At 40.9% G+C, this 66,816-nt stretch overlaps 3 protein-coding genes across 10 annotated transcripts in view; 1 reads left to right on the top strand and 2 right to left on the bottom strand.

The window, feature by feature from the left end:
* Positions 1-12,581: 12,581 nt before the first annotated feature.
* LOC115225479 (zinc finger protein 239-like) lies at positions 12,582-22,499 on the bottom strand. The gene is made up of 3 exons (XM_036513951.1): positions 22,376-22,499; positions 13,481-14,748; positions 12,582-13,312 (listed from the first exon to the last, which is right to left on the bottom strand). The coding sequence occupies exons 2-3, from the start codon at positions 14,110-14,112 to the stop codon at positions 13,081-13,083; spliced, it is 864 nt and encodes a 287-aa protein (XP_036369844.1). The 5' UTR covers positions 14,113-14,748; positions 22,376-22,499; the 3' UTR covers positions 12,582-13,080.
* A 468-nt stretch (positions 22,500-22,967) lies between these two features.
* LOC115225317 (zinc finger protein 62 homolog) lies at positions 22,968-31,864 on the top strand. Of its 7 annotated transcripts, XM_036513948.1 has the most exons (4): positions 22,968-23,089; positions 29,326-31,018; positions 31,103-31,135; positions 31,220-31,864. In XM_036513948.1, exons 2-4 carry the CDS (start codon positions 29,600-29,602, stop codon positions 31,757-31,759), a joined length of 1,992 nt encoding a protein of 663 aa, XP_036369841.1. In that variant the 5' UTR covers positions 22,968-23,089; positions 29,326-29,599; the 3' UTR covers positions 31,760-31,864. The 7 variants fall into 7 exon arrangements, with proteins under 7 accessions (XP_036369841.1, XP_036369838.1, XP_036369840.1 ...); XM_036513945.1 differs by having other exon boundaries at positions 29,326-30,799; positions 30,884-31,864; XM_036513947.1 differs by having other exon boundaries at positions 31,103-31,864.
* A 25,374-nt stretch (positions 31,865-57,238) lies between these two features.
* Positions 57,239-66,816, bottom strand: part of LOC115225478 (zinc finger protein OZF-like) — a 19,285-nt gene continuing 9,707 nt past the window's right edge. The window contains exons 1-2 of one of the 2 annotated variants that reach the window (XM_036514000.1): positions 62,427-62,548; positions 57,239-59,189 (exon numbers count right to left, since the gene is read on the bottom strand). In XM_036514000.1, coding sequence (XP_036369893.1) covers positions 57,344-58,915 — 1,572 coding nt within the window. In that variant the 5' untranslated portion in view covers positions 58,916-59,189; positions 62,427-62,548 and the 3' untranslated portion in view covers positions 57,239-57,343. Of the gene's footprint in view, positions 59,190-62,426; positions 62,549-66,816 lie in introns of those variants that run through there. The other variant, XM_036513999.1, reaches the window with a different exon arrangement.

The following is a 66,816-nucleotide window of genomic DNA, read 5'->3' as shown; positions in this document are numbered from 1 at the left end:
TTCTTATCTTCAATTTTAAAGGTTACAGAATTAACACAGGTTATAGGACATAAACCTTCTTCCACGAAAAGATAGCTTAAACTGTGCTCTAAAGGAGGTTAGTCAAATCCTATTTTATGGACTCAACCATGTTCTAAAATAAGTCGAAAGGTAAGCTACTATAAATCGGCACAAACTTTCCGGACAACCCAATAGAAAAAAGGCCTTACGGCTATGAGAAAGCTTTGAGACAAGACATGCCTAGAAGTAATGCTGACAGAAAATTATGTCTTATAGGACTTGAAAGGGAAAGCAAGGGGATAGAACGACTGTAATCTAGGCCAGCCAAAGCCTTGGGAGCAGATCTGGTGGACGGAAACTGAAAGAAACTCGTCCCATACATGCACAGGCGCAGGAGTGGCTGTGTGGTAAGTAGCTTGCTTACCAACCACATGGTTCCAGGTTCAGTCCCACTGCGTGGCATCTTGGGCAAGTGTCTTCTGCTATAGCCCCGGGCCGACCAATGCCTTGTGAGTGGATTTGGTAAACGGAAACTGAAAGAAGCCTGTCGTATATATGTGTATATATATATATATATATATATATATATATATATGTATGTGTGTGTGTCTGTGTTTGTTCCCCTAGCATTGCTTGACAACCGATGCTAGTGTGTTTACGTCCCTGTCACTTAGCGGTGCGGCAAAAAGAGACCGATAGACTAAGTACTGGGCTTACAAAGAATAAGTCCCAGGGTTGATTTGCTCGACTAAAGGCGGTGCTCCAGCATGGCCACAGTCAAATGACTGAAACAAGTAAAAGAAAAGAAAATAAAATAAAAGATATGTGTATGAGTGTAGTGAATCTTGCATGCATGAAGTGGATTCGATCCACCATAGCCAAATTTAAATTAACGCTGCAACAGAACTTCTTCCATGATGGAACAATGGTTTTTCTCTGACTGCAGTTTTACATTTTCCAGATTACCTTTAGCTAGGCCAAAATAATATCTTCACCACTTGACCCTTTCTAACCTCTTCTACTTCACCAAAAGCTAGAATAGATAACAATACCACCAACTAAATCTATTGTTCTCGATAATATGTCTATCCTTCTGGATAGCTATAAAAGCAAGAACCCCCAAGCAAAAATCAGTTAGTCACTTGTCAACAACTGAACGAGGCAGCACGTGATGACTCAATTAGTTAAGGAGAGGACTGCTAGAATCATGATCACAAGGAATACCTCTACTAAATTTAATGGTCAACGATAGAAATGAAACTCCTGTCAGCAGTCGTGAGACAATACCCTACAATTCTCTCTAACTCTAATTCTGTTCTCTTACACATCATTCTATCGCTATCGGCGAATTACTACTACTAAGCAATGAAGAGGACACAAACACAAACTTTCGCATGCTTTTGGATTAAGTTAAGTTAATTTTTTGGCTCAAAAACCAAAAAGCAAGGCCATGTAGGGGGACATGGAGTTATGTACAGGGAGGGTGTTCATGCAAAGAGTTCAGGCCATTTCTGGTCAAGAGAGTCTTTGAACCGAACGGTTGTCGGCATCTTCACTATCTCGTCCGGCAGCTTATTCCACGGATCCGCAACCCGGACGGAGAAAGCCCCTCTCCTTCGATTGAGATGAAATCATCGCAGATAGAGCTTTTCGGAGTGACCCCGCAGCCGACGCTCTGGAGCAGGAGTGAAGAACAGCTCTTTCAAGAGGTTAAACTTTCCGCTTATGATGTTGTGAGCAAGAATGAGATCACCACGGCGGCGGCGTTTTTCTAGAGAATAAAGGTCGAGCATGGTACTGTAACGTAACGGTAAATAAATACTTTCTTAAAACTTTATGCATTGTCCTTCTTTCACATCCTTCAACACACAATTATAACAACAATTTTTTATCGTCACCGACATTTCATAATATTGCATACCTAAACAAATATCTCCAGTTATATGTGTGTTACTCTCTCCTTGCTTTGACATTAAGTTATCGTTGCAGGTGAAGGTCTTCATTATACAAACGGTGTTCGTTCATTTCCAATATTCTGAAATGTGCCTGGTCTTGGAGGCAATATTACCATACGACTGTGGAGTGGCTGTGTGGTAAGTAGCTTGTTTACCGACCACATGGTTCTGGGTTCAGTCCCACTGCGTGGCACCTTAGGCAAGTGTCTTCTACTATAGCCTCGGGCCAACCAAAGCCTTGAGTGGATTTGGAAGATGGAAACTGAAAGAAGCCTGTTGTATATATATATATATGTGTATGTGTGTCTGTGTTTGACCCCCTAGCATTGCTTAACAACCGATGCTGGTGTGTTTATGTCCCCGTTACTTAGCAGTTCGGCAAAAGAGGCCGATAGAATAAGTACTGGGCTTACAAAAAAATAAGTCCTGGGGTCGAGTTGCTCGATTAAAGGTGGTGCTCCAGCATGGCCGCAGTCAAATGACTGAAACAAGTAAAAAAAAAAAAAGAGTATACATACATATATGTACATACCTACATCTATATGTATATATACATGCATATATATATATGAGTACAGGACACCACAAATAAACGTAGAACACAACGAGAAACGAAAACAGAAACAAAACAAGGAAACAGACTTTTTTTAACAACGAAAAAACAGAGTACAGGACAAACAATACAAGGAATATTCCCCTTCATCAGCTGCCCCTGGTTCGACTCAGTGCGTGTTTTGAAGGTAAGGGCAAAATGAATTAAATAAAATTTTTCTGCGGAGGGGTAAAAAAAAGTGACAAGAACAGGACGTAAAAGCAATACAAATAAAGATAAAAACAGTAAAAGACAGGACAAGGAAACCAACATTAAGGGCTTTTTTTAAGCCTGGACAGTAGAAAAATTCGTTAGAACGCATGTTGAAGATCGGCTTGCGGAAGACAGAAGAAAGCCGATGTTGACTTGTTGAAAGCAACAGGCAGAAAGACATATATATATATATACTAGCAGTATCGCCCGGCGTTGCTCGGGTTTGTAAGGGAAATAACTATATAAGCATTTTTAGAGAGTTACTTCCCTTATATAATAGCAATAAAATGCATTAAAAATGGGAAAAAATGAAGGTAAATTTTTTTTTAAATCATAGACTCATCGTAGATGCGCACTAATACCCAGAAGGGCTCGATATGAATCACGACTATAAGATACTGGTTTTGGTTAAACTGCACCGCAAAATGTGGGAGTAGTTAGGAATCTACATCGGAGTAGACAGACTCTCACACAACTTCAATTTTATATATATACTAGCAGTATCGCCCGGCGTTGCTCGGGTTTGTAAGGGAAATAACTATATAAGCATTTTTAGAGAGTTACTTCCCTTATAAATTCGGGCTTTCTTAGCCATTTTTGTTTTGGTGTCTTCAAGCCATGAAGTCGTTGTTCTAAAAGAACGCTGGTTTCCTTCACAACGCATTACGACGTTGATTTCTTTAGACTCCCTTCCCCACAGCTTCACGAGGAAGGGAAGGGGGAGAAGCAAACAGGTGCAGCTGTGAGCGTGGACGCCAACTCCGCCGCCATCGACATACGATGCATTTTATGCATTAAAATGGAATAAAAAATGATGTTAAATCGTAGACTCATCGTTGACGCGCGCTAATAGTCAGAAGGGCTCGATATGAATCACGACTATAAGATACCCGGTTTTGGTTAAACTGCACCGCAAAATGTGGGAGTAGTTAGGAATCTACATCGGAGTAGACAGACTCTCACACAACTTCAATTTTATATATAAAGATATGTAACCTATGGTAATCTTTTTGGTTGTTTGTGTGTACGTTTCTGTATGTCTTTCAACATTTAGACAAGGCAACACAGACTTTAAGAAAAGGCTTTCACTATAATGACAAGTTGTTGTTAAGAGAGAGAGTGTGTGTGTGTGTGTGTGTGAAAAATAGAGTTAAAATCTGTATCAAGAAAAAGAAAAACAGTTTGTTGTTGAGCAAATCAAAGTAATTATCGTAGTAGACTTCTACTGATGGATTCATTTCATCTTGACGAGGTCGTTACCCGACAGGTAAGGACTAATATTGATTATTTTTATGAAATAACTAGCAGTATCGCCCGGCATTGCTCGGGTTTGTTTCGACCCTTTAGAATTGGAATTTTTGAAAAGTAAAAATTTTGCATTATGTAGCTTGTTATTCTCTTCAAGTGAACATTTTTCTGGTTGAAATACACCGAAAAATGGCAACACAGCAGTCAAAAAATCGTAAAAAATAGGGATGTTCATAGAAAAAAAAGCACCTTTTTGATGTAAATAATTTTTGGTGCTAACATGGTCCGATTTGAATTTTTTCTTCAACGGAATGAGGAGCAAGCCTTCTTCTATTATAATCTCAATTTTGGTCAACTTGCGCCGCAGGGTCTCGGAGCAGATAGTGTTAGTTGAAGGCTACCAAACCTGTCATACACAGACAACTTCAGCTTTATATATAGAGAGAGATTTATTTACTAGCAGTGTCGCCCGGCATTGCTTGGGTTTGTTTCGACCCTTTAGAATTGGAATTTATGAAAAGTAAAAATTTTGCCTTATGTAGCTAGTTGTTCTCTTTAAGTGAACATTTTTCTGGTTGAAATACACTGAAAAATAGTGACACAACAGTAAAAAAATCGTAAAAAATAGGGATTTTCATAGAAAAAAAAGCACCTTTTTGATGTAAATAATTTTTGGTTTTAACATGGTCTAATTTGAATTTTTTCTTCTACAGAATGAAGAGCAAGCCTTCTTCTATCATACTCTCAATTTTGGTCAACTTGCACCACAGGGTCTCGGAGGAGAAAGTGTTAGTTGAAGGCTACCAAACATGCCACACACACACAGACAACTTCAGCTTTATATATATAGATGTCAACGAATAACATATAAATTTCAACTGAACAGTTAGACATGATCAGTTTTGAAAACATGCAACTTTTACCACACACTGATCAAATCTGTGAGTTCTGTAATTAACGGTTGGATGTTTTATGTACAAAATAACAAAATAATTTGGGTACAAAATCAGCTTTATTTAAATTTCAGTTTATTTAAAACGTATCCATAAAGAATAACGAGATAGAAAAACAAAAACTAACAATTCTGGGCTTCACAGTGAGAAGATAAAAGATTAAGAAAATGTGAGGATATTTTGTAAAACATACATATCAAACCCAGCATTCAGAATGGACATGAAAAACACAAAACATTGATGATAGTCATTCATAAATTAACATCACTTTAAATTTATATTGATTTCAAATTTTGGCACCACAAGGCCAGCAATTTTGGGGTAGGGGGAAAGCCAATAACATCGACCCCAGAGTTCATCTGGTACTTATTTAATTGACCCTTAAGGGATAAAAGGCAAAGTCAATCTGGGTAGAATTTGAACTCAAAACATAAAGATGGATAAAATATCATTAAGTAGGTGTAGGAGTGGCTGTGTGGTAAGTAGCTTGTTTACCAGCCACATGGTTCTGGGTTCAGTCCCACTGCGTGGCACCTTGGGCAAGTGTCTCCTACTATAGCCTCGGGCCGACCAAAGTCATCTGAGTGGATTTGGTAGATGGAAACTGAAAGAAGCCTGTCACATATATGTATATGTGTGTGTGTGTATATATATATATATATATATATGTATGTATGTATGTGTGTGTATGTTTGTGTGTCTGTGTTTGTCCCCCTCAGCATCACTTGACAACCGATGCTGGTATGTTTACGTTCCTATAATTTAGCAGTCCGGCAAAAGAGACCGATAGAATGAGTCCTAGGCTTACAAAGAATAAGTCCTGAGGTCGATTTGCTCAACTGAAGGCGGTGCTCCAGCATGGCCACAGTCAAATGACTGAAACAAGTAAAAGAGTAAAGATGCTGGTGTGTTTACGTCCCTGTAACTTGCAGTTCGGCAAAACAGACCGATAGAATAAGTACTAGGCTTACAAAGAATAAGCCCTGGGGTCGATTTGCTCGACTAAAGGCGGTGCTCCAGCATGGCCACAGTCAAATGACTGAAGCAAGTAAAAGAGTAAAGAGAGAGTAAAGAGTATTCTACCCTGAATATTGTAAACATACCCGTAAAGAGATCAGGTCAAAAATACGATGGAACTTTCCTTCTGATCTGCCACAAAAAAGGATAAAATGATAACGATCTTACCAAACACAGAATAGATAAAAATTACAAAAGAAAATATATATAAGGTGCAGGTGTGGCAGTGTGATAAGGAATTTGCTTCCCAACTACAAGGTTCCAGGTTCAGTCCCACTGCATGGCATCTTGGGTTAAATGTCGTCTATTATAGCCTTGTGAATGGATTTGGTTATGCAGAAACTGAAAGAAGCCCATCGTGTGTGTGTGTGAGTGTGTGAGAGAGTGTGTGAGAGAGTGTGTGTGTGTGTGTGTGAATGTGAGTGTGTGTATGTGTGTATGAGTGTGTGTGTGTGTGAATGTGTGTGTAAATGTGTATGAGTGTGTGTATGTGTGTATGAGTGTGTGTGTGTGTGAATGTGTGTGTAAATGTGTATGAGTGTGTGTATGTGCATGTGAATGTGTGTGAGAGAGAGAGAGAAAGGGAGAGAGTGTGCTTTGTGCCTGTGTTAGTCCCCCACTGCCAACTGACAACCGGTGTCAGTTTGTTTACATCCCCTAACTTAGCAGTTGGGCAAAAAGAGACTGATGAAATAAGTATCAGATTTTTTTTTTTAAATAAGTACCCAGATCAAAATGGCCAATAGAAAATAAGGCAAATGAAAAATGCATGTGGCATATATATATATATCCTTATATGGTCTGATGAAATATTTTCTATTTACAGTTTGTGCATTTTTTTCTAACATAATAATTTGACAGTGATGTTATCACTCATTTTATGACAATATATTTCTCAGTTCTATATTTAAGAGATGAGGAATTATTATTTACATTCGATGGATATGGTGTAGTGGTTAAGAGCGCGGACTACTAACCCCAAGATTCTGAGTTCAATTCCAAGCGGTGACCTGAACAAGCTGGCAGAATCATTATCACGCCGGGCGAAATGCTTAGAGGTATTTCGTCTAACGCTACATTCTGAGTTCAAATCCTGCCGAGGTCGACTTTGCCTTTCATCCTTTTGGGGTCGATAAATCAATTACCAGTTGCGTACTGGGGACGAGCTAATTAACTGGCCCCTCCCCAAAAATTTCTGGCCTTGTGCCTAGAGTAGAAAAGAATAATAATGATAATAATATAATAATAATATTGAAAAATACCTTAGTAATGAGAACCCAGGTTCGGATTTTCCCGAAGACACCTGATGAAGGCGGGAGGGTATACCAGCTGAAATGTTGTGTTAACAACAAACAAGATGAGGACAAATATCTGTCAAATGTAAATAACGTAAATATATTTCTCATCTCATTTCTCAGGCACAGGGGTGGTTGTGTGGTAAGAAGTTTTCTTCCTGGTCACATGGTTATGGGTTCAGTCCTACAGTGTGGCACCTTGGGCAAGTGTCTCCCACTATAACCACATACTGACCAAAGCCACGTTAGCAGAGAGAAACTCCAAGGAGCTTGTCATGTGTGTGTATACATATATGTGTGTGTGCGTGTGATAAGAAGTTTGTTTCAGTCTCACTGCTTGGTACTGTGGGTAAGTATCTTTTACTATAGCATCAGGTTGACCAAAGCCTAGTGAGTGGATTTGGTTGACGGAAACTAAAAGAAGCCCATCGTGTATCTCTCTCTCTCTCCATATATATAAATATGGTTTCTTCTTTTTTGCTTGGACACTGGTTTTTAACTATAGGTTTCCCTTATTTGAAATGTAATTTTTAAAAGATTCTCTAAACGATGAACTTTTATTTTTACATTATATATTATATTACTTATTTATATGCCTCCTACATATATATATATATATTACTTTATACTATATTTTTTTTTGTGAGGGCGCGTGGCTTAGTGGTTAGGGCATTCGGCTCATGATCGTAAGGTTGTGAGTTCGATTCCCGGCGACGCGTTGTGTCCTTGAGCAAGACACTTTATTTCACGTTGCTCCAGTCCACTCAGCTGGCAAAAATGAGTTGTACTTGTATTTCAAAGGGTCAGCCTTGTCACTCTCTGTGTCACGCTGATTATCCCCGAGAACTACGTTAAGGGTACACGTGTCTGTGGAATGCTCAGCCATTTGCACGTTAATTTCACGAGCAAGCTGTTCCGTTGATCGTATCAGCTGGGACCCTCGTCGTCGTAACCGGCGGAGTCTTTAATAATAATATACTATATTTTTACGTATTTATTTTCTAGGTGTTGTAAAGTTTTAAAAAAAATATACATTTCTTAATCGCTAAAGTATTAACATTAACCGTGATGAACTGTATTCACACATTTTTCTTGCATTTTCTTATATACTTGTACAGATGAGTTATGTTTCATCTTCCGTGATGTCATAAATGTATATTCTATGATTAAATGTTCGAGATATGAAATGTTATGTGGATGACCTTGCTTTGTTTGTTCTGTAACCTTAGTTTGATATATATATATATATATATATATATATATATATATATATATATATATATATATGGGAGGGAGGGCTTGTCTGTGTTTTGTCCTCTACCACTGTTTGACAACCAGTATTGGTGTTTATGACCCATAACCTAGCAGTTCACCAAAAGAAACCGATAGAATAAGTACCAGGCTATGAAACAAAATAAATACTGGGGTCGATTCATTTGACAAAAAATTCTTCAAGGCAGTGCCCCAGCATGGCCACAGTCTAACGACTGAAACACATAGAAAATCTATTTAGCTACAATGTCAAATAAACAGTAATATTTTTGTTTTGTCTACAAAATACTCAGATGTGTATATTTTCCAATATTCTACAAAAATACATCTATTAAAAATATCACAATAGTTATTGTTCTTGCCAATGTATGTGTATATATATATATATATATATATATATATAGGGAGAGTTTATGAAAAAATCAAAAGACGAAGACAGGTGGTGTAGACAACAAACAGATATATTAGTATAACGCTCAGGAATAGAAAAAGTCTTTTACGTTTCGAGCCTATGCTCTTCTACAGAAAGGAACACAGAAAGAAACAAGGAGAGAAAAAGAAGAGAAAAAATATGTGTAGTGGCTAACAATCAACCATGGCAACTATATATATAAAAAAGAAAACAACCTAGCACTCCATCAGTTATGACAACAAGGGTTCCACTTGATATAATCAACAGAACAGCCTGCCCATAAAATTAACACACACATGGCTGAGTATTCTACAGACATATAAACCTTTAACGTATTTCTCAAGGAGATTCAGCATAACACTGAATGTGACAAGGCTGGCCCTTTTGAATTAACATGCAAGTGGTTGAGTACACCACAGACACATGACAAGTGTTCCAGATGATCCAATCAACGGGACAGCCTGCTGGTGAAATTAACATTCAAGTGGCTGAGTACACCACAGACACATGACAAGGGTTCCAGATGATCCAATCAACGGGACAGCTTGCTTGTGAAATTAATGTCCAAGTGGCTGAGTATACCACAGACACATGACAACGGTTCCAGCTGATCCAATCAACAGGACAGCCTGCTTGTTAAATTAATGTCCATGTGGCTGAGTACACCACAGACACATGACAACGGTTCCAGCTGATTCAATCAACAGGACAGCCTGCTTGTGAAATTAATGTCCAAGTGGCTGAGTACACCACAGGCACATGACAACGGTTCCAGCTGATCCAATCAACAGGACAGCCTGCTTATTAAATTAATGTCCATGTGGCTGAGTACACCACAGACACATGACAACGGTTCCAGCTGATTCAATCAACAGGACAGCCTGCTTATTAAATTAATGTCCAAGTGGCTGAGTACACCACAGACACATGACAACGGTTCCAGCTGATCCAATCAACAGGACAGCCTGCTTGTGAAATTAACATCCAAGTGGCTGAGTACACCACAGACACATGACAACGGTTCCAGCTGATCCAATCAACAGGACAGCCTGCTTGTGAAATTAACATCCAAGTGGCTGAGTACACCACAGATACACCACAACGGTTCCAGCTGATCCAATCAACAGGACAGCCTGCTTGTGAAATTAACATCCAAGTGGCTGAGTACACCACAGATACACCACAACGGTTCCAGCTGATCCAATCAACAGGACAGCCTGCTTGTGAAATTAACATCCAAGTGGCTGAGTACACCACAGATACATGACAACGGTTCCAGCTGATCCAATCAATGGGACAGCCTGCTTGTGAAATTAACGTCCAAGTGGCTGAGTACACCACAGACACATATACCCTCAACGTAGTTCTCAAGGAGATTCAGAATGACACTGAATGTGACAAGGCTGGCCCTTTGAAATACAGATACAACTCATTATAGCCAGCTGAGTGGACTGGAGCAATGTGAAATAAAGTGTCTTGCCCAAGGACACAACATGCTGCTGGAGATTGAACTCACAACGTTACGATCATGAGCCAACTAACCTAACCGCTAAGCCATACACCTTCACTAACCAATGTACATGTATAACTAATGTGGTTATTATATAAGACATACCTATTTCTTTACTACCCACAAGGGGCAAAACACAGAGGGGACAAACAAGGACAGACAAAGGGATCAAGTCGATTACATCAACCCCAGTGCGTAACTGGTACTTAATTTATCAACCCCGAAAGGACGAAAGGCAAAGTCGACCTCGGCGGAATTTGAACTCAGAACATAATGACAGACAAAATACCTATTTCTTTACTACCCACAAGGGGCTAAACACAGAGGGGACAAACAAGGACAGACAAAGGGATCAAGTCGATTACATCTAACCCAGTGCATAACTGGTCCTTAATTTATCAACCCCGAAAGGATGAAAGGCAAAGTCGACCTCAGCGGAATTTGAACTCAGAACATAACGGCAGACAAAATACGGCTACGCATTTCGCCCAGCGTGCTAACGTTTCTGCCAGCTCGCCGCCTTAAAGATATACATTAGTGCTCCAGCATGGCCACAGCCTTCGGGCTGAAACATTTTTAAGGATTTAAGGATTTATTATTATATCTTATTATATAAGATATACAGTTGGTAGATTGTCATCACACATTTATTTCTTCTCTGTTGTGCAAATAGATTTACTGTTATCAGATCTATTTCTTTCACAGATTGACTTTTGATCTTGATACAGTTATATGGCAGTGAAACATGGACACAAACAAAGAAATTATCAAATGGACTACATGGCTGCTATGCAATGATGCTACAAATGGCCCTAAATGTGAAATGGCAGCAACACATGACAAATGAATGCCTTTACAGAGACCAGCCTCTCTTGAAAAACGCTGCCGCCGTGGTGATCTCATTCTCGCCCACAACATTATAAGCGGAAAGTGTAACCTCTCGAAAGAGCTGTTCTTCACTCCTGCTCCAGAGCGTCGGCTGCGGGGTCATTCCGAAAAGCTCTACCTGCGACGATTTCATCTCAATCGAAGGAGAGGAGCTTTCTCCGTCCGGGTTGCGGGTGGAACAAGCTGCCAGACGAGATGGTGAAGATGCCAACGACCGCTTTGTTCAAAGCCTCCCTTGACCTCAAGTGGCCTGAACTCTTTACATGAACACCCTCCCTGTACTTAACTCCATGTCCCCCTACATGGCTTTGCTATTTGCTTTTGAGCCAAATTAACTAACTAACTAACTAACTAGTGAGAAAATCAGTCAAAGACGGCTGCAACTATCTGGTCACTGCATGTGCCACCCTGAACTGGAAGCATTCAAATTAGTCTTGTGGAATCTACTTTATGGTGATGTGAGAAGAGGAAGATTTTGTCACACATTGACAATTTGATTGCAGACACTATCCTGGAATATACCCAGGGCCACGATGTAGTGATGATGGACGAAGAAGGGTGGAAGGTGGACTTTGTTGTTGGAGCTCAGCCATAATAATAATAGATGCTATGTTATATGCATCATCTTGTAGATAATAACCAGTGCTATTATTTGGCAGTGAAACATGGATGCTGACAAAGAAATTATCAAATGGATTGAATGGATGCTACACAAGGATGCTAGGAATGGACCTAAATTTGAAATGGCAGCAACATGTGGCAAACAAATGCCTTTGTGGGGCCCTGCCAAAAGTCAGCAAGAAGATCAGGCAAAGACACCTGCAACTATCTGGTTACTGTGTGTGCCACCCTGAAGTGGAAGCCTCCAAATTAGTCTTCTGGAACCCATTTCATGTGATGTGAGAAGAGGAAAATGTTGTCATACTTAAATTGCTAACTTGATTGCAGACACTGGCTTGGGTTGTATGTAGGGTCTTGAGGCAGTGATGATGGACTGAGGAGTCTGGTGAGTACACTTTGTTGCTGCAGCCTGGCCTGGAGCCTAGCTATAAATGCTATGTTATAAGCACCATCTTGAAACAATAACTTATTAATAATAGTAACCTAATAATTTATTAAACGTTATTACTGTTATTTCTTTATTTTCTGCCAACAAAATGCACAAAAAAGCTACACGTTTGCATTATGTTATATATACAATAATAATAAAGGACGTTACCGTATACATTTTTACAAACCAAGGATGTTATATAGACCTCCTTGACTCAATTAGAGAAGGGGTGCGTATTATACACATATGGCAGTGAAACATGGACACTGACAAAGAAATTATCAAAGGCGCTAAATGGATTCTATACAAGGATGATATGAATGGCCCTAAATGTGAAACAACGTCAACATATGATGAATGAATGCCTTTATGGAGACCTGGCCAAAGTTAGTGAGAAAATCAAGCAAAGATAGAAGTGATTATCTGGTTACTGCGTGTGCCATCCTTTGTTGAAAGCATCCAAATTAAGTCTTGAGGAACCCACTTCATGGTGATGCTGGAAGAGGAAAATATCATCACACACCGACAACTTGATCGCAAACACTGGCCTGGGATGCATCCAGGACCTTGAGGCAGTGATGAGGGACCAAGAAGTGTGGTGAGTGGTCTTCGTAGCTGCAACCCAGGGACCCAGGTTGGAACCCGGCCATAACAAAAAAAAAATAAACATTTGGTTAACTAACTTCTTGTGAGACTGGTTTATCACATTTATATAGTTTTTCTCCCGTATGAATGTATTTGTGTCTCGTTAAGTGACCATTCAGAGCAAATGATTTACCACAAGTCTCACACTGATAAGGCTTCTCACCTGTATGAATAAATTTGTGATTATTTAAAGTACTTATCTGAGAGAATGATTTACCACAGATATCACAGTCGTATGGTTTTTCCCCTGTATGAATATATTTATGTGCAGTTAAGGCATTGCTAGCTGAGAATGATTTACCACAGATATCACAATGATACGGTTTCTCACCTGTATGAATACGTTTGTGCCGACTAAAGGCATTTAGTTGAGAGAATGATTTAGCACAGATATCACAGTGATACGGTTTCTCACCTGTATGAATGTACTTGTGTGTAATTAAATGACTACTTCCTGAGAATGATTTACCACAGATGTTACAGGGGTAGGGTTTCTCACCTGTATGAATGCGTTTGTGTTTAGTTAAAGTGCTACTTTCAGTGAAAGATTTCCCACAGATGTCGCAGTGGAACGGCCTCTCTCCTGAATGAATATACTTGTGTTTCGTTAAGTTACTGTTCAGAGAGAAAGCTTTCCCGCAGACATCACAGAGATAAGGCCTCTCTCCTGTATGAATCCGTTTGTGTTGACCTAGGATACCTTTCTGCGTGAACGCTTCACCGCATGTGTCACAGACATGTGGTTTCTCTCCTGTGTGAACGTATCTGTGGGTAGTTAAGGTACTGCTAGCTGAGAAGGATTCACCACAGATATCACAGCGATATGGTTTCTCCCCCGTATGGATGCGTTTGTGTTTAGTTAAGTCACAATTCTGAGCGAATGATTTGCCACAGACGCCGCAATGATACGGCTTATCTTCAAAGTGAAAATATTGGTGAGTGGGAAGGTTAAAATTCTGAGGGAAGGACATTGTACAGATTTCAGAATAAGATGGTTTTTCTGCATCATCCATCTTCTCTTCAGTATTAACCGAATCCTTTGCATTTGTCATATAATTCATTGTTCTGTAATGTTTTCTATATTACCACAAATTAAAAACATTTCTCTTCATTTTACTTCTTTTTTTCATATATTTCTGTGTTGGCAGAAATATTTCTACTGCTGTCTCCTTGCCTGGACATCACATTATAGTCGTAAACGAGTTTCACTGTCATACAAGCAGTGTTATTCATTTCTAATTATCCATGTCCAGCCATGAGAAAAATATCACCTTGTTTGGAAACTGATGAGGGTTGCAGACAGGAAAGGCACCCAGCTGTAAAAAATCTGCCTGACCCTTAAAAGCATAGAAAAGTGGACACTAACATGATGATGACAATGATGACGCTGATGATCTTTTTTATCAATTCTGATCTTGGTCAAGATCAGAAGATCTTTGCAAACTCCTTCATAGATTTCTTCAAGTTCAATTAAAATCCAGTATCATTCTGTATATATCCCAGACAGCAAAGTAGAGAAACGTTGCTATTAACCTCAGATCAGAAGAAATATTTCACTGAAATTCACCACAGATTATGTTATATAAACGGGTTTATATTTATGATGTATAATGTCATTCCTTGAGTCTTTAAAAGCTGATCAATTCTGACGATGTATCTGAAGTAAAAATTCCTTTGTGTCTCTGACGTCCGATATTCTGAAATAATATAGAAACAATATAAGATATAGGACAATACTTAAAAAGCAGAGATTAAAAACAACATACATTTTACTATTAAATTTTTATAAACTATAGATAGAGGCGTAGGAGTGGCTGTGTGGTAAGTAGCTTGCTTACCAACCACATGGTTCCGGGTTCAATCCCACTGTGTGGCACCTTGGGGAAGTAAGCGTCTTCTAGTATAGCCCCGGGCCGACCAATGCCTTGTGAGTGGATTTGGTAGACGGAAACTGAAAGAAGCCTGTCGTATATATGTATATATATATGTTTATATGTATGTGTGTATATGTTTGTGTGTCTGGGTTTGTCCCCCTAGCATTGCTTGACAACCGATGCTGGTGTGTTTATGTCCCCGTTACTTAGCGGTTCGGCAAAATAGACCGATAGAATAAGTACTGGGCTTACAAAGAATAACCTCTGGGATTGATGTGTTCAACTAAAGGCAGTGCTCCACAATGGCCACAGTCACATGACTGAAACAAGTAAAAGAGTAAAGAGTAAGAGTATAGGCACAGGAGTGGCTGTGTTGTAAGTAGCTTGCTTACCAACCACATGGTTCCGGGTTCAGTCCCACTGCGTGGCACCTTGGGCAAGTGTCTTCTACTATAGCCTCGGGCCAACCAATGCCTTGTGAATGAATTTGGTAGACAGAAACTGAAAGAAGCCCGTCGAATATATGTACATATATATATATATACACAACTTAAAAATAAGGGCAAACGAAAAAAATTCTAATGCCAATTCTAAGTCCATAACCATATATTTTTCACAATATGCACGCTACTCAAATTTGCTGGCCATTGATAAAATTTTTTTTTTTTAAATTTTATCCTACATTAAACATATATATATATATATATATATATATATATATATATATATATATATATGTATGTATGTATGTATGTATATGTTTGTGTGTCTGTGTTTGTCCCCCCAGCATCGCTTGACAACCGATGCTGGTGTGTTTACATCCACATAACCTAGCGGTTCAGTAAAAGAGACTGATAGAATAAGTACTAGGCTTACAAAGAATAAGTCCTGGGGTCGATTTACTCGACTAAAGGCGATGCTCCAGCAAGGCTGCAGTCAAATGATTGAAATGAGTAAAAGAGAAAAAAGTAAACTACAGACATGGCTATGTGATAAAAAGCTTGCTTACCAACCACATGGTTCTGGGTTCAGTCCCACTGTGTAGTACCTTAGGCAAGTGACTTCTACTATAGCCTCAGGCTGACTAAAGCCTTATGGGTGGATGGAGTAGACGGAAACTGAAAAGAAGCCCACTGTGTGTGTGTGTGTATGTGTGTGTGTGAGTGTGTGTGAGTGAGTGTGTGTATACACAGACATGGCAGAAGTAAATAGACACCCCATAAAACATTGTTTTATGTTAAACTTGAAATGGTTTATATTTTTTATTAATTGACATTTTTATGCCCCAGGTGTTCGATATTAACTGTTTAATCATGCCACATACAAAAGAAGCCTTGGAACTATCCAAATTTCAAAGAGGCCTTTTTGTGGGTCAATCTGAAGGTGGACTTAGCATAAGATTGCAGAAAACCTTGGGATCCCACTTCTACAGTTAATAGAGTGATTGTACAATTCACTAGAGAGGAGTAGGAGTCCACATTACCTCACCCAGGTCGACATGACCCTTCGCTCTGTTAAGAGAAGTGTGAAGGATAATCCTCATTGCAAGGCCCCTGACAGAGCAGAACAAGTTGATGTCAGTCTCAGAACATACTCTTTACTCTTTTACTCATTTCAGTCATTTGACTGCAGCCATGCTGGAGCACCGCCTTTAGTCGAGCAAATCGACCCCGGGACTTATTCTTTGTAAGCCCAGTACTTATTCTATCGATCTCTTTTTGCCGAACCACTAAGTAACGGGGACGTAAACACACCAGCATCGGTTGTCAAGCAATGCTAGGGGGACAAACACAGACACACACAAACACACACATACATATATATACATATATACGACAGGCTTCTTTCAGTTTCCGTCTACCAAATCCACTCACAAGGCATTGGTCGGCCCGGGGCTATAGCAGAAGACACTTGCCCAAGATGCCACGCAGTGGGACTGAACCCGGAACCATGTGGTTGGTTAGCAAGCTACTTACCACACAGCCACTCCTGCGCCTATGACAGCTATCTGACAGTTATCTCACAAAATTGGCCATTATGGCAGAGCAGCAAAGAAGGAAGCCACTTCTTCGACCAGCCAATATCATATTCTCTGATGGGTCCAGATTTGCTGTATTTTCTGACAGTGGTCGAGTGTAGGTCTGGAGACTGTGATCAAGAATTTGATGTGAAAAGATTGCAGCCAACGATGAAACATGGCAGCTATTCTGTGATGGTCTGGGGAACAATTTGGAGTAATGGTCGCTCAGAGCCGGTGGAGTGTGAGGAAAACATACACTCAGATAAATATGTGTCCATATTGCAGCAAGGACTCCTTCTGATCTTCTCCAATTGTGAAATGATAGAAGAAGATTCTTTATTTATGGAAGATGGGGCTCCTTGACACACAGCTAAAAAAACCCATGATTGAAGAGAATGGCATTAAAAAACTTCTAGGGCTAAACCAGACACCAGATATGAACCCTAATTTACAGATCTGGAGGATAATGGACAGGACACTTCGTAAAAAGAACAAGAAAGCATCTTCAAAGCGAGATCCTTTGAGATTATCGCATGAAACTTGGCAAGAAATTCCCCAAGAGAATATTCGTCATCTGATCAGTAACATGTTTTATAAGGTCCTTGCATTGTAAAATCAAAAGAAGGCCTGAACAACTCAAAAATGCTGTAACTCTCTTTGTACCCCACCCCCCACCTTATACTTTAATTTCTAACACTGACAGAACCTGTTTAATGTTTGGCTAAGTTTGTGACAACATGACGTTATTAACGTTCCATATATAATATTTATTTCTTTACTACCCATAAGGGGCTAAACACAGAGGGGACAAACAAGGACAGACGACGGATTAAGTCGATGACATCGACCCCAGTGCATAACTGGTACTTAATTTATCGACCTCGAAAGGATGAAAGGCAAAGTCGACCTCGGCGGAATTTGAACTCAGAATGTAGCGCAGACGAAATACCTATTTCTTTACTACCCACAAGGGGCTAAACACAGAAGGGACAAACAAGGAAAGACACAAGGGGCTAAACACAGAAGGGACAAACAAGGGGCTAAACACAGAGGGGACAAACAAGGACAGACAAACGGATTAAGTCGATTACACCGATCCAGTGCATAACTGGTACTTAATTTATCGACCCCGAAAGGATGAAAGGCAAAGTCGACCTTGGCAGAATTTGAACTCAGAACGTAGCGGCAGACGAAATACCTATTTCTTTACTACCCACAAGGGGCTAAACACAGAAGGGACAAACAAGGAAAGACACAAGGGGCTAAACACAGAAGGGACAAACAAGGGGCTAAACACAGAGGGGACAAACAAGGACAGACAAACGGATTAAGTCGATTACACCGATCCAGTGCGTAACTGGTACTTAATTTATCGACCCCGAAAGGATGAAAGGCAAAGTCGACCTTGGCAGAATTTGAACTCAGAACGTAGCGGCAGACGAAATACCTATTTCTTTACTACCCACAAGGGGCTAAACACAGAAGGGACAAACAAGGAAAGACACAAGGGGCTAAACACAGAAGGGACAAACAAGGGGCTAAACACAGAGGGGACAAACAAGGACAGACAAACGGATTAAGTCGATTATATCGACCCTAGTGCGTAACTGGTACTTAATTTATCGACCCTGAAAGGATGAAAGGCAAAGTCAACCTCGGCGGAATTTGAACTCAGAACGTAGCGGCAGACGAAATACCTATTTCTTTACTACCCACAAGGGGCTAAACACAGAAGGGACAAACAAGGAAAGACACAAGGGGCTAAACACAGAAGGGACAAACAAGGAAAGACACAAGGGGCTAAACACAGAAGGGACAAACAAGGGGCTATACACATAGGGGACAAACAAGGACAGACAAACGGATTAAGTTGATTACACCGATCCAGTGCGTAACTGGTACTTAATTTATCGACCCCGAAAGGATGAAAGGCAAAGTCGACCTTGGCAGAATTTGAACTCAGAACGTAGCGGCAGACGAAATACCTATTTCTTTACTACCCACAAGGGGCTAAACACAGAAGGGACAAACAAGGAAAGACACAAGGGGCTAAACACAGAAGGGACAAACAAGGGGCTATACACATAGGGGACAAACAAGGACAGACAAACGGATTAAGTCGATTACACCGATCCAGTGCGTAACTGGTACTTAATTTATCGACCCTGAAAGGATGAAAGGCAAAGTCAACCTCGGCGGCATTCCATATATAATAATATAACTGATATAGAACATGTAGCTGGTACTAGTGGTCCCGGTGCGCGCACTCGTGCAAGCTAGTCATGACTAGTCAATCCTTTGTGTTGTATTTACTTTGTTTAAAAAAATTTTTACTTTGTATTTTTGTGTTTTATTTACTTTGTTTTAAAAAAAATATTTATTTTGTATAAAAAAGTTATTTACTTTGTTTTATTTACATTGCTAGGTAGTCGTTGTAGGATCGACTAGTCACGACTAGCTGGTGCGGATGTGTGAGTACGCGCACCGGGACCACTCTTCTTAAGTAGTACCCATGTAGCCTTCACGGTACTTGTCCAAAGAGTGAGGAATGAATCACGACGGAAGTATAATAAACTGCACATATAATGTAGGGTGGAGGATAGAAGGGTACAACTTGAGAACAGTGGTCCCGGTGTGCGCACTCGCTAGCTAGTCGTAACTAGTCGATCCTACAACGACTTCCTAGCAAAGTAAATAAAACACAAAATAGATAATTTTTTGGATCTTTTCGGTTTGAACGGCAGTTTTTTCTAGCGGTGTCATATGAAATTGTCACCCATAATTATGACCCTAGTATCGATCTATTGCATTTCAATCTGCTTTAGGGTTAGAGGTGGGGGGAAGGGTATCTTTTTTTCTTCGCAAATATAAATAAACCCAATCTGTTTCTTAAACGAGGGACATATTCATACAGCACAGAATGCTTTTTACCTCAATGGATGTCATTGATTGGTTGAAATTGCAGAAATTGAAGAAAAAAACAAATATCTTACAAACTATAGAATTTTCTCAAGAAAGCCAAGAGAAAAATATGTTTTATAAACACATTCTACCAGTATACGAAGTTTAAAATTTTTTAGTTACTCTCTTTTTCTCTTTTACTTGTTTCAGTCATTTGACTGCGGCCATGCTGGAGCGCCGCCTTTAGTCGAGCAAATCGACCCCGGGACTTATTCTTTGTAAGCCCAGTACTTATTCTATCGGTCTCTTTTGCCGAACCGCTAAGTGACGGGGACGTAAACACACCAGCATCGGTGGTCAAGCAATGCTAGGGGGACAAACACAAACACACACACATATATATACATATATACGGCAGGCTTCTTTCAGTTTCCGTCTACCAAATCCACTCACAAGGCATTGGTCATCCCGGGGCTATAGCAGAAGACACTTGCCCAAGATGCCACGCAGTGGGACTGAACCCGGAACCATGTGGTTGGTTAGCAAGCTACTTACCACACAGCCACTCCAGTTACCTAGAAATTATGTTAAAAACTGCCGTTCAAACCGATAAGATCCAATTTTTTTACACAAAGTAAATAATTTTTTTAAAACAAAGTAAATAAAAAAAAAACACAAAGGATCGCCTAGTAACGACTAGCTTGCGCGAGTGCGCGCACCGGGACCACTCTTCTTAAGTAGTACCAAATTATTGACATAAAAAATAATTCAGACACCTCAATAAAAACAAGAGATGTCAGTGTTTACGTATTTAACAGTGTGTATTAAAGAATATCCGATAATTTCCTATTTTGCGTTCGTAAAATCGAATTTTGATTTAGTTTCAATTTCATTTCAACCCGATTAGCGAGTATCGTCTCGTTGCTTCTCGTTTTATTGTGAATTCTAACGAAATACTTACAGATCGGCAGATATTCAATGAAAGGCATACAATTGGGACACTGGTTCGATCTTCGTCAGATTCAGTGATTTGTATTAATTGGGTTTTTTCCGGCCGTGGATCGTTGAAGAATTCTCAAATGTGCCCAAGGTGACACTCTATTCAAAATAAGTCGAACATTCTCCCCTCATATTTTACTCACAGATCGTAATATGTACCACTAATAATTATGAAATGCTGTACTGAAATATACTTTATGGATCACCACGACATTACCGAATATCCCAACAGATATACATTTAATAATTTTTGAGAGCAGATCGTAAACTGCTTCGAAATGTTTACCATTCTATTATTATTATGGGCCCGGGATCTTTTCGGTTTGAACGGCAGTTTTTTCTAGCGGTGTCATATGAAATTGTCACCCATAATTATGACCCTAGTATCGATCTATTGCATTTCAATCTGTTTTAGGGTTAGGGGATCTTTTTTTTCTTCACAAATGTAAATAAACCCACTCTGTTTCTTAAACGAGGGACATATTCATACGGCACAGAATTTTTTTTTTTACCTCAATAGACGTCATTGATTGGTTGAAATTGCAGAAATTGAAGAAGAAAAAAAACCAACAAATATCTTACAAACTATAGAATTTTCCCAATAAAACCAAGAGGAAAAGATGTTTTATAAACACATTCTACCAGTATACGAAGTTTAACTAAATTTTTTTAGTTACCTAGAAATTATGTTAAAAACTGCCGTTCAAACCGAAAACATCCTTTTTTTCATCAGAAATGTAAATAAACCCAATCTGTTTCTTAAACGAGGGACATATTCATACGACACAGAATGTTGTGTTTTTTTTAACCTCAATGGACGTCATTGATTGGTTGAAATTGCAGAAACTGAAGAAAAAAAACAACAAATATCTTACAAACAATAGAATTTTCTCAATAAAGCCAAGAGAAAAAGATGTTTTATAAACACATTCTACCAGTATACGAAGTTTAAAATTTTTTAGTTACCTAGAAATTGTGTTAAAAACTGCCGTTCAAACCGAAAACATCCTAGGCCCGTTCGTGGAGAGTGTAGCTTTACATTAGATTTCTGCGCAACCATAGATGGTAATTTGTAGAAGTCTCGAAAGCAGTTCTCAACGCAGTCCATATGACCCCTGGGGTACCACAGAAGATTTTGTTGTTAAAATTTACATCCAATAAACTGGTTATACGTCTATAATACACAATATATTTTCAACAATCTATTTTTAGAATACTTAATAACATTTATAATATAATGGGATTAAAAAAAAAAACATCGAATAGATATGATAATCCGTCAGAGAAAAAAAAAAGGAATTAGAGGGAGTCCACAGGCAAAAAATGGTTTAGAACCACTAATTACGAATTATATGTTGGTTTGGAATGTTACTGCTTAAATCTGTTAATTACTGATTTGAGGCAATTAGTGACAGATAATAAAAGAATTGATATCGATCTCTGATTAAGCAACATTAAAAACTGTATTTTTGACTAAAGCTTTCAATTATCCTATTCATCGATTAAAAAAAATATGTTAATATATCTTACCTGTTATGATAAATCAGTGTTTAATGAGAAATACCTTTAATTACAACCGAGTGCGACTTGACAGCAATTAATTTGACAGCGGGAATGTTTAAAAAACGGCACGGAAAGGAAAACGAAACGTAGTAAAAATAATTCTCTACTAAACTAGGTTTTATATTTCTTTCGTTTTTATACCCTCAATTACTTCAAAGTATATTTAGAAATAGACAGACTATTTATCATCGAACTAAATGAAATGTGTAGATATGATTATCTCTTGTTAATGTGATATATAATTTTTTTTAAGGTGTGGGGGAAGAATAAAAATACGAAACTAGAACAAGGAATTATTCAACTGCAAATACAATTTGATGACAGAAAGTTGAGAAAAAGAGAATCGGAACAGGGTGGAACGAAACCTACAGACGTTTCCGTATACACACAGCTAGAAGCATACATTTATATGTGTAATATCATTTCTGAAATTTTCATTTAAAATATATAACAAACATATTATTCCCAATGTATTGCAAGGCTAAAAAATTTATATAAAATATAAAAACATGGAAATTCTTTATATCTGTGACAGATTCTATCTTTTGGGGGTTTTTTTGTCTACGTTTCGTTTTATTTTCTGTGTCGGTTTTATAATATTCCTGATGTCAAACTGCTGTCGAGTCGCACCTTGCTTGTAATTAAAGATCTTTCACATTTAGCATTGATTTATCAGAACAGGTAAGACATAATAACATATTACCTTAGTAAAAATCAGTGAATACGGATAATTAAAAGCTCCAGGCAGAAGTGCAAATTGTTAATGTTGATAAGTCCGAGATCGCTATTAAACCTTTATTGTCCGTCACTAATTGTCTGATACCAGTAATTAAACTGTAACCTAAATAAATAAGTTTATTCTAGACCCTTCTGGGATCTTTTCCGTTTGACCGGCAGTTTTTTAACATAATTTCCACGTAACTAAACATTTTAAAACTTCCTATACTGGTAGAATGTGTTTATAGAACATCTTTTTCTCTTGGCTTTATTGAGATTCGTTTTCGCCACTTTGGCATAGTTTCGGTTGTAGTAGCACAGATTTCCGTCGATTTCCGTAAAAAACTTTTATTTTTTTACATAAGTAATGAGAGCGAAAGAGACTAAGAGGAAGCGATTTTACGACGAGAAGGTTTCACTTTGAAGTCGGCCTGTGTGTGTTTGATGGGGTGTGGGAGACAGACAGTATGTTGTGTAAGTGAAGTGCTTCTGTTAGTGTGCGAAGAGACAGACATACATATACACATACACCGAGTAAAAAATTACGATGAATCGGCCAAACATACATACATACACACACACACATACATAGATACATACACACACCACATACATACATACACACACACATACTTACACACACACACACACATAGATACATACACACACACACACATACATGCAGACATACATATACACATACACCGAGTAAAAAATTACACTGAATCGACCATACATACATACACACATACATACATACAACACCACACATACACAGATACATACACACACACATACATGCAGACATACATATACACATACACCGAGTAAAAAATTACGATGAATCGGCCATACATACATACACACACACATACTTACACACACACACATACATAGATACATACACACACACACACATACATGCATACATACATATACACATACACCGAGTAAAAAATCAGTTATCTCTCTCTTTCACACATTACTCTCTCTGTCTCTTCGCACACACTAACAGAAGCACTTCACTTACACAACATACTGTCTCCCACACCCCATCAAACACACACACACACATGTACATCAATGCTTCCCCTAGACGGTAACTTCAAAGACAAACTTCCCTCGTCATAAAATTGCTTCCTCTTAGTCTCTTTCGCTCTCATTACTTATGTAAAAAAATAAAAGTTTTTTACGGAAATCGACGGAAATCTGAGCTACGACATGCGAAACTTCGCCAAAACTTTTATTTTTTTACATATGGGCTTGCGGGAACATTTGAAGTAATGAGAGCGAAAGAGACTAAGAGGAAGCGATTTTATGACGAGGGAATTTCTTTAGAAGTTACCGAAGCATTGATGTACATGTGTGTGTGCGTGCGTGTGTGTATGTGTTTGATGGGGTGTGGGAGACAGACAGTATGTTGTGTAAGTGAAGTGCTTCTGTTAGTGTGTGTGAAGAGACAGAGAGAGTAATGTGTGAAAGAGAGAGATAACTGAAATTTTTTACTCGGTGTATGTGTATATGTATGTATGCATGTATGTGTGTGTGTGTGTATGTATCTATGTATGTGTGTATGGCCGATTCAGTGTACACTGAATCGGCCATACATACATACACACACACATACATAGATACATACACATATACATAGATACATACATACATGCATATATACATATACACATACACCGAGTAAAAAATTTCAGTTATCTCTTTCTTTGGTTAATATAGGGCGTTACGATTATCAGAAAATCAAAAAAAAAATGTGTGTAATAGGTGTAAAACAACTTCCTATGAACGAATATGAAAAAAAAATTCGCACACGCGAAAGGGGGGTGGGGGAGAGGCCTCGGAAAATTCACATCGGGAAGTTCCGAAAGCGTCTGAGGAGCTGACCCGGGCACCAAAACAAAAAAAATAGTGTAATCGGTGTAAAACAACTTGCTCTAAACGAATATGACAAAAAAAAAATGCGCTCTCGCGAAAGAGGGGTGGGGGAGAGGCCTCGGAATATTTATATCGGGAATTTCCGAAAGCGTCTGAACCGGGCACAAAAACAAAAACAAAAACAGCGTAATAGGTGTAAAACTACTTGCTCTAACGACTATCACGAAAAAAATGCGCGCTCGCGAAAGGGGGGTGGGGGAGAGGCTTCGGAAATTTCACATCTTCGGTCCACGGCCTTTAAACTAAGAAAAAATAGTGTAATTGGTGTAAAACTACTTGTTCTAAACGAGTATCAAGAACACACACTCACACATCATCATCATCATCATCATCATTTAGCGTCCGTTTTCCATGCTAGCATGGGTTGGACGGTTCAACTGGGGTCTGGGGAGCCCGAAGGCTGCACCAGGCCAGTCAGATCTGGCAGTGTTTCTACAGCTGGATGCCCTTCCTAACGCCAACCACTCCGAGAGTGTAGTGGGTGATTTTATGTGCCACCGACACAGGTGCCAGACGAGGCTGGCGAACGGCCACGCTCGGATGGTGTTTTTATGTGCCACCGACACAGGTGCCAGACGAGGCTGGCAGACGGCCACGCTCGGATGGTGTTTTTATGTGCCACCGACACAGGTGCCAGACGAGGCTGGCAGACGGCCACGCTCGGATGGTGTTTTTATGTGCCACCGACACAGGTGCCAGATGAGGCTGGCGGACGGCCACGATCGGATGGTGTTTGTTACGTCCCCAAAGCACGGAGGCCAGTCTATGCGGTACTGGCTACGGCCACGTTCGGATGATTTTCTTGTGTGCCACCGGCACTATGAATCATAAAATCATATTTCGCAAAAAAAAAAAATAAAGAGAAGAAATTCTGGAAAAAGTGAAGAAATGTTGGATCTCCGCCATGTGAATCAAAATACGTGTCAGAAACATCTTGAAATACTACAGAAATTATGTTACGAAAATGATAATGTATACATACCTCTTTGAGTGGTCCATCGATAATGATGATAAAGAAATGAGTTGGATTTGAACTCAGAATATTGACTAACACAACTACATACTACAAGACTCAAAATATTCAGCCAAGTCACCACCCTTTAACTAGCAATAATAATAACATCAATAACATAACAGCCAAAAGATTTATTTGTTCTGAAAATAACAATCATAGTAAATAAATATGTTCTTTAATATTCACATTCATGTGCACAGTTAAACACACTTACATACAAACAGTCACGCATGCATAATACAGAACGGAACACATAAATGAAGGATGCATTACTTAGTATATATTACATCTAGAGAATTTTGATTAATAAGTCAAATATGCAAATTATAAAGATAATTAATTGCTTTACTAAACAGTTTGTAAAGGTGAAAAAATAAATTTGGGAAAAAAATACACGCCAAAACTAATTAATAAAGGATAATTAGGGAGGATTGACACAAAATAATAATTTTTTCTGTCTCTTTTTTTCTGATAAATGCATCTTAATAAGTGAGAAGAATTGCATATATCTGAACTATTTCAAAGAAAAGCATAATTTAATGTTTAAAATAGCTTTAACCAAGGAATGAGATCCAACATTTCTTCACTTTTTCCAGAATTTCTTCTCTTTATTTTTTTTTTTTTTTTGCGAAATATGTACAAAAATACGGAGTTTATGATTCATGTGTGAGTGTGTGTTCTTGATACTCGTTTAAAAGTAGTTTTACACCAATTACACTATTTTTTCTTAGTTTAAAGGCCGTGGACTGAAGATGTGAAATTTCCGAAGCCTCTCCCCCACCCCCCTTTCGCGAGCGCGCATTTTTTTCATGATAGTCGTTTAGAGCAAGTTGTTTTACACCGATTACACTATTTTTTTTTTGTTTTGGTGCCCGGGTCAGCTCCTCAGACGCTTTCGGAACTTCCCGATGTGAATTTTCCGAGGCCTCTCCCCCACCCCCCTTTCGCGTGCGCGAATTTTTTTTTCATATTCGTTCATAGGAAGTTGTTTTACACCTATTACACACATTTTTTTTTTGATTTTCTGATAATCGTAACGCCCTATATTAACCAAAAAAAACATTCTGGTAGGCCTGAGGCTATAGTAGAAGACACTTGCCCAAGGTGCCATGCAGTGGGAATGAACCCGGAACCATGTGTTTGGTAAACAAGCTACTTACCACACAGCCACCCCTGTACCTATAGATATAGCAGTAGACACATAACCAACGTTTTATGCAGTGGAACTGAACCCGAAACTGTGTGGATGGGACAGGCTGTTGAATTTGTTTTAAGGCGGCAAGCTGGCAGAAACGTTAGCACGCCAGGCGAAATGCGTAGCCGTATTTCGCCTTCCGTTACATTCTGAGTTCAAATTCCGCCGAGGTCGACTTTGCCTTTCATCCTTTCGAGGTCGATTAAATAAGTACCAGTTACGCACTGGGTCGATATAATCGAATTAATCCATGTGTCTGTCCTTGTTTGTCCGCTCTGTGTTTAGCCCCTTGTGGGTAGTAAAGAAATAGGCTGTTGAATACGTTAACACTGACATTTTGTTTTCTTATAGTGTCTGAATTATTTCCCATGATTAGTAATAATAATAAAACGTTTATTGGTACCCTACCAATATAGTATTACTTTAAATTCAGTTTAAATGAAAAACTTGTAGGTTCACAAATTTTGGGTTTTTTTTTAATTTGAATGTTCGACTGTTAGGAGTGGGTGTGTGGTAAGTAGCTTGCTTATCAACCACATGGTTCCGGGTTCAGTCTCACTGTGTGGCATCTTGGGCAAGTGTCTTCTACTATAGCCTCGGGCCGACCAAAGCCTTGTGAGTGGATTTGGTAGACAGAAACTGAAAGAAGCCCGTCGTATATATGTATATATATATATATGTTTGTGTGTCTGTGTTTGTGCCCCTAGCATTGCTTGACAACCGATGCTGGTGTGCTTATGTCCCCATCACTTAGCGGTTCGACAAAAGAGACCGATAGAATAAGTACTGGGCTTACAAAGAATAAGTCCCGGGGTCGAGTTGCTTGACTAAAGGCGGTGCTCCAGCATGGCCGCCGTCAACTGACTGAAACAAGTAAAAGAGTAAAAGAGTGTTAGCATACAACAAATCCTCTTTCAGACCTGAGTTCAAAGCTGGATGTTCAAAACCAAATGAAGGGCAGATTTTCAATCCCAGTAGCACCCTGATTCCCATAAGGTATACTTTGTCTATTAACCACACAGGCGCAGGAGTGGCTGTGTGGTAAATAGCTTGCTTACAAACCACATGGTTCTGGGTTCAGTCCCACTGCATGGCACCTTGGGCAAGTGTCTTCTACTATAGCCCCAGGCCGACCAAATGCAAAGTTCTGTCTGTCTGTCAGGGGCCCTTGTATCTCAATCTACATTTGCTTTACTCTTTTACTTGTTTCAATCATTTGACAATGGCCATGCTGGAGCACCACCCTTAGTTGGGCAAATCGACCCCAAGACTTAGTCTTTGTAAGCCTAGTACTTATTCTATCGGTCTCTTTTCTCTTTTACTCTTTTACTTGTTTCAGTCAATTGACAGTGGCCATGCTGGAGCACCACCTTTAGTCAAGCAAATCGACCCCAGGACTTATTCCTCTAAGCCTAATACTTATTCTATCGGTCTCTTTTGCCGGAGCGCTAAGTTACGGGGATGTAAACACACCAGCATCGGTTGTCAAGTGATGTTGGGGGAGACAAACAAAGAAACATAACATGACTCGAGTAGGGGGCTGATGTCATCCAGAACATCGGGGAGCAAAGTTGGCATAAATGAAACCGGCTGTTCGTGATGGGATCAGAGTTTGTGGGGCCGGTATAATTCATAGCTTGCGGTGTGAAGCTGGTGTGAATAACAAGGAGCTGTTCATGATATGGCAAGTCAAGAGCTGATATAATTCAGAGTTTGCTGCACAATGTTGGTGATAAAACACAAAGACCTGTTCCATGTTGAAAGAGAGATGTTGCTCTTCTGCCGTCTATCCACTGATTAAAACTTCCGCTTCACTTCATGGGCAGAGAACTGCCTTTGGTATTCATACGCACCCAGCCCTGATTGGCTGGAGAATGCCAGAGCACAACTGTGCTATGCCAGGACAAGTAAAATAGTTTTATGACTTGCTACAGATTAAAGGAACTTGTTATACAGAACAGGAATTACATTGACTTTTATAATATTTTATAATATTTTCTATGTACTGAAATTAATTGTAAAATGTCTCTGTTTTATTGACAGGATTGTATAGGAGATGACTTTTGATTCTAATTAAAATCGGATTACAAAGGAGTTTGCAACAGCCACAGATATGAACAAAGACTGCAGTTTGATGGAAATGTAGCAGAGAAAACATTGTGAATAAAATATATAAATATTTGAAAATAAAAACATATTGTGATAGAGAAGGAAAATTCAATAAACATTTGTGTGAGAATATGGTTGAATAAAAACCACAGTGGATTGATTGACGTCGAAAAATATTGGGAAAATATAACACTGTGGTATTTATAAAATGTCATTCTCTCAAAAAGTTGACCTTAATATTAAGAAACTTATTTGCAGAAATGATAGGCCATATCACTGTGATATCTGTGGTAAATCATTCACTCAAAACAGATCCTTGACCATTCACAAACGCATTCATACAGGAGAGAATCTGTATCACTGTGATATTTGTGGTCTTTCATTCTCTGAAGGAAATAGTTTGAGTCTACACAAACAAATTCATACAGAAGAGAAACCACATCTCTGTCGTATCTGTGGTAAATCATTCTCTCGAGACAATAACTTAACTGACCATTTGCGTATTCATACAGGAGAGAAACCTTATCACTGTGAGATCTGTGGTAAATCGGTCACTTCAAGTGGCGGCTTAACTAAACACATACGAACTCACACTGGTGAAAAGCCATACAGCTGTGGTATCTGTGGTAAATCATTATCTACAAGCAGCAGCTTAAGTACCCATGTACGTCTTCATACAGGAGAGAAGCCACACGGCTGTGATATCTGCGGTAAATCATTCTCTCAGAAAACTCATTTGACTTTACATAAACGAATTCACACAGGAGATAAACCTTATCACTGTGATATCTGTGGTAAATCATTCTCTGAGAAATATTATTTGACTATACATAAACGAATTCATACAGGGGATAAACCTTATCACTGTGATATCTGTGGTAAATCGTTTTATGTAAATCAACATTTAATCAAACACAAACAAACCCATACCGGAGAGAAGCCTTATTGTTGTGACATCTGTGGTAAATCATTCTCTCAGAAAAGTCATTTGATTGATCACAAAAATATTCATACAGGAGAGAAGCCTTATCACTGTGGTGTCTGCAGTAAATCATTTATTCGGAAAAGACAGTTGACTATACATAAAAGTATTCACACAGGAGATAAACCATATCACTGTGATATCTGTGGTAAATCATTCTGTCAGAAATATCCTTTGACTATACATAAACGAATTCACACAGGAGATAAACGTTATCACTGTGATATCTGTGGTAAATCATTCTCTCAGAAATGGTATTTGACTATACATAAACGTATTCACACGGGAGAGAAACCTTATCACTGTGATATCTGTGGTAAATCGTTTTATGTAAATTGCGATTTAATCAAACACAAACAAACCCATACCGGAGAGAAGCCTTATTGTTGTGACATCTGTGGTAAATCATTCTCTCAGAAAAGTCATTTGATTGATCACAAACACTTTCATACAGGAGAGAAGCCTTATCACTGTGATGTCTGCAGTAAATCATTTATTCGGAAAAGACAGTTGACTATACATAAACGTATTCACACAGGAGAGAAGCCTTATCACTGTGATATCTGTGGTAAATCATTCTCTCAGGAATGTACTTTGACTATACATAAACGAATTCACACAGGAGATAAACCTTATCACTGTGATATCTGTGGTAAATCGTTTTATGTAAATCAACATTTAATCAAACACAAACAAACCCATACCGGAGAGAAGCCTTATTGTTGTGACATCTGTGGTAAATCATTCTCTCAGAAAAGTCATTTGATTGAACACAGACACATTCATACAGGAGAGAAGCCTTATCACTGTGATGTCTGCAGTAAATCATTTATTCGGAAAAGACAGTTGACTATACATAAACGTATTCACACAGGAGAGAAGCCTTATCACTGTGATATCTGTGGTAAATCATTCTCTCAGGAATGTACTTTGACTATACATAAACGAATTCACACAGGAGATAAACCTTATCACTGTGATATCTGTGGTAAATCGTTTTATGTAAATCAACATTTAATCAAACACAAACAAACCCATACCGGAGAGAAGCCTTATTGTTGTGACATCTGTGGTAAATCATTCTCTGAGAAAAGTTATTTGATTGACCACAGACACATTCATACAGGAGAGAAGCCTTATCACTGTGATGTCTGCAGTAAATCATTTATTCGGAAAAGACAGTTGACTATACATAAACGTATTCACACAGGAGAGAAGCCTTATCACTGTGATATCTGTGGTAAATCATTCTCTCAGAAATATCCTTTGACTATACATAAACGTATTCACACAGGAGAGAAGCCTTATCACTGTGATGTCTGCAGTAAATCATTTGCTCAGAAAAGACAGTGGACTACACATGTGTGTAGTCACACTAAAGAATAACTGTGCCAACATCAGAAGTCTTTTTGTAAAAACTATATTTTATATATTGTTGTATTTAGGAAGGGTCATTTTGCCAGTTTAGCCAATAAAAACACGCGCACTATATATTTGGTGTTAACCCTTTTGATACCAACCCGGCTGAAACCACCTCTGGCTCTCTAGTATAAATGTCTTGTATTCATAAGTTTTGAATTAAAATCTTCCACCAAACCTTAGTCACAATTTATGTTCCTAACACTAGCTTAATGATAACCAAGTTATTTTACTAAATTCTTTGTTATGTTTAAAGTAATTGAAAGAAACACAGAGCATCTCAACAGAAATATGGTAACAAAAGGGTTAAAGACAGTCAGTCAAATGTGCCTTCAATTTGCACAAGATTTGGCTGCTATTTCTAACAAGTGAAACAAAATCTGAAAATTTACCCTTTTGATACTAACCCAGATAAAACCGGCTCTGGCTCTGAGTACAAATGTCTTGTTTTCAAAAGTTTTGAATTAAAATCTTCCACCAAACCTTAGTCACAAATTATGTTGCTAACACTAGCTTAATGTAACACCAAAACGTAAACACACCAGTGTCGGTTGTCAAGCGATGTGGGCGGGGGGGGGGGACAAACACAGACACACAAACATACACACACACATATATATACATACATATATATGACGGGCTTCTTTCAGTTTCCTTCTACCAAATCCACTCACAAGGCTTTGGTCGACCCGAGACTATAGTAGAAGACACTTGCCCAAGGTGCCACGCAGTGGAACTGAACCCGGAACCATGTGGTTGGTTAGCAAGCTACTTACCACACAGCCACTCCTACGCCAATGCTAAGTAACAAATTAATTTATATAAGAATTTTTTGCATAATGAGATAAAAAACCAAGGCTGTGTAGATATTAGAACATTTATTGATAGAAGGTCTTACAGCTGTTTCTAGGATATTTATTAATTATATCCCTTCATCGGAGATGGTGTGAGAGGATGGTTAAATAATAGTTAATTTAGATAGGATACAAAATAGAGAGTCAGGTGGAGAAAAGAAAATAGATGTGAGATATGTAGGGATATTGAAGCTGTAGATCCATTTTTTAGGCAAAATGGTATACATGTAAGAAATGTGGTGAGCTGGCAGAACCGTTAGCACACCGGGTGAAATGCGTAGCTGTATTTCGTCTGCTGTTATGTTCTGAGTTCAAATTCCGCCGAGGTCCACTTTGCCTTTCATCCTTTCGAGGTCGATAAATTAAGTACCAGTTATGCACTGCAGTCGATGTAATCGACTTAATCCATGTGTCTGTCTGTGTTTAGCCCCCTGTGGGTAGTAAAGAAATAGGTATTTCGTCTGCCGCTACGTTCTGACTTCAAATTCCACTGAGGTCGACTTTGCCTTTCATCCTTTCGGGGTCGATAAATTAAGTACCAGTTATGCACTGCAGTTGATGTAATCGACTTAATCCATGTGTCTGTCCTTGTTTGTCCCCTCTGTGTTTAGCCCCTTGTGAGTAGTAAAGAAATAGGTATATATGTAAGATTCCAAGACCTTATGAGTAAAATCCGACAGAATTTAAAATGGCTCATTCCAAATGTAGATTTTATAGTAACCTAAATTAATTTATATCCGTTAAATCTTTCCATTTTCTTACTAAATAATATATATATAAAATTAGAAAAAAGAACACCTTTTATCAATTCAAATTTCAGGAGTGGCTGTGTGGTAAGTAGCTTGCTTACCAACCACATGGTTCCGGGTTCAGTCCCACTGTGTGGCATCTTGGGCAAGTGTCTTCTGCTATAGCCCCGGGCCAACCAATGCCTTGTGAGTGGATTTGGTAGATGGAAACTGAAAGAAGCTTGTCGTATATATATATATATATGTGTGCGTTTGTGTGTCTGTGTTTGTCCCCCTAGCATTGCTTAACAACCGATGCTGGTGTGTTTACGTCCCCGTCACTTAGCGGTTCGGCAAAAGAGACCAATAGAATAAGTACTGGGCTTACAAAAGAATAAGTTCCGGGGTCGAGTTGCTCGATTAAAGGTGGTGCTCCAGCATGGCCGCAGTCAAATGACTGAAACAAGTAAAAGAGTAAAAGAGAGAGAGTATATATATATATATATATATATTATTTTGTGTGAAATTTAATTTAGTATTTCTAAATTGAAATTTTTTTCCTTGTAAGTTTAGGATTTTATTCCCTCAAATAATAATTATATATATATATATATCATCATCATCTTCGTTTAGCGTCCGCTATCCATGCTAGCATGGGTTGGACGGTTCAACTGGGGTCTGGGAAGCCCGAAGGCTGCACCAGGCCCAGTCTGATCTGGCAGTGTTTCTATGGCTGGATGCCCTTCCTAACGCCAACCACTCCGTGAGTGTAGTGGGTGCTTTTTACATGCCACCGGCACAGATGCCAGATGAGGCTGGCAAACGGCCATTATATATATATAATGATAATAATATTAGGGAGAATATATATATATAATAATAATATTAGCGTCCAACCCATGCTAGCATGGAGAACGGACGTTAGACGATGATGATGATTAATTATATTTATATTATTTGTTATTTATGTATTGGTTTATGTCTATCACTGTTTGAGTTGCATAATAGTGGTTTTATCTCTAATTCATTTTATATATATATATACATATATATATATATATATATAATATATATATATATATAGGTGCAGGAGTGGCTGTGTGGTAAGTAGCTTGCTAACTAACCACATGGTTCCGGGTTCAGTCCCACTGCTTGGCATCTTGGGTAAGTGCCTTCAACTATAGCTTTGGGCCGACCAATGCCTTGTGAGTGGATTTGGTAAACGGAAACTGAAAGAAGCCTGTCGTATATATATATGTATGTTTGTGTGTCTGTGTTTGTCCCCCTAGCATTGCTTGACAACCGATGCTGGTGTGTTTACGTCCCCGTCACTTAGCGGTTCGGCAAAAGAGACTGATAGAATAAGTACTGGGCTTACAAAGAATAAGTCCCGGGGTCGATTTGCTGGACTAAAAGGCGGTGCTCCAGCATGGCCGCAGTCAAATGACTGAAACAAGTAAAAGAGAAAAGAGACCGATAGAATAAGTACTAGGCTTACAAAGAATAAGTCCCGGGGTCGATTTGCTTGACTAAAGGCGGTGCTCCAGCATGGCCGCAGTCAAATGACTGAAACAAGTAAAAGAGACCGATAGAATAAGTACTGGGCTTACAACGAATAAGTCCCGGGGTCGATTTGCTGGACTAAAAGGCGGTGCCCCAGCATGGCCGCAGTCAAATGACTGAAACAAGTAAAAGAGAAAAGAGACCGATAGAATAAGTACTGGGCTTACAAAGAATAAGTCCCGGGGGTCGATTTGCTTGACTAAAAGGCGGTGCTCCAGCATGGCCACAGTCAAATGACTGAAACGAGTAAAAGAGAGTAATATAAACACACACACATATATATACACACATATATACATACACAAACGTTGTTAATGTTATAAACTGCAGATTCTTGAAATTTTTCTAAATAATATTAAGGTTTACTTATCATACACCTGCATTTATTAGTATCTGATTGTTTGATGTCGTTAACCAAGTTCACTTAATTACTGAGTGCTTTCTAGATAATTGTCTGGATTTATTAATCCCCTTTACGTCTTATATATATACTAGCAGTATCGCCTGGCGTTGCTCGGGTTTGTAAGGGAAATAACTATAAAGCATTTTTAGAGAGTTATAGCCAAAAAATAGCAAAAAAATGGGGGAAAAATGATCGTAAATTTTTTTTTCAGAGTTAAAAGGTCGAGTTGCGTCCCCTAGACAGTCTGTGGTTTGTGTTTCTGATTCTCGACCCCATGTCGAATTTATCGATTTTTTTCAGAACTGGGGGAACTTTTCAAAATTTTCGGTGCATTAGTTTTGAATTATGACATTGGGCTATGTGTGTATCAAGTTTCATCAGAATCGGTTGAAAGCCGTGGTCAGGGTGAGGGTACAACCTAACAGACACACAGACAAACTGCCGTTTATATATAGAGAGATATACATACATACACACACACATGCATGTGTGTGTACCAGTATGTATATAGCAATGTGTGTGTGTGTGTGTATATATATATATGTATATGTATATATATAATCAAAATAAGCAACAAGGATATCCAAGGTAGTGTAGTACAATCGTTTCATGCTACTTCATTTAATTAAACAATGTAAGTATTATATCAGTTTTAAAATATAGACCACTCTTCAGTCACATAGAATATTCATCTGAATCTAAATTTTGCTGAACTTATGTATCATCATCATCATCATAGACGTTTAGCGTCCGCTTTCCATGATGCAAAATTACATAATGCAAAATTTTTACTTTTCAAAAATTCCAATTCTAAAGGGTCGAAAAGAAAACAAACCCGAGCAATGCTGAGCTATACTGCTAGCATATTAATATTAATATATATCATCATCATTGTTTAGCGTCCGCTTTCCATGCTGACATGGGTTGGACGGTGCAACTGTGGTCTGGGAAGCCAGGAGGCTGCACCAGGCCCAGTCTGATCTGGCAATGTTTCTACAGCTGGATGCCCTTCCTAACGCCAACCACTCCATGAGTGTAGTGGTTGCCTTTTACGTGCCACTGGCATAGATGCCAGACGAGGCTGGCAAACGGCCACGGTCGGGTGGTGCTTTTTACGTGCCACCGGCACAGAAGCCAGTTGGGGCGTCGCTGGCAACGGCCACGTTCGGATGGTTCTCTTATGTGCCATCGGCACTGGTATCACAGCTACAATTTCCATTGATGTTGATCGAATTAGCTTTTGATTTCACTTGCCTCAACAGGTCTTCACAAGTAGAGTTTTGTGTCCCAAGAAGAAAAGGTATGCATAAGTGGACTGAAGCCATGGGTTATGGTCTCACTTGTCCTGCCGGGTCTTCTCACGCACAGCATACTTCCAAAGGTCTCGGTCTCTAGTCATTTCCTCGGTGAGACCTAAAGTTCGAAGGTCGTGCTTCACCACCTCGTCCCAGATTTTCCTGGGTCTGCCTCTTCCACAGGTTCTCTCAACCGCCAGGGTGTGACACTTTTTCACACAACTATCTTCATCCATTCTCGCCACATGACCACACCAGTGCAAATATCTCTCTTGCATACCACAACTGATTCTTCTTAGGTCCAACTTTTCTCTCAAGGTACTTACACTCTGTCGAGTATGAACACTGACATTACACATCCATCGGAGCATACTGGCTTCATTTCTTGCGAGCTTACGCATATCCTCAGCAGTCACGGCCCACATATCTATATATATATAAAACTGTAGTTGTGTGAGTGTCTGTCCCCTTCGATTTAGATTCCTAACTACTCCCGCATTTTGCGGTGCAGTTTAACCAAATTCGGGTATCTTATAGTCGTGATTTATATCGAGCCCGTCTGAGTATTAGCGCGCGTCTACGATGAGTCTACGATTTTAAAAATAATTTAACATCATTTTTTTATCCCATTTTAATGCATAATTTTTCGTGTGTCGATGGCGGCGGAGTTGGCGTCCATGGTCACACCTGCACCTGTTTGCTTCTCCCCCTTCTTCCCTCCCTCGTGAAGCTGTGGGGAAGGGAGTGTAAGGAAATCAACGTCGTAAAGCGTTGTCAAGGAGACCAGCGTTCTTTTAGAACAACGACTTCATGGCTTGAAGACACCAAAACAGAAATGGCTAAGAAAGCCCGAATTGGCATCTATAAGGGAAGTAACTCTCTAAAAATGCTTATATAGTTATTTCCCTTACAAACCCGAGCAACACCAGGCAATACTGCTAGTATATATATATACAACTTATAAATAAGGGGAAAAGAAAAAAATTCCTATGCCAAATAAGCCGAGAAATAGACTTTAAATTGTCAATAACCACATATAATTCATTACTAAAAGTACGTGTCTCAAAGCAAGCTGACAAATTTCTAAAAAATTCCGTCATCACCGAATTGGTCCAATTTCTTTTGCTCTTATTTATGAGTTGTTTATAACTTCTGACAAGCATCTTTTTATGGTGAAGGCGCGTGGCTCAGTGGTGAGGTTGTGAGCTCGAATCCCGGACCGGGTTCCGTGTTGTGTTCTTGAGCAAGACACTTTATTTCACGTGACGTCGCAACTCATTTCTACAGCTGAGTGGACTGGAGCATCATCATCATCATCATCATCGGACGCTAAACGATGATGATGATGATGATGATGATGATGATGCTCCAGTCCACTCAGCTGTAGAAATGAGTTGCGACATCACAGGTGCCAAGCTGTATCGACCCCTTTGCCTTTCCCTTGGACAACATCGGTGACGTGGAGAGGGGAGGCCGGTATGCATGGGCGACTGCTGGTCTTCCATAAAACAACCTTGCCCAGACTGGTGCCTCAGAGGGTAACTCTCTAGGTGCAAACCCATGGTCACTGTCTGACCGAAAGGGGTCACCATCACCATCATTTTTTACCTTAAAAAGTATTTTTTAATATGCTGGCCACTGATAAAATTTTTTGAAAATTTTATCCTATGTTAGATATACATGTGGAAGCGCAATGGTCCAGTGGTTAGGGCAGCGGACTCATGATCGTAGGATTGCCGTTTCAATTCCCAGACCGGATGTTGTGAGAGTTTATTGAGCGAAAACACCTAAAGCTCCATGAGGCTCCGGCAGGGGATGGTGGTGAACCCTGCCGTACTCTTTCACCACAGCTTTCTCTCACTCTATCTCCCCCCGAGAACTACGTTAAGGGTACGCGTGTCTCTGGAATGCTCAGCCACTTGCATGTTAATTTCACGAGCAAGCTATTCTGTTGATCAGATCATCTGGAACCCTCATCGTCATAACTCCACCCATCTAACACCCATGGACATGTTTACAAAGTCAGAAAACAGCACAGCTCCCATGACTTTCGGAAACATTTTTTCACGTTGAGAGTTGCTGAAGCATGGAACAAACTGCCGGCATCAGTTGTTAGTTGTTGGAGCACTGCATCCTTCAAAACTTCCATACTTCCTGAGATTCGTCAACACTACACCTGATTTTCTCCCCTCCATACAAAAGCTGAAGCATGGAACAAGCTGCTGGCATCAGTTGTTAGTTCTTGGAGCACTGCATCCTTCAAAACTTCCATGCTTCCTGAGATTCGCCAACACTACACCTGATTTTCTCCCCTCCATACACAAGCTGAAGCATGGAACAAACTGCCGGCATCAGTTGTTAGTTGTTGGAGCACTGCATCCTTCAAAACTTCCATGCTTCCTGAGATTCGCCAACACTACACCTGATTTTCTCCCCTCCATACACAAGCTGAAGCATGGAACAAACTGCCGGCATCAGTTGTTAGTTGTTGGAGCACTGCATCCTTCAAAATTCCATGCTTCCTGAGATTCGCCAACACTACACCTGATTTTCTCCCCTCCATACACCGCTGCTGAAGCATGGAACAAACTGCCGGCTTCAGTTGTTAGTGTTGGAGCACTGCATCCTTCAAAACTTCCATGCTTCCTGAGATTCGCCAACACTACACCTGATTTTCTCCCCTCCATACACAACGCTGAAGCATGGAACAAACTGCCGGCTTCAGTTGTTAGTTGTTGGAGCACTGCATCCTTCAAAACTTCCATGCTTTCTGAGATTCGCCAACACTACACCTGATTTTCTCCCCCCCTCCTACACACGCTGAAGCATGGAACAAACTGCCGGCTTCAGTTATTAGTTGTTGGAGCACTGCATCCTTCAAAACTTCCATGCTTCCTGAGATTCGCCAACACTACACCTGATTTTCTCCCCTCCATACACACGCTGAAGCATGGAACAAACTGCCGGCTTCAGTTGTTAGTTGTTGGAGCACTGCATCCTTCAAAACTTCCATGCTTCCTGAGATTCGCCAACACTACACCTGATTTTCTCCCCTCCATACACACGCTGAAGCATGGAACAAACTGCCGGCTTCAGTTGTTAGTTGTTGGAGCACTGCATCCTTCAAAACTTCCATGCTTCCTGAGATTCGCCAACACTACACCTGATTCTCTCCCCTCCATACACATGCTGAAGCATGGAACAAACTGCCGGCATCAGTTGTTAGTTGTTGGAGCAGCATCTTCAAAACTTCCATGCTTCCTGAGATTCGCCAACACTACACCTGTTTTTCTCTCCCTCCATACACAAGCTGAAGCATGGAACAAACTGCCGGCATCAGTTGTTAGTTGTTGGAGCACTGCATCCTTCAAAACTTCCATGCTTCCTGAGATTCGCCAACACTACACCTGATTTTCTCCCCTCCATACACACGCTGAAGCATGGAACAAACTGCCGGCATCAGTTGTTAGTTGTTGGAGCACTGCATCCTTCAAAACTTCCATGCTTCCTGAGATTCGCCAACACTACACCTGATTTTCTCCCCTCCATACACAAGCTGAAGCATGGAACAAACTGCCGGCATCAGTTGTTAGTTGTTGGAGCACTGCATCCTTCAAAACTTCCATGCTTCCTGAGATTCGCCAACACTACACCTGATTTTCTCCCCTCCATACACACGCTGAAGCATGGAACAAACTGCCGGCATCAGTTGTTAGTTGTTGGAGCACTGCATCCTTCAAAACTTCCATGCTTCCTGAGATTCGCCAACACTACACCTGATTTTCTCCCCTCCATACACAAGCTGAAGCATGGAACAAACTGCCGGCATCAGTTGTTAGTTGTTGGAGCACTGCATCCTTCAAAACTTCCATGCTTCCTGAGATTCGCCAACACTACACCTGATTTCTCTCCCCTCCATACACAAGCTGAAGCATGGAACAAACTGCCGGCATCAGTTGTTCGTTGTTGGAGCACTGCATCCTTCAAAACTTCCATATTCCTGAGATTCGCCAACACTACACCTGATTTTCCCTCCCTCCATACACAAGCTGAAGCATGGAACAACTGCCGGCATCAGTTGTTGGTTGTCGGAGCACTGCATCCTTCAAAACTTCCATACTTCCTGAGATTCGCCAACACTACACCTGATTTTCTCCCCTCCATACACACGCTGAAGCATGGAACAAACTGCCGGCTTCAGTTGTTAGTTGTTGGAGCACTGCATCCTTCAAAACTTCCATGCTTCCTGAGATTCGCCAACACTACACCTGATTTTCTCCCCTCCATACACACGCTGAAGCATGGAACAAACTGCCGGCTTCAGTTGTTAGTTGTTGGAGCACTGCATCCTTCAAAACTCCATGCTTCCTGAGATTCGCCAACACTACACTGATTTTCTCCCCTCCATACACACGCTGAAGCATGGAACAAACTGCCGGCTTCAGTTGTTAGTTGTTGGAGCACTGCATCCTTCAAAACTTCCATGCTTCCTGAGATTCGCCAACACTACACCTGATTTTCTCCTCTCCATACACAAGCTGAAGCATGGAACAAACTGCCGGCATCAGTTGTTAGTTGTTGGAGCACTGCATCCTTCAAAACTTCCATGCTTCCTGAGATTCGCCAACACTACACCTGATTTTCTCCCCTCCATACAGAAGCTAAAGCATGGAACAAACTGCCGGCATCAGTTGTTAGTTGTTGGAGCACTGCATCCTTCAAAACTTCCATGCTTCCTGAGATTCGCCAACACTACACCTGATTTTCTCCTCTCCATACACAAGCTGAAGCATGGAACAAACTGCCGGCATCAGTTGTTAGTTGTTGGAGCACTGCATACTTCAAAACTTCCATGCTTCCTGAGATTCGCCAACACTACACCTGATTTTCTCCCCTCCATACACATGCTGAAGCATGGAACAAACTGCCGGCATCAGTTGTTAGTTGTTGGAGCACTGCATCCTTCAAAACTTCCATGCTTCCTGAGATTCGCCAACACTACACCTGATTTTCTCCCCTCCATACACAAGCTGAAGCATGGAACAAACTGCCGGCATCAGTTGTTAGTTGTTGGAGCACTGCATCCTTCAAAACTTCCATGCTTCCTGAGATTCGCCAACACTACACCTGATTTCTCCCCTCCATACACACGCTGAAGCATGGAACAAACTGCCGGCATCAGTTGTTAGTTGTTGGAGCACTGCATCCTTCAAAACTTCCATGCTTCCTGAGATTCGCCAACACTACACACCTGATTTTCTCCCCTCCATACACACGCTGAAGCATGGAACAAACTGCCGGCATCAGTTGTTAGTTGTTGGAGCACTGCATCCTTCAAAACTTCCATGCTTCCTGAGATTCGCCAACACTACACCTGATTTTCTCCCCTCCATACACACGCTGAAGCATGGAACAAACTGCCAACTGCCGGCATCAGTTGTTAGTTGTTGGAGCACTGCATCCTTCAAAACTTCCATGCTTCCTGAGATTCGCCAACACTACACCTGATTTTCTCCCCTCCCCTCCATACACACGCTGAAGCATGGAACAAACTGCCGGCATCAGTTGTTAGTTGTTGGAGCACTGCATCCTTCAAAACTTCCATGCTTCCTGAGATTCGCCAACACTACACCTGATTTTCTCCCCTCCATACACAAGCTGAAGCATGGAACAAACTGCCGGCATCAGTTGTTAGTTGTTGGAGCACTGCATCCTTCAAAACTTCCATACTTCCTGAGATTCGCCAACACTACACCTGATTTTCTCCCCTCCATACACAAGCTGAAGCATGGAACAAACTGCCGGCATCAGTTGTTAGTTGTTGGAGCACTGCATCCTTCAAAACTTCCATACTTCCTGAGATTCGCCAACACTACACCTGATTTTCTCCCCTCCATACACAAGCTGAAGTATGGAACAAGCTGCTGGCATCAGTTGTTAGTTGTTGGAGCACTGCATCCTTCAAAACTTCCATACTTCCTGAGATTCGCAAACACTACACCTGATTTTCTCCCCTCCATACACAAGCTGAAGCATGGAACAAGCTGCTGGCATCAGTTGTTAGTTGTTGGAGCACTGCATCCTTCAAAACTTCCATGCTTCCTGAGATTCGCCAACACTACACCTGATTTTCTCCCCTCCATACACAAGCTGAAGCATGGAACAAACTGCCGGCATCAGTTGTTAGTTGTTGGAGCACTGCATCCTTCAAAACTTCCATTCTTCCTGAGATTCGCCAACACTACACCTGATTTTCTCCCCTCCATACACAAGCTGAAGCATGGAACAAACTGCCGGCATCAGTTGTTAGTTGTTGGAGCACTGCATCCTTCAAAACTTCCATCCTTCCTGAGATTCACCAACACTACACCTGATTTTCTCCCCTCCATACACAAGCTGAAGCATGGAACAAGCTGCTGGCATCAGTTGTTAGTTGTTGGAGCACTGCATCCTTCAAAACTTCCATACTTCCTGAGATTCGCCTACACTACACCTGATTTTCTCCCCTCCATACACAAGCTGAAGCATGGAACAAACTGCCGGCATCAGTTGTTAGTTGTTGGAGGACTGCATCCTTCAAAACTTCCATCCTTCCTGAGATTCACCAACACTACACCTGATTTTCTCCCCTCCATACACAAGCTGAAGCATGGAACAAGCTGCTGGCATCAGTTGTTAGTTGTTGGAGCACTGCATCCTTCAAAACTTCCATGCTTCCTGAGATTCGCCAACACTACACCTGATTTTCTCCCCTCCATACACAAGCTGAAGCATGGAACAAACTGCCGGCATCAGTTGTTAGTTGTTGGAGCACTGCATCCTTCAAAACTTCCATTCTTCCTGAGATTCGCCTACACTACACCTGATTTTCTCCCCTCCATACACAAGCTGAAGCATGGCACAAACTGCCGGCATCAGTTGTTAGTTGTTGGAGGACTGCATCCTTCAAAACTTCCATGCTTCCTGAGATTCGCCTACAATACACCTGATTTTCTCCCCTCCATACACAAGCTGAAGCATGGAACAAACTGCCGGCATCAGTTGTTAGTTGTTGGAGGACTGCATCCTTCAAAACTTCCATTCTTCCTGAGATTCGCCTACCCTACACCTGATTTTCTCCCCTCCATACACAAGCTGAAGCATGGAACAAACTGCCGGCATCAGTTGTTAGTTGTTGGAGCACTGCATCCTTCAAAACTTCCATTCTTCCTGAGATTCGCCTACACTACACCTGATTTTCTCCCCTCCATACACAAGATGAAGCATGGAACAAACTGCTGGCATCAGTTGTTAGTTGTTGGAGGACTGCATCCTTCAAAACTTCCATGCTTCCTGAGATTCGCCTACACTACACCTGATTTTCTCCCCTCCATACACAAGCTGAAGCATGGAACAAACTGCTGGCATTGTGTAGTTGTTGGAGGACTGCATCCTTCAAAACTTCCATTCTTCCTGAGATTCGCCTACACTACACCTGATTTTCTCCCCTCCATACACAAGCTGAAGCATGGAACAAACTGCTGGCATCAGTTGTTAGTTGTTGGAGCACTGCATCCTTCAAAACTTCCATCCTTCCTGAGATTCACCAACACTACACCTGATTTTCTCCCCTCCATACACAAGCTGAAGCATGGAACAAACTGCTGGCATCAGTTGTTAGTTGTTGGAGCACTGCATCCTTCAAAACTTCCATGCTTCCTGAGATTCGTCAACACTACACCTGATTTTCTCCCCTCCATACACAAGCTGAAGCATTCGAACAAACTGCTGGCATCAGTTGTTAGTTGTTGGAGCACTGCATCCTTCAAAACTTCCATGCTTCCTGAGATTCGTCAACACTACACCTGATTTTCTCCCCTCCATACACAAGCTGAAGCATTCGAACAAACTGCTGGCATCAGTTGTTAGTTGTTGGAGCACTGCATCCTTCAAAACTTCCATCCTTCCTGAGATTCGTCAACACTACACCTGATTTTCTCCCCTCCATACACAAGCTGAAGCATTCGAACAAACTGCTGGCATCAGTTGTTAGTTGTTGGAGCACTGCATCCTTCAAAACTTCCATGCTTCCTGAGATTCGTCAACACTACACCTGATTTTCTCCCCTCCATACACAAGCTGAAGCATTCGAACAAACTGCTGGCATCAGTTTTAGTTGTTGGAGCACTGCATCCTTCAAAACTTCCATCCTTCCTGAGATTCGTCAACACTACACCTGATTTTCCTCCTCCATACACAAGCTGAAGCATTCGAACAAACTGCTGGCATCAGTTGTTAGTTGTTGGAGCACTGCATCCTTCAAAACTCCATCCATGCTTCCTGAATTCGTCAACACTACACCTGATTTTCTCCCCTCCATACACAAGCTGAAGCATTCGAACAAAGTGCTGGCATCAGTTGTTAGTTGTTGGAGCACTGCATCCTTCAAAACTTCCATCCTTCCTGAGATTCGTCAACACTACACCTGATTTTCTCCCCTCCATACACAAGCTGAAGCATTCGAACAAACTGCTGGCATCAGTTGTTAGTTGTTGGAGCACTGCATCCTTCAAAACTTCCATGCTTCCTGAGATTCGTCAACACTACACCTGATTTTCTCCCCTCCAACACAAGCTGAAGCATCGAACAAACTGCTGGCATCAGTTGTTAGTTGTTGGAGCACTGCATCCTTCAAAACTTCCATCCTTCCTGAGATTCTCCAACACTACACCTGATTTTCTCCCCTCCAAACACAAGCTGAAGCATGGAACAAACTGCTGGCATCAGTTGTTAGTTGTTGGAGCACTGCATCCTTCAAAACTTCCATCCTTCCTGAGATTCTCCAACACTACACCTGATTATCTCCCCTCCATACACAAGCTGAAGCAATGGAACAAGCTGCTGGCATCAGTTGTTAGTTGTTGGAGCACTGCATCCTTCAAAACTTCCATCCTTCCTGAGATTCTCCAACACTACACCTGATTATCTCCCCTCCATACACAAGCTGAAGCAATGGAACAAGCTGCTGGCATCAGTTGTTAGTTGTTGGAGCACTGCATCCTTCAAAACTTCCATGCTTCCTGAGATTCGTCAACACTACACCTGATTTTCTCGCCTCCATACACAAAGCCTAAGCAATGGAACAAACTGCTGGCATCAGTTGTTAGTTGTTGGAGCACTGCATCCTTCAAAACTTCCATGCTTCCTGAGATTCTCCAACACTACACCTGATTTTCTCCCCTCCATACACAAAGCCTAAGCAATGGAACAAACTGCTGGCATCAGTTGTTAGTTGTTGGAGCACTGCATCCTTCAAAACTTCCATCCTTCCTCAGATTCTCCAACACTACACCTGATTTTCTCCCCTCCATACACAAGCTGAAGCATGGAACAAACTGCTGGCATCAGTTGTTAGTTGTTGAGCACTGCATCCTTCAAAACTTCCATCCTTCCTGAGATTCGTCAACACTACACCTGATTTTCTCCCCTCCATACACAAGCTGAAGCATTCGTCGAACAAACTGCTGGCATCAGTTGTTAGTTTTGGAGCACTGCATCCTTCAAAACTTCCATCCTTCCTGAGATTCGTCAACACTACACCTGATTTTCTCCCCTCCATACACAAGCTGAAGCATTCGAACACAAACATGCTGGCATCAGTTGTTAGTTGTTGGAGCACTGCATCCTTCAAAACTTCCATCCTTCCTGAGATTCGTCAACACTACACCTGATTTCTTCCCCTCCATACACAAGCTGAAGCATTCGAACAAACTGCTGGCATCAGTTGTTAGTTGTTGGAGCACTGCATCCTTCAAAACTTCCATCCTTCCTGAGATTCGTCAACACTACACCTGATTTTCTCCCTCTCCATACAACAAGCTGAAGGCATTCGAACAAACTGCTGGCATCAGTGTTAGTTGTTGGAGCACTGCATCCTTCAAAACTTCCATCCTTCCTGAGATTCGTCAACACTACCCTGATTTTCTCCCCTCCAATACACAAGCTGAAGCATTCGAACAAACTGCTGGCATCAGTTGTTAGTTGTTGGAGCACTGCATCCTTCAAAACTTCCATCCTTCCTGAGATTCGTCAACAACACCTGATTTTCTCCCCTCCATACACAAGCTGAAGCATTCGAACACAACTGCTGGCATCAGTTGTTAGTTGTTGGAGCACTGCATCCTTCAAAACTTCCATCCTTCCTGAGATTCGTCAACACTACACCTGATTTTCTCCCCTCCATACACAGCTGAAGCATGGAACAAACTGCTGGCATCAGTGTTAGTTGTTGGAGCACTGCATCCTTCAAAACTTCCATCCTTCCTGAGATTCTCAACAACTACACCTGTTTTCTCCCCTCCATACCACAAGCTGAAGCATCGAACACACTGCTGGCATCAGTTGTTAGTTGTTGGAGCACTGCATCCTTCAAAACTTCCATCCTCCTCAGATTCTCCAACACTACACCTGATTATCTCCCCTCCAAACACAAGCTGAAGCATGGAACAAACTGCTGGCGCATCAGTTGTTAGTTGTTGGAGCACTGCATCCTTCAAAACTTCCATCCTTCCTCAGATTCTCCAACACTACACCTGATTTTCTCCCCCCAAACACAAGCTGAAGCATGGAACAAACTGCTGGCATCATTGTTAGTTGTTGGAGCACTGCATCCTTCAAAACTTCCATCCTTCCTCAGATTCTCCAACACTACACTATTATCTCCCCTCCAAACACCAAGCTGAAGCATGGAACAAACTGCTGGCATCAGTTGTTAGTTGTTGGAGCACTGCATCCTTCAAAACTTCCATCCTTCCTCAGATTCCCCAACACTACACCTGATTATCTCCCCTCCAAACACAAGCTGAAGCATGGAACAAACTGCTCGCATCAGTTGTTAGTTGTTGGAGCACTGCATCCTTCAAAACTTCCATCCTTCCTCAGATTCTCCAACACTACACCTGATTATCTCCCCTCCAAACACAAGCTGAAGCATGGAACAAACTGCTGGCATCAGTTGTTAGTTGTTGGAGCACTGCATCCTTCAAAACTTCCATCCTTCCTCAGATTCTCCAACACTACACCTGATTATCTCCCCTCCAAACACAAGCTGAAGCATGGAACAAACTGCTCGCATCAGTTGTTAGTTGTTGGAGCACTGCATCCTTCAAAACTTCCATCCTTCCTGAGATTCGTCAACACTACACCTGATTTTCTCCCCTCCATACACAAGCTGAAGCATTCGAACAAACTGCTGGCATCAGTTGTTAGTTGTTGGAGCACTGCATCCTTCAAAACTTCCATCCTTCCTCAGATTCTCCAACACTACACCTGATTATCTCCCCTCCAAACACAAGCTGAAGCATGGAACAAACTGCTGGCATCAGTTGTTAGTTGTTGGAGCACTGCATCCTTCAAAACTTCCATCCTTCCTCAGATTCTCCAACACTACACCTGATTATCTCCCCTCCAAACACAAGCTGAAGCATGGAACAAACTGCTCGCATCAGTTGTTAGTTGTTGGAGCACTGCATCCTTCAAAACTTCCATCCTTCCTGAGATTCGTCAACACTACACCTGATTTTCTCCCCTCCATACACAAGCTGAAGCATTCGAACAACTGCTGGCATCAGTTGTTAGTTGTTGGAGCACTGCATCCTTCAAAACTTCCATCCTTCCTGAGATTCGTCAACACTACACCTGATTTTCTCCCCTCCTCCATACACAAGCTGAAGCATTCGAACAAACTGCTGGCATCAGTTGTTAGTTGTTGGAGCACTGCATCCTTCAAAACTTCCATCCTTCCTCAGATTCTCCACACTACACCTGATTATCTCCCCTCCATACACAAGCTGAAGCATGGAACAAACTGCTGGCATCAGTTGTTAGTTGTTGGAGCACTGCATCCTTCAAAACTTCCATCCTTCCTGAGATTCGTCAACACTACACCTGATTTTCTCCCCTCCATACACAAGCTGAAGCATTCGAACAAACTGCTGGCATCAGTTGTTAGTTGTTGGAGCACTGCATCCTTCAAAACTTCCATCCTTCCTCAGATTCTCCAACGCTACACCTGATTATCTCCCCTCCATACACAAGCTGAAGCATGGAACAAACTGCTGGCATCAGTTGTTAGTTGTTGGAGCACTGCATCCTTCAAAACTTCCATCCTTCCTGAGATTCGTCAACACTACACCTGATTTTCTCCCCTCCATACACAAGCTGAAGCATTCGAACAAACTGCTGGCATCAGTTGTTAGTTGTTGGAGCACTGCATCCTTCAAAACTTCCATCCTTCCTGAGATTCGTCAACACTACACCTGATTTTCTCCCCTCCATACACAAGCTGAAGCATTCGAACAAACTGCTGGCATCAGTTGTTAGTTGTTGGAGCACTGCATCCTTCAAAACTTCCATCCTTCCTGAGATTCGTCAACACTACACCTGATTTTCTCCCCTCCATACACAAGCTGAAGCATTCGAACAAACTGCTGGCATCAGTTGTTAGTTGTTGGAGCACTGCATCCTTCAAAACTTCCATGCTTCCTGAGATTCGTCAACACTACACCTGATTTTCTCCCCTCCATACACAAGCTGAAGCATTCGAACAAACTGCTGGCATCAGTTGTTAGTTGTTGGAGCACTGCATCCTTCAAAACTTCCATGCTTCCTGAGATTCTCCAACACTACACCTGATTTTCTCCCCTCCAAACACAAGCTGAAGCATGGAACAAACTGCTGGCATCAGTTGTTAGTTGTTGGAGCACTGCATCCTTCAAAACTTCCATCCTTCCTCAGATTCTCCAACACTACACCTGATTTTCTCCCCTCCAAACACAAGCTGAAGCATGGAACAAACTGCTGGCATCAGTTGTTAGTTGTTGGAGCACTGCATCCTTCAAAACTTCCATCCTTCCTGAGATTCTCCAACACTACACCTGATTTTCTCCCCTCCATACACAAGCTGAAGCATGGAACAAACTGCTGGCATCAGTTGTTAGTTGTTGGAGCACTGCATCCTTCAAAACTTCCATCCTTCCTGAGATTCTCCAACACTACACCTGATTTTCTCCCCTCCAAACACAAGCTGAAGCATGGAACAAACTGCTGGCATCAGTTGTTAGTTGTTGGAGCACTGCATCCTTCAAAACTTCCATCCTTCCTGAGATTCTCCAACACTACACCTGATTATCTCCCCTCCATACACAAGCTGAAGCAATGGAACAAGCTGCTGGCATCAGTTGTTAGTTGTTGGAGCACTGCATCCTTCAAAACTTCCATGCTTCCTGAGATTCCCCAACACTACACCTGATTATCTCCCCTCCATACACAAGCTGAAGCAATGGAACAAGCTGCTGGCATCAGTTGTTAGTTGTTGGAGCACTGCATCCTTCAAAACTTCCATACTTCCTGAGATTCCCCAACACTACACCTGATTTTCTCCCCTCCATACACAAGCTGAAGCATGGAACAAACTGCTGGCATCAGTTGTTAGTTGTTGGAGCACTGCATCCTTCAAAACTTCCATCCTTCCTGAGATTCTCCAACACTACACCTGATTATCTCCCCTCCATACACAAAGCTGAAGCAATGGAACAAGCTGCTGGCATCAGTTGTTAGTTGTTGGAGCACTGCATCCTTCAAAACTTCCATGCTTCCTGAGATTCTCCAACACTACACCTGATTTTCTCCCCTCCATACACAAAGCCTAAGCAATGGAACAAACTGCTGGCATCAGTTGTTAGTTGTTGGAGCACTGCATCCTTCAAAACTTCCATCCTTCCTCAGATTCTCCAACACTACACCTGATTTTCTCCCCTCCATACACAAAGCTGAAGCATGGAACAAACTGCTGGCATCAGTTGTTAGTTGTTGGAGCACTGCATCCTTCAAAACATCCATCCTTCCTGAGATTCTCCAACACTACACCTGATTTTCTCCCCTCCATACACAAAGCCTAAGCAATGGAACAAACTGCTGGCATCAGTTGTTAGTTGTTGGAGCACTGCATCCTTCAAAACTTCCATCCTTCCTGAGATTCTCCAACACTACACCTGATTTTCTCCCCTCCATACACAAAGCCTAAGCAATGGAACAAACTGCTGGCATCAGTTGTTAGTTGTTGGAGCACTGCATCCTTCAAAACTTCCATCCTTCCTGAGATTCACCAACACTACACCTGATTTTCTCCCCTCCATACACACGCTGAAGCATGGAACAAACTGCTGGCATCAGTTGTTAGTTGTTGGAGCACTGCATCCTTCAAAACTTCCATCCTTCCTGAGATTCGTCAACACTACACCTGATTTTCTCCCCTCCATACACAAGCTGAAGCATGGAACAAACTGCCGGCATCAGTTGTTAGTTGTTGGAGGACTGCATCCTTCAAAACTTCCATCCTTCCTGAGATTCACCAACACTACACCTGATTTTCTCCCCTCCATACACACGCTGAAGCATGGAACAAACTGCTGGCATCAGTTGTTAGTTGTTGGAGCACTGCATCCTTCAAAACTTCCATCCTTCCTCAGATTCTCCAACACTACACCTGATTTTGTCCCCTCCATACACACGCTGAAGCATGGAACAAACTGCTGGCATCAGTTGTTAGTTGTTGGAGCACTGTATCCTTCAAAACTTCCATCCTTCCTGAGATTCTCCAACACTACACCTGATTTTCTCCCCTCCATACACACGCTGAAGCATGGAACAAACTGCTGGCATCAGTTGTTAGTTGTTGGAGCACTGCATCCTTCAAAACTTCCATACTTCCTGAGATTCGCCAACACTACACCTGATTTTCTCCCCTCCATACACAAGCTGAAGCATGGAACAAGCTGCTGGCATCAGTTGTTAGTTGTTGGAGCACTGCATCCTTCAAAACTTCCATACTTCCTGAGATTCTCCAACACTACACCTGATTTTCTCCCCTCCATACACACGCTGAAGCATGGAACAAACTGCTGGCATCAGTTGTTAGTTGTTGGAGCACTGCATCCTTCAAAATTTCCATCCTTCCTGAGATTCTCCAACACTACACCTGATTTTCTCCCCTCCATACACACGCTGAAGCATGGAACAAACTGCTGGCATCAGTTGTTAGTTGTTGGAGCACTGCATCCTTCAAAACTTCCATCCTTCCTGAGATTCTCCAACACTACACCTGATTTTCTCCCCTCCATACACACGCTGAAGCATGGAACAAACTGCTGGCATCAGTTGTTAGTTGTTGGAGCACTGCATCCTTCAAAACTTCCATACTTCCTGAGATTCGCCAACACTACACCTGATTTTCTCCCCTCCATACACAAGCTGAAGCATGGAACAAGCTGCTGGCATCAGTTGTTAGTTGTTGGAGCACTGCATCCTTCAAAACTTCCATACTTCCTGAGATTCCCCAAAACTACACCTGATTTTCTCCCCTCCATACACAAGCTGAAGCATGGAACAAGCTGCTGGCATCAGTTGTTAGTTGTTGGAGCACTGCATCCTTCAAAACTTCCATACTTCCTGAGATTCCCCAAAACTACACCTGATTTTCTCCCCTCCATACACAAGCTGAAGCATGGAACAAGCTGCCGGCATCAGTTGTTAGTTGTTGGAGCACAGCATCCTTCAAAACTTCCATACTTCCTGAGATTCCCCAACACTACACCTGATTTTCTCCCCTCCATACACAAGCTGAAGCATGGAACAAGCTGCCGGCATCAGTTGTTAGTTGTTGGAGCACTGCATCCTTCAAAACTTCCATACTTCCTGAGATTCCCCAACACTACACCTGATTTTCTCCCCTCCATACACAAGCTGAAGCATGGAACAAGCTGCCGGCATCAGTTGTTAGTTGTTGGAGCACTGCATCCTTCAAAACTTCCATGCTTCCTGAGATTCGCCAACACTACACCTGATTTTCTCCCCTCCATACACAAGCTGAAGCATGGAACAAGCTGCTGGCATCAGTTGTTAGAGCACTGCATCCTTCAAAACTTCCATGCTTCCTGAGATTCGCCAACACTACACCTGATTTTCTCCCCTCCATACACAAGCTGAAGCATGGAACAAGCTGCTGGCATCAGTTGTTAGTTGTTGGAGCACTGCATCCTTCAAAACTTCCATGCTTCCTGAGATTCGCCAACACTACACCTGATTTTCTCCCCTCCATACACAAGCTGAAGTATGGAACAAACTGCTGGCATCAGTTGTTAGTTGTTGGAGCACTGCATCCTTCAAAACTTCCATGCTTCCTGAGATTCGCCAACACTACACCTGATTTTCTCCCCTCCATACACAAGCTGAAGCATGGAACAAACTGCTGGCATCAGTTGTTAGTTGTTGGAGCACTGCATCCTTCAAAACTTCCATGCTTCCTGAGATTCGCCAACACTACACCTGATTTTCTCCCCTCCATACACAAGCTGAAGTATGGAACAATCTGCTGGCATCAGTTGTTAGTTGTTGGAGCACTGCATCCTTCAAAACTTCCATGCTTCCTGAGATTCGCCAACACTACACCTGATTTTCTCCCCTCCATACACAAGCTGAAGTATGGAACAATCTGCTGGCATCAGTTGTTAGTTGTTGGAGCACTGCATCCTTCAAAACTTCCATACTTCCTGAGATTCGTCAACACTACACCTGATTTTCTCCCCTCCATACACAAGCTGAAGCATGGAACAAACTGCTGGCATCAGTTGTTAGTTGTTAGAGCACTGCATCCTTCAAAACTTCCATGCTTCCTGAGATTCGCCAACACTACACCTGATTTTCTCCCCTCCATACACAAGCTGAAGCATGGAACAAGCTGCTGGCATCAGTTGTTAGTTGTTGGAGCACTGCATCCTTCAAAACTTCCATGCTTCCTGAGATTCACCAACACTACACCTGATTTTCTCCCCTCCATACACAAGCTGAAGCATGGAACAAGCTGCTGGCATTAGTTGTTAGTTGTTGGAGCACTGCATCCTTCAAAACTTCCATGCTTCCTGAGATTCTCCAACACTACACCTGATTTTCTCCCCTCCATACACAAGCTGAAGCATGGAACAAGCTGCTGGCATCAGTTGTTAGTTGTTGGAGCACTGCATCCTTCAAAACTTCCATGCTTCCTGAGATTCGTCAACACTACACCTGATTTTCTCCCCTCCATACACACACAAGCATGTATCTGGCTCATACACTGTTCACTTTCCAGACATTTGTACATTACTGCATGTTCTTTATACATACTTTCTGACAAGTTGTGGTGCACCTGAGCACTGTATACAATAATTTCATTATTTATAACCGACGGAGTGCTCCTATATATATATATATATATATATTACCTGCACCCCCCACTATCTCTCCCTCTCTTTCCACTGGTGGAACCTTTCTCAGCTAGAACTCCCCCCCAACTCAGCTCTAGAAAAGCTCGAACCGATCGTGACCGATGCCGGACCACCCGGCCCCTGTGCAGGTGGCACGTAAAAAGCACCCAATCCACTCGCGGAGTGGTTGGCGTTAGAAGGGCATCCAGCCGTAGAAACTCTGCCAGATCAGATTGGAGCCTGGAGAGGCCTCTGGCTTCCCAGACCCCGCTCAAACCGTCCAACCCGTGCTAGCGCGGAAAACGGACGTTAAACGATGATGATGATGATGATATGGAAGCGCTCCGTCGGTTACGACAACGAGGGTTCCGGTTGATCCGAATCAACGGAACAGCCTGCTCGTGAAATTAACGTGTAAGTGGCTGAGCACTCCACAGACACGTGTAGTACCCTTAACGTAGTTCTCGGGGATATTCAGCGTGACGCAGAGAGTGACAAGGCCGGCCCTTTGAAATACAGGTACAACAGAAACAGGAAGTAAGAGTGAGAGAAAGTTGTGGTGAAAGAGTACAGCAGGGATCACCACCATCCCCTGCCGGAGCCTCGTGGAGCTTTTAGGTGTTTTCGCTCAATAAACACTCACAACGCCCGGTCTGGGAATCGAAACCACGACCCTACGACCACGAGTCCGCTGCCCTAACCACTAGGCCATTGCGCCTCCGCTATATATATATATATATATATATATAATCCAAACATGAAAACACAGCAACGGGAGGACGTGGAACAAATATAGTATTATTGGACGCTCAGGAAGGAAGGGAAGAAGGAGGGTTTTACGTTTCGAGTGGAGCTCTTCGTCGGAAACATAAGAGAAGGAAAGATCCAGAGAAGGGAAGACGGAGGAAAAAAAAATCGCCAACGGTACACACGCGGTCACATTGTGTGTGTGTGTGTGTGTGTATAGATATACAGGGTGATTCAAAAGTCACCATACATAGGAAAAATTTTTTTTTTATAAGAAACAGTTAAAAAAAAAAACTGCTTCTTATGAAAAAATAAATTGTTCTTATGTATAGTGACTTTTGAATCACCAGGAAAGAAAGCTCCAAAAGAGCCATCCTTGTTTTCTTTGTATCATTTACCTGGATGTTTTGTTGTCCCTTTTTGTATCCCCTAACTGTCTGGATGTTTTGCGTTCTTGTTCCATTTTGTACTTTTTATATATAAAACATATAGCAGTGTACATACACTTTAGTCTCTTATATATATATAGGCGCAGGAGTGGCTGTGTGGTAAGTAGCTTGCTTACCAACCACATGGTTCCGGGTTCAGTCCCACTGCGTGGTACCTTGGGCAAGTGCCTTCAACTATAGCTTTGGGCCGACCAATGCTTTGTGAGTGGATTTGGTAGACGGAAACTGAAAAGAAGCCTGTCGTATATATATATATATATATATATGTATGTGTGTGTGTGTTTGTGTTTGTCCCCCTAGCATTGCATGACAACCGATGCTGGTGTGTTTATGTCCCCGTCACTTAGCGGTTCGGCAAAAGAGACCGATAGAATAAGCACTAGGCTTACAGAGAATAAGTCCTGGGGTCGAGTTGCTCGACTAAAGGCGGTGCTCCAGCATGGCCGCAGTCAAATGACTGAAACAAGTAAAAGAGTAAAGAGTAGAATGTAAAGAATATTTTATGTAAAGTAAAAGGAATGCCGAGATCATTTGGAATAAAAAATATTATTATTATAATCGTTTTCTGAATCACTCACACCATCACTTGTGAATGCGATTGCTGATTCCCAAACACTCGTAGACAGACATGTAGATTTCTGGGGCACGTAAGAGAACCATCCGAATGTGGCCGTTGTCAGCGCCGCCCCGACTGGCCTCCATGCTGGTGGCACGTAAAAAGCACCATCCAATTGTGGCCGTTGCCAGCCTTAACTGGCCTCTGTGCCAGAGGCACGTAAAAAGCACCATCTGACCGTGGCCGTTGACAGCCTCGCCTGGCCTCCGTGCCTGTGGCACATAAAAAGCACCATCCGATTGTGGCCGTTGCCAGCCTCCCCTGGCACTTGTGTCGGTGGCACGTAAAAAGCACCCACTACACTCACGGAGTGGTTGGCGTTAGGAAGGGCATCCAGCTGTAGAAACACTGTCAGACCAGACTGTGCCTGGTGCAACCTTCTGGCTTCCCAGACCCCAGTTGAACCGTCCAACCCATGCTAGCATGGAAAGCGGACGCTAAACGATGATGATGATGATGAAGTCTGGTCGTTTGTGTGTCTCTCCTTACTAACGGTCAGCCATTTTGTATTTTCAAATAAGAAAGAAGACAGCAAAGGACCATTGATGAGGTCACAGGAGTGTGACGAAAGAACTCTGGCCGAAATAAGATTAAGATTAATGTAAAAAATAAATAACGCTGAAGCAAATTAACCCTTTTGTTACCATATTCCTGTTGAGATGCTCTGTGTTTCTTTCAATTGATTTTAAATATAACAAAGAATTTAGTAAAATAACTTAGTTATCATTCAGCAAGTGTTAGGAACATAAGTTGTGACTAAGGTTTGGTGGAAGATTTTAATTCAAAACTTATGAAAACAAGACATTTGTACTCAGAGCCAGAGTCGGTTTCAGCCAGGTTGGTATCAAAAGGGTTAAACATAATAAAGGATTTAGTAAAATAACTTAGCTATCATTAAGCTAGTATTAGGAACATAAGTTGTGACTAAGGTTTGGTGGAAGATTTTAATTCAAAACTTATGAAAACAAGACATTTGTATTACAGAGCCAGAGGTGGTTTCAGCCAGGTTTGTATCAAAAGGGTTAAATATAACAAAGAATTTAATAAAATAACTTATTTATCATTAAGCTAGTGTTAGGAACATAAATTGTGACTAAGGTTTGGTGGAAGATTTTAATTCAAAACTTATGAAAACAAGACATTTATACTACAGAGCCAGAGGTGGTTTCAGTCGGGTTGGTATCAAAAGAGTAAATTTTCAGATTTTGTTTCACTCGTTAGAAATAGCAGCCAAATCTTGTGCAAATTGAAGACACATTTGACTGACTGTCTTTAACCCTTTTCATTACCATATTTCTGTCGAGATGCTCCGTGTTTCTTTGAATTAATTTTGAATATAACAAAGAATTTAGTAAAATAACTTAGTTATCATTCAGCTAGTGTTAGGAACATAAATTGTGACTAAGGTTTGGTGGAAGATTTTAATTCAGAACTTATGAAAACAAGACATTTATACTACAGAGCCAGAGGCGGTTTTGGTCGGGTTGGTATCAAAAGGGTTAACACCAAATATATAGTGTGTGTGTTTTTATTGGCTAAACTGGCAAAATGACCCTTCCAAAATACAACAATATATAAAATATAGTTTTTACAAAAAGACTTCTGATGTTGGCACAGTTATTCTTTAGTGTGACTACACACATGTGTAGTCAACTGTCTTTTCTGAGCAAATGATTTACTGCAGACATCACAGTGATAAGGCTTCTCTCCTGTGTGAATACGTTTATGTACAGTCAAAGGATATTTCTGACAGAATGATTTACCACAGACATCACAGTGATAAGGCTTCTCTCCTGTGTGAATACGTTTATGTATAGTCAAAGAACATTGATGAGAGAATGATTTACCACAGATATCACAGTGATAAGGTTTATCTCCTGTGTGAATTCGTTTATGTATAGTCAAATGACATTCCTGAGAGAATGATTTACCACAGATATCACAGTGATAAGGCTTCTCTCCTGTGTGAATACGTTTATGTATAGTCAAAGAACATTGATGAGAGAATGATTTACCACAGATATCACAGTGATAAGGTTTATCTCCTGTGTGAATACGTTTATGTATAGTCAACTGTTTTTTCCGAATAAATGATTTACTGCAGACATCACAGTGATAAGGCTTCTCTCCTGTATGAAAGTGTTTGTGTTCAATCAAATGACTTTTCTGAGAGAATGATTTACCACAGATGTCACAACAATAAGGCTTCTCTCCGGTATGGGTTTGTTTGTGTTTGATTAAATGTTGATTTACAGAAAACGATTTACCACAGATATCACAGTGATAAGGCTTCTCTCCTGTGTGAATACGTTTATGTATAGTCAACTGTCTTTTCCGAATAAATGATTTACTGCAGACATCACAGTGATAAGGCTTCTCTCCTGTATGAAAGTGTTTGTGATCAATCAAATGACTTTTCTGAGAGAATGATTTACCACAGATGTCACAACAATAAGGCTTCTCTCCGGTATGGGTTTGTTTGTGTTTGATTAAAGCGCAATTTACATAAAATGATTTACCACAGATATCACAGTGATAAGGTTTATCTCCCGTGTGAATACGTTTATGTATAATCAAATAACATTTCTGAGAGAATGATTTACCGCAGATATCACAGTGATAAGGTTTATCTCCTGTGTGAATTCGTTTATGTATAGTCAAATGACATTCCTGAGAGAATGATTTACCGCAGATATCACAGCCGTGTGGCTTCTCTCCTGTATGAAGACGTACATGGGTACTTAAGTTGCTGCTTGTAGATAATGATTTACCACAGATACCACAGCTGTATGGCTTTTCACCTGTGTGAGTTCGTATGTGTTTAGTTAAGCCGCCACTTGAAGTGACCGATTTACCACAGATCTCACAGTGATAAGGTTTCTCTCCTGTATGAATACGCAAATGATCAGTTAAGTTATCATTTCGAGAGAATGATTTACCACAGATACGACAGTGACGTGGTTTCTCTTCTGTATGAATTTGTTTGTGTAGACTCAAACTATTTCCTTCAGAGAATGAAAGACCACAAATATCACAGTGATACAGATTCTCTCCCATATGAATGCGTTTGTGAATGGTCAAGGATCTGTTTTGAGTGAATGATTTACCACAGACATCACAGTGATATGGCCTATCATTTCTGCAAATAAGTTTCTTAATATTAAGGTCAACTTTTTGAGAGAATGACATTTTATAAATACCACAGTGTTATATTTTCCCAATATTTTTCGACGTCAATCAATCCACTGTGGTTTTTATTCAACCATATTCTCACACAAATGTTTATCGAATTTTCCTTCTCTATCACAATATGTTTTTATTTTCAAATATTTATATATTTTATTCACAATATTTTCTCTGCTACATTTCCATCAAACTGCAGTCTTTGTTCATATCTGTGGCTGTTGCAAACTCCTTTGTAATCCGATTTTAATTAGAATCAAAAGTCATCTCCTATACATTCCTGTCAATAAAACAGAGACATTTTACAATTAATTTCAGTACATAGAAAATATTATAAAATATTATAAAAGTCAATGTAATTCCTGTTCTGTATAACAAGTTCCTTTAATCTGTAGCAAGTCATAAAACTATTTTACTTGTCCTGGCATAGCACAGTTGTGCTCTGGCATTCTCCAGCCAATCAGGGCTGGGTGCGTATGAATACCAAAGGCAGTTCTCTGCCCATGAAGTGAAGCGGAAGTTTTAATCAGTGGATAGACGGCAGAAGAGCAACATCTCTCTTTCAACATGGAACAGGTCTTTGTGTTTTATCACCAACATTGTGCAGCAAACTCTGGATTATATCAGCTCTTGACTTGCCATATCATGAACAGCTCCTTGTTATTCACACCAGCTTCACACCGCAAGCTATGAATTATACCGGCCCCACAAACTCTGATCCCATCACGAACAGCCTGTTTCATTTATGCCAACTTTGCTCCCCGATGTTCTGGATGACATCAGCCCCCTACTCGAGTCATGTTATGTTTCTTTGTTTGTCTCCCCCAACATCACTTGACAACCGATGCTGGTGTGTTTACATCCCCGTAACTTAGCGCTCCGGCAAAAGAGACCGATAGAATAAGTATTAGGCTTAGAGGAATAAGTCCTGGGGTCGATTTGCTCGACTAAAGGTGGTGCTCCAGCATGGCCACTGTCAAATGACTGAAACAAGTAAAAGAGTAAAAGAGAAAAGAAACCGATAGAATAAATACTAGACTTACAAAGAATAAGTCCTGGGGTAGATTTGCTCGACTAAAAGCGGTGCTCCAGCATGGCCACAGTCAAATGACTGAAACAAGTAAAAGAGTAAAAGAGAAAAGAAACCGATAGAATAAATACTAGGCTTACAAAGAATAAGTCCTGGGGTAGATTTGCTCGATTAAAGGTGGTGCTCCAGCATGGCCACAGTCAAATGACTGAAACAAGTAAAAGAGTAAAAGAGAAAAGAGACCGATAGAATAAATACTAGGCTTACAAAGACTAAGTCTTGGGGTCGATTTGCTCAACTAAGGGTGGTGCTCCAGCATGGCCACTGTCAAATGATTGAAACAAGTAAAAGAGTAAAGCAAATGTAGATTGAGATACAGGGGCCCCAGACGGACAGACACAATTTTGCATTTGGTTGGCCTGGGGCTATAGTAGAAGACACTTGCCCAAGGTGCCATGCAGTGGGACTGAACCCAGAACCATGTGGTTTGTAAGCAAGCTATATACCACACAGCCACTCCTGCGCCTGTGTGGTACATAGACAAAGTATACCTTATGGGAATCAGGGTGCTCCTGGAATTGAAAATCTGCCCTTCATTTGGTTTTGAACATCCAGCTTTGAGCTCAGGTCTGGATGAGGATTTGTTGTATGCTAACACTCTTTTACTTGTTTTAGTCAGTTGACTGCGGCCATGCTGGAGCACCGCCTTTAGTCGAGCAACTCGACCCCGGGACTTATTCTTTGTGACCCCAGTACTTATTCTATCGGTCTCTTTTGCCGAACCGCTAGGTGACGGGGACATAAGCACACCAGCATCGGTTGTCAAGCAATGCTAGGGGGACAAACACAGACACACAAACATACACGCACACATATATATATATATATATATATATATATATACATATATACGACGGGCTTCTTTCAGTTTCCGTCTACCAAATCCACTCACAAGGCTTTGGTCGGCCTGGGGCTATAGTAGAAGACACTTGCCCAAGGTGCCACACAGTGTTACTGAACCCGGAACCATGTGGTTGGTAAGCAAGCTACTTACCACACAGCCACTCCTAACAGTCGAACATTCAAATTAAAAAAACTCCCAAAATTTGTGAACCTACAAGTTTTTCATTTAAACTGAATTTCAAGTAATACTATATTGGTAGGGTACCAATAAACGTTTTATTATTATTACTAACCATTGGTAGGGTACCAATAAATTATTATTACTAATCATGGGAAATAATTCAGACACAATAAGAAAACAAAATGTCAGTGTTAACATATTCAACAGCCTATTTCTTTACTACCGACATGGGGCTGAACACAGAGGAGACAAACAATGACAGACAGACGGATTAAGTAGATTATATCGACCCCAGTGCGTAACTGGTACTTATTTAATCGACCTCGAAAGGATGAAAGGCAAAGTCGACCTCGGCGGAATTTGAACTCAGAATGTAAAGACAGACGAAATACTGCCCACAAGGGGCTAAACAGAGAGGAGACAAACAAGGACAGACAGACGGATTAAGTCGATTATATCAACCCCAGTGCGTAACTGGTACTTATTTAATTGACCTCGAAAGGATGAAAGGCAAAGTTGACCTCTGTGGAATTTGAACTTAGAACATAAAGTCAGATGAAATACCTATTTCTTTACTACCCATAAGGGGCTAAACACAGAGAGGACAAACAAGGACAGACAGACGGATTAAGTAGATTATATCGACCCCAGTGCGTAACTGGTACTTATTTAATCGACCTCGAAAGGATGAAAGGCAAAGTGGACCTCGGCGGAATTTGAACTCAGAATGTAACCGCAGGCGAAATACGGCTACGCATATCGCCTGGCGTGCTAACGTTTCTGCCAGCTTGCCGCCTTAAAACAAATTTAACAGCCTGTCACATCCACGCAGTTTCAGGTTCAGTTCCACTGCATGAAACGTTGGTTATGTGTCTACTGCTATATCTATAGGCACAGGGGTGGCTGTGTGGTAAGTAGCTTGCTTACCAACCACATGGTTCCGGGTTCATTCCCACTGCATGGCACCTTGGGCAAGTGTCTTCTACTATAGCCTCAGGCCTACCAGAATGTTTGTTTCACCTCAATAGACGTCATTGATTGGTTGAAATTGCAGAAAAAAAACAACAAATATCTTACAAACAATAGAATTTTCTCAATAAAGCCAAGAGAAAAAGATGTTTTATAAACACATTCTACCAGTATACGAAGTTTAAAATGTTTAGTTACGTGGAAATTATGTTAAAAAACTGCCGGTCAAACGGAAAAGATCCCAGAAGGGTCTAGAATAAACTTATTTATTTAGGTTATAGTTTAATTACTGGTATCAGACAATTAGTGACGGACAATAAAGGTTTAATAGCGATCTCGGACTTATCAACATTAACAATTTGCACTTCTGCCTGGAGCTTTTAATTATCCGTATTCACTGATTTTTACTAAGGTAATATGTAATTATGTCTTACCTGTTCTGATAAATCAATGCTAAATGTGAAATATCTTTAATTACAAGCAAGGTGCGACTCGACAGCAGTTTGACATCAGGAATATTATAAAACCGACACAGAAAATAAAACGAAACGTAGACAAAAAGAACCCCCCCCCCAAAAAAAAGATAGAATCTGTCACAGATAAAAAGAATTTCAATGTTTTTGTATTTTATATAAATTTTTTAGCCTTGCAATACATTGGGAATAATATGTTTGTTATATATTGTAAGTGAAATTTTCAGAAATGATATTACACATATAAATGTATGCTTCTAGCTGCGTGTGTATACGGAACCGACTGTATGTTTCGTTCCATCTTGTTCCGATTCTCTTTTTCTCAACTTTCTGTCATCAAATTGTATTTGCAGTTGAATAATTCCTTGTTCTAGTTTCGTATTTTTATTCTTCCCCACACCTTAAAAAAAAATTATATATCACATTAACAAGAGATAATCATATCTACACATTTCATTTAGTTCGATGATAAATAGTCTGTCTATTTCTAAATATACTTTGAAGTAATTGAGGGTATAAAAACGAAAGAAATATAAAACCTAGTTTAGTAGAGAATTATTTTTACTACGTTTCGTTTTACTATCTCTCTCTCTCTCTCTCTATCTATCTACCTATCTATCTATCTATCTGTCTATCTATCTATCTATCTATCTATCTCTCTCTATCTATCTATCTATCTATCTCTCTTTATCTATCTATCTATGTCTATCTCTCTCTCTATATATATATATATCTATCTATCTATCTATCTGTCTGTCTGTCTGTCTGTCTATATATCTGTCTGTCTGTCTGTCTGTCTATCTATCTATCTATCTATCTATCTATCTATCTATCTATCTATCTATCTATCTACCTACCTATCTATCTATCTATCTATCTATCTATCTATCTATCTATCTATCTATCTATATAATCTATCGATCTATCCATATCTATCTATCTATATAACCACATACCTATCTATCGATCTATCTATCTATTTTTTTATTATTTTATTTTGTCGGCACACCTTATCTTTGAATATTTTTATTATTTCTATTTTTATATACTTTATGTTATAATTATTATATCTAAATTACATTAACACACACAAATAACAAAACACACTTTTATCTACTTAGTCTGCTGGAATATCTCAACCGAACTACACGGAGCTTCCTAAAAGTCCTTTCCCCCTGATGATATTTTGCTCAAAATCTTCAAAATGCAAACGTATTTTATTCTATACGTTTGTAATTTGTACGGAGTGCAAATTGAAACAATTGTAGGCAATACTATTACTACTATTTAGGAGGCGCAATGGCCCAGTGGTTAGGGCAGCAGACTCGCAGTCATAGGATCGCGGTTTCGATTCCCAGACCGGGCGTTGTGAATGTTTATTGAGCGAAAACACCTAAAGCTCCACGAAGCTCCGGCAGGAGATGGTGGTGATCCCTGCTGTACTCTTTCACCACAACTTTCTCTCACTCTTACTTCCTGTTTCTGTTGTACCTGTATTTCAAAGGGCCGGCCTTGTCACTCTCTGTGTCACACTGAGTATCCCCGAGAACTACGTTAAGGGTACACGTGTCTGTGGAGTGCTCAGCCACTTACACGTTAATTTCATGAGCAGGCTGTTCCATTGATTCGGATCAGATGGAACCTTCATCGTCGTAACCGACGGAGTACTTCAGACTACTATTTACTATCTTACTTGTTTCAGACATTTGACTGTGGCCATGCTGGAGCACCGCCTTTAGTCGAGCAAATCGACCCCCAGGACTTATTCTTTGTAAGCCTAGTACTTATTCTATCGATCGCTTTTGCTGAACCGCTGACGTAAACACACTAGCATCGGTTGTCAAGTGATGTTGGAGGGAAGGGGGGCAAACACAGACACACACACAGCTGGCAGAAACGTTAGCACGCCGGGCGAAATGCGTAGCCGTATTTCGCCTGCTGTTACGTTCTGAGTTCAAATTCCGCCGAGGTCGACTTTGCCTTTTATCCTTTCGGGGTCGATAAATAAAGTACCAGTTAGGCACTGGGGTCGATGTAATCGACTTAATACCTATGTCTGTCCTTCTTTGTCCCCTCTGTGTTTAGCCACTTGTGGGTAATAAAGAAATAGGTATTTCGTCTGCCGTTATGTTCTGAGTTCAAATTCCGCTGAGGTTGACTTTGCCTTTCATCCTTTCGGGGTCGATATAATCGACTTAATCCGTTTGTCTGTCCTTGTTTGGCCCCTTGTGGGTAGTAAAGAAATAGGTATGTTATGTAAGATTCCAAGACCTTATGAGTAAAATCCAACAGAATTTAAAATGGGTCATTCCAAATGTAGATTTTATAAGAACCTAAATTAATTTATATCCATTAAATCTTTCCATTTTCTTACTAGTTAGTTAGTTAGTTAGTTAGTTAATTTGGCTCAAAAGCAAATAGCAAGGCCATGTAGGGGGACATGGAGTTAAGTACAGGGTGGTGTTCATGTAAAGAGTTCAGGCCACTTGAGGTCAAGGGAGGCTTTGAACAAAGCGGTCGTCGGCATCTTCACCATCTCGTCTGGCAGCTTGTTCCACGGATCCGCAACCCAGACGGAGAAAGCTCCTCTCCTTCGATTGAGATGAAAACGTCGCAGGTAGAGCTTTTCGGAATGACCCCGCAGCCGACGCTCTGGAGCAGGAGTGAAGAACAGCTCTTTCGAGAGGTTACACTTTCTGCTTATGATGTTGTGGGCGAGAATGAGATCACCACGGCGGCGGCGTTTTTCAAGAGAGTAAAGGTCGAGCGTCCTCAGCCTTTCTTCGTAGGACAAATTTTTGAGACTGTAACGAAATGAGTGAATATCTTCTCTGGACCTTTTGGGGGTGCGAGAAGCAATCACTTTCTGTTGCTTTAATATCAAGATTCTCTACCAGTCAGAAACAAACAAGACGCAAACGTAAATAATATATATCTACTTTATTCTCTTATGTGGTAACAGATAATTGGTGTATCTGGCATCCCTTTGGTATAGATGTGTCTCAGCTGAACCTTATCGCTGTAAAATAAGATAGTGTTCAAATGCAAAACGACACTTGTCAAAGATGGCGTCCGGAGAAAGGAAGATGATGTAGTCTGCAACAATTTGGTTAAAAGCTTTCGGTAAAGGCTGCTGCTAGAATCAAATTCGGACAGAGAGAATATACGTGTTGTACCTTCGATAGCCATGTCTCAAGTCGCTGCTGACTGCTGCTAGTGGTCAAACGTTCTACGATCCCCTTGCCTCGGCTAACTGCCACGTAGGCAAAAGGGTTCTTCTTCCGTTGCTTTGCGCATGCGCGAGAGGGCCCTTCCTCTCTCTGCCTTGGTGAAGGCACCAACATGCGCGAAATAGGGATCACTACAAGACCATGAACCATGCTGGTAGCCAGCTTCTGGACTCTTTCGAGATGCTGTATGTCTTTGAGGAGATAAGGAGAAGAGGCTTACTAAATAATATATATATAAAATTAGAAAAAAGAACACTTTTTATCAATTCAAATTTCTAATTTTTTATATATATAATTGGAATGTTCGACTGTTAGCATACAAGAAATCCTCATCCAGACCTGAGCTCAAAGCTGGATGTTCAAAACCAAATGAATGGCAGATTTTCAATCCCAGGAGCACCCTGATTCCCATAAGGTATACTTTGTCTATGTACCACACAGGCGCAGGAGTGGCTGTGTGGTAAGTAGCTTGCTAAGCAACCACATGGTTCCGGGTTCAGTCCCACTGCGTGGCATCTTGGGCAAGTGTCTTCTGCTATAGCCCCGGGCCGACCAATGCCTTGTGAGTGGGTTTGGTAGACGGAAACTGAAAGAAGCCTGTCGTATATATGTGTATATATATATATATATATATATATATATATATATATATGTATGTGTGTGTTTGTGTGTCTGTGTTTGTCCCCCTAGCATTGCTTGACAACCGATGCTGGTGTGTTTACGTCCCCGTCACTTAGCGGTTCAGCAAAAGAGACCGATAGAATAAGTACTGGGCCTACAAACAATAAGTCCTGGGGTTGATTTGCTCGACTAAAGGCGGTGCTCCAGCATGGCCGCAGTCAAATGACTGAAAACAAGTAAAAGAGTATATATTATTTTGTGTGAAATTTGATTTAGTATTTCTAAATTGAAATTTTTTTCCCTGTAAGTTTTGGATTTTATTCTTTCAAGTAACAATTATAAATATATATCTATATCATCATCATCTTCGTTTAGCGTCTGCTTTCCATGCTAGCATGGGTTGGACGGTTCAACTGGGGTCTGGGAAGCCAGAAGGCTGCACCAGGCCCAGTCTGATCTGGCAATGTTTCTACGGCTGGATGCCCTTCCTAACGCCAACC

This window comes from Octopus sinensis, linkage group LG27, assembly GCF_006345805.1.
Source record: "Octopus sinensis linkage group LG27, ASM634580v1, whole genome shotgun sequence".
Taxonomy (NCBI): Eukaryota; Metazoa; Mollusca; class Cephalopoda; order Octopoda; family Octopodidae; genus Octopus; species Octopus sinensis.
Note: the sequence above shows the minus strand (reverse complement) of the source record. Positions and strands in the feature narration are given on the sequence as shown.

Coding starts and splice junctions, on each gene's coding strand:
- LOC115225479 (XM_036513951.1), bottom strand. CDS start 14,112: ATGAATTATATGACAAATGCAAAGGATTCGGTTAATACTGAAGAGAAG. Junction 13,313..13,480: donor AGTCATTTAATTACACACAA/GTACATTCATAC, acceptor AACTGCACATAA/ATATATTCATACAGGGGAAA.
- LOC115225317 (XM_029796264.2), top strand. CDS start 29,600: ATGTCATTCTCTCAAAAAGTTGACCTTAATATTAAGAAACTTATTTGC.